The 71,237-nt window shown below is 40.9% G+C and overlaps 4 protein-coding genes across 12 annotated transcripts; 1 reads left to right on the forward strand and 3 right to left on the reverse strand.

Moving 5' to 3' along the window:
• The first annotated feature begins 1,481 nt into the window (after nt 1–1,481).
• On the forward strand, nt 1,482–13,262 carry ncf2 (neutrophil cytosolic factor 2). Of its 2 annotated transcripts, XM_026305738.2 has the most exons (16): nt 1,482–1,710; nt 1,917–1,999; nt 2,157–2,265; nt 2,554–2,688; nt 2,879–2,986; nt 3,201–3,260; nt 3,723–3,766; nt 5,720–5,861; nt 6,156–6,221; nt 7,758–7,812; nt 7,993–8,024; nt 8,136–8,284; nt 8,369–8,480; nt 9,966–10,141; nt 12,459–12,549; nt 12,634–13,262. In XM_026305738.2, the coding sequence occupies exons 1-15, from the start codon at nt 1,537–1,539 to the stop codon at nt 12,529–12,531; spliced, it is 1,518 nt and encodes a 505-aa protein (XP_026161523.1). In that variant the 5' UTR covers nt 1,482–1,536; the 3' UTR covers nt 12,532–12,549; nt 12,634–13,262. The 2 variants fall into 2 exon arrangements, with proteins under 2 accessions (XP_026161523.1, XP_026161524.1); XM_026305739.2 differs by lacking the exon at nt 9,966–10,141 and having other exon boundaries at nt 1,485–1,710.
• dph2 (diphthamide biosynthesis 2) lies at nt 10,780–20,754 on the reverse strand. 5 transcript variants are annotated; one of them, XM_026305730.2, is made up of 7 exons: nt 20,627–20,754; nt 19,525–19,685; nt 19,329–19,441; nt 17,998–18,218; nt 17,231–17,920; nt 13,039–13,224; nt 10,780–12,872 (listed from the first exon to the last, which is right to left on the reverse strand). In XM_026305730.2, exons 2-7 carry the CDS (start codon nt 19,672–19,674, stop codon nt 12,739–12,741), a joined length of 1,494 nt encoding a protein of 497 aa, XP_026161515.1. In that variant the 5' UTR covers nt 19,675–19,685; nt 20,627–20,754; the 3' UTR covers nt 10,780–12,738. The 5 variants fall into 5 exon arrangements, with proteins under 5 accessions (XP_026161515.1, XP_026161514.1, XP_026161511.1 ...); XM_026305729.2 differs by having other exon boundaries at nt 10,780–13,224; nt 17,231–17,893; XM_026305726.2 differs by having other exon boundaries at nt 10,780–13,224.
• Nucleotides 20,755–29,680: 8,926 nt separating this feature from the next.
• Nucleotides 29,681–45,546, reverse strand: dcaf11 (ddb1 and cul4 associated factor 11). Of its 4 annotated transcripts, XM_026305733.1 has the most exons (16): nt 44,980–45,088; nt 42,013–42,116; nt 41,442–41,540; nt 41,225–41,352; nt 40,415–40,533; nt 40,097–40,161; nt 39,799–39,899; nt 37,732–37,878; nt 36,376–36,430; nt 36,059–36,127; nt 35,748–35,805; nt 34,773–34,958; nt 34,429–34,582; nt 33,675–33,827; nt 33,469–33,575; nt 29,681–31,105 (listed from the first exon to the last, which is right to left on the reverse strand). In XM_026305733.1, coding segments are annotated over exons 3-16 (1,422 nt in total). In that variant the 5' UTR covers nt 41,444–41,540; nt 42,013–42,116; nt 44,980–45,088; the 3' UTR covers nt 29,681–31,027. The 4 variants fall into 4 exon arrangements, with proteins under 4 accessions (XP_026161518.1, XP_026161519.1, XP_026161517.1 ...); XM_026305734.1 differs by lacking the exon at nt 42,013–42,116 and having other exon boundaries at nt 44,980–45,099; XM_026305732.1 differs by lacking the exon at nt 41,442–41,540.
• An 11,474-nt stretch (nt 45,547–57,020) lies between these two features.
• Nucleotides 57,021–59,206, reverse strand: LOC113129669 (putative protein TPRXL). The gene is made up of 4 exons (XM_026305676.1): nt 59,174–59,206; nt 57,849–58,287; nt 57,525–57,694; nt 57,021–57,281 (listed from the first exon to the last, which is right to left on the reverse strand). The coding sequence occupies exons 1-4, from the start codon at nt 59,204–59,206 to the stop codon at nt 57,021–57,023; spliced, it is 903 nt and encodes a 300-aa protein (XP_026161461.1).
• Between the last annotated feature and the right edge of the window lie 12,031 nt (nt 59,207–71,237).

Raw genomic sequence — 71,237 nt, forward strand, 5'->3', positions numbered from 1 at the left:
TTTCATATAATTATAATGCACTGAAAGAAATTAAAGACAGACTCCCTCTGAAATGGCAAACAGATTCTTTCAAATATCTTGGCATTAACATCCCAAAAGACCTTTTGAAATTATATGAGTGTAACTATTCACCTCTTCTCAAACAAATTAAAGAAGATATAGGAAGAAGAAGATGGAATTTAATCCCTTTTTTTAGTCTTAGTTCACATATTGAATCTATCTATCTATTCTATCTAGCAGATAGAAATATACAAGAATACATTAAAGAGATTGATAACCCATGGATAAGATGCACTCTTAATGTCTGGAAATCTGTTGTAACAGAATATACTGGCCTTATAGAACAATTTAAAAAAGCATATAAATCAGATTCAGATTTTTCAGGTATATACAAATGTTTACTTATTCTTAAACAACACTCAACAACATATGTTAAAGTCTCAATGGGAGAAAGAAGGAGGAATAATAATAATAGAAGAGGAATGGACAGTGATGTGGAGGTATCAATGGAAATGTTCCAAGTCACAGAATTGGAGGGAGTTTGGTTGGAAAAGTTTAATAAGATATTTTATCACACCCTCTCAGAAATTACGCCATAATTCTGATAATCTCTCTGTATGTTGGAAACAGTGTGGAAACATAAATGCAAACCACTACCATGGTTTCTGGGACTGTTCTGTCATTAAAGAATATTGAAAAGAAATACACGCCACCCTACAAAACATATTTAAATGTGAGATACCCTTAGATATAAAAATCTTATTGTTTGGATACTTACCACAGGAATGGTTAAAAGGGGTTAAAAAGAGCCCAACCAAAAAATGGTTGACACAGGAGAGTCCAACCCTAAATTCATGGGTAGAGATCATAATGGAAATTTTCAAAATGGAGCAAATAGCATTTATAAACCCAAAAAAGGAACAGTTTGAATCACACTGGGACAAATGGACTAAATATATAGCATATATAACATAGGGTTTTCAATAATCCCCACAGACTCTAACCAAACTTGATTTCCCTCTGTTGCCTGTTACTCCAACTGTGGTCTCCAACCTGAATGAGTTTATTCATCATAAGTCTCCACCCTTATTTAAAACACATTAGTGCAACACACAGCCACCTCTATGTTTCCACCTTATGAAGCACCAGACCCACATATGTGATAAAAAAATAACACTGATAGAGTCTCCACATTGCACCTGTCTAAACCAAAATGTATGGGTGTGTTGAGTAAAGACATGACTTTGTATTTTATCAGCTTAGCAGTGTTGTGTTTGTTGATTTTTGTGAACAAAGAGACATGGGCAGAATAAATACAGTCCTATAGAAAACAGAACAACAGCTGCTCCAAAGGTGAGATCATTATAAAAAAACAAACATATCCCAGCCTTCTCTCTGCACTTCTCATGCTGTTGGTTACCTCAGAGGAAATGTACCAACAATGACACTGTCCTCACACTTCCTGATCTTGCTGATACAAATCAGAAGAACTTCCTTAGTTTAGCCTGTTGTTCGGTGTGCTCCTAACACTCCACTATGTCTTTTGTGGACACTCTACGCCAGTGGGATGAGGCTGTCACCTGTGCCGACAGACAAGATTTTGTAGAAGCACTGAGGATTTTCCTGTCTATACAAGAACCAAACTCCAAAATCTGTTTTGATATTGGCTGTCTCCATCTTCTTAACCAAGACCTGGATGCTGCTGAAAAGGTATGTCACCACTATCTTGGTAAAATTCATGCCAAACATTACAAACAATATTCATTTTGCAATATTACTTATCAAAAGTAAAATGTGGCTTTGGTGTTACTAATAATGCCATAGTCCAATGTTTGAAACTGCAAGTCACTGAGAAAGAAGAAGTATCATTTCTCCTTTCTTCTAGAGGAAGTCACTGTCTCTTCCTGTTTTCTCAGGCCTTTGACAGCAGCATACGCAGGGATGAACACCTGGCTGTTGCCTTCTTTCAAAGAGGACTGACCTTTTACAGAAAGAAAAGGTAAGAAGCACAACTCTCCTTGATAAAATAACCATATTCACTGAATGTCATCCGCTTATCATGAAATCTAAAAGTCTCAAACACCACTAGTACTTTCTTACCACCTGTGTGATTCATCAAATGCAAAAGTAATTACCTGGATTATTTCTGTTTAAAGGTATGAGGAGAGTTTAGGTGATTTCCAGTATGCCTTCAAAGCACTGAGAGGCAACCAGCTCATAGATTACAAAGCACTTGGTCTCAGATACAAATTATATGCCTGTGAGGTAAGTAGCCTGTTTTTCATAAGTCTCCTCATTATGTTATTTACATGTTATATTAGGATGAATTACTCTTCTGCATCCTGTCTACTACTGTCAACAGCTTAGAAATGTTTAAGTAACTTACCTATGTTCAGAGGCAAATATTCTACCTTTATTTTAAAGATATTTACATAAAAGGCATATAAGGTAGATAACAACAGGTGGTAGTGATGTGCATTATGGGTGGAAAGGACCTGAAAGGATTAAAATGACTGACAAGTTGTACTACATCATTGCTGTCTCCTCCTGCAGGTTCTCCACAATATGGCCCTGGTTGAGGCTCAGCTGGGAAACTGGGAAAAAGCCCAGGAAAACCTTGTGAAGGCTCTTGATTACAAGACGGAGGTCAAGCTCACTGTGATTGACAGAGCTCTGCAGTCAATACTGGTCAGTTCTCATGTGGTCAATCACGTATGACACTGAGCTGTTAAATATATGTAATTTTGATTATATTCATGACCAGGAATCAAAGCTAAGGCCTGGACAGTACCACTGGTGTAGCTCAGTTATACTTTTAGCATTTTTAGCAAATGCTTGACAAATAATAATATTCTTTGTGATTCAACTTCCCAAACAGAAACAGAAGCTTTTCAAGCCTGTTGAGTTCCCACCAAAAGTGCTGTTTAAACCAAATAAGCACTATGTTGCTGAGCTGGAGAAGAAGGACTACCTGGGCAAAGCCAAGGTAAAACTTTATCTAATGACAGGGCTTTAAAGATGGCAGTACATTATTTATTAGTGTAACTCAGCCCAGTAAAATACCTATCCCTGACAATATCTTACATTTAGGTATGTGGTCTACTTTAGAAGATAAGAACATTTTTGATACGTTTTTAGAAAAAATAGAATAAATGTATAGTGAAATATAGCAAATAACTGCATTTTTCTATTATTTTCAGGTGGTTGCCTCCGTTGTTCCTCAGGATGACTTCTCTGGGTTTGCTCCATTACAGCCTCAGGTGACATGGGCTTGGATTTGGCAATAAAAACAATAGTTTTATCTGTACAGAAACATGTGAAGCGTATCAAAATATATATTACAAACACCACTGTTGTGAGTGCCCACCTAATCACCATGTAGACTCAAAGGTACCATCAAACCCACAGTCATCACCAGTGGACAGTGAGGTTCTGTGTCCGCACTGTAAAAGCCAGGGCTTGAACCTCTAACTCTCTGCTTAAAGAAGGTCCTGCTCCACTTCCTGAGCCACAACCACCCCTTGTGACCACTGACAATACAGACAGACTTAGTACAAATACTCAGGGACTTTGGGCTGCCTTGTTGCTACAGCATATATTTAGCCTTGGCTCATTTTATGATAGGTTAGGGTTGAAGAGTTAAAGGTGCTGCAGTTGCATTTGAAACTGTCTCCAGCAACAATGATTAACAATAACTAACTGCTTTTCTTTACATCTGACAGGTGGAAGATGGTCCAGCTTGCCCAAAAGAACCTGAGGTTCTCAGGTAGAACATTACAATCTAATTGTAATTACTTAACAAAATAATAATTACATTTAATCAAGTACTGCTCGTATGTACAATATGGAGGTACTTGTACTTTACTGGAGAATTATTTTTTCATGCCACCTTGTACTTTTTTCTGCCCTACAATACATTTTACAGCTTCAGGTACAGGTTGTACACAGATTTTTTCATAGAAAACATAGCTTACCTTTTAAAAAACATGAATCGTACAATAGTTTGAGCTGCCTACTAAATCAGAGCTGAAATGATTAGCTAACTGGCAGAACATTTTTTTTTACAATGACATACATACGTTCTTCTTGTACCAACACCAAACATTTCATGGTTCCATTTTCTGAAATGTGAGGATTTCTTGCTTTTCCTTTGAGTTATTGTAATAATTATTATTTATTTTTCATATTTTACATGATTTGCCCCTTCCTGGTTTTATATTCTATTGTATGTTTTATTTGTATATTTGTCACACTTAATTGATTCAGATCATTATATTAATTCCAACATTACACAAAGATAACCCAAGTAAATACAAAATAGAGTTTCCCTCTGATTTATTTTACTAAGAGAAAAAAGCAGGAAAGGGGCAAATACTTTATAATTCAATTCAATTCAATTTTATTTGTATAGCGCTAAATCATAATACAAATCATCTCAAAGCACTTTACAAAAACTAAAACTAAAAACCCAAGAAATCCCTTATGAGCAAGCACTTGGCGACAGTGGAGAGGAAAAACTCCCTTTAACGGAAAAAAACATCCTCCAGCAGAACCGGGCTCAGTTTGGGCGGCCATCTGCCTCGACCGGTGGGGTGAGTGGATAGAGGAGAGAGAAAAGAACAGCAACAATAAACAAATAGACACTGCAGGTTGGTGGGGCCAGTAACTGCACATCAGCGATATACAGCTCCAGGACCAGGGACACCTGCAGAAGGTACAGAGAGAGAGAGAGGGAGAGAGCACAAACTAGGGGAGAGAGAGAGGCATACATGTGAGGTGGGAGGAGAGGGGAAGGGAAGGGAAGGGAAGGGAAGGGAAGGGAAGGGAAGGGAAGGGGTGTGTTAGGGTAGGGGAGCTCAGTGCACCGATGGTCCTCGGGCAGTCTAGGCCTATAGCAGCATAACTAACTAAGGGATGGTTCAGGGTTGCCTGAGGCCAGCCCTAACTATATGCTTTGTCAAAGAGGAAAGAGGAAGGTTTTAAGTCTAGCCTTAAAAGTACAGAGAGTGTCTGCCTCCTGAACCCAGGCTGGGAGCTGGTTCCACAGGAGAAGAGCTTGATAACTAAAGGCTCTGCCTCCCATTCTGCTTTTGGAAACTCTGGGAACCACAAATAGATTATATTCCAAGTCAACCATAATCTATTGTGAAGCTCTCACTCCTCTTGAATTCTACTGAACATTTTCACACTCTTTTTCTCAGTGTTTCACATAATGTTCAGACATTTTTCAAAAGAAAACAATGAAGAGATTAATCCATTAAACACACTCCTAAACCTTGTGGAAAGCCTTCCCAGAAGAGTTGAAGTTGTTATAGCTGCAAAAGGTGGGCCAACGTCATATTAAAACCTTTGGATTAAGAATGGGATGTCACTTAAGTTCATATGCGTCTAAAGGCAGATGAGCGAATACTTTTGGCAATATAATGTATTTTTACTGAAGAATTTTCAATACAGGACTTTTACATATAATGGAGACTGAAATTTCACTTGAGTGAAACGTCACAATACGCTCTCCACCACTGCTCAAGTACACATCATATATACAGTCAGTTGTAATGTTCAAAAATACTGATGTTAACATATGATTTAATGTCTAAAATGTAAAAAATAATGTAAAATAATATATAATAATATGTTTTCAAAAGAAATATGCCAGACATAGGATAGAAATACTAATCATGAAGACAACTTTAAGAGTAGAGGTCTGTTGCATTCACAGAGCTTTGGAAGGAGAACCCCACACTGTCCTGTTTGAGTTTGTTCCAGAGACCAGTGATGAGTTGGCTGTAGTGCCAGGCAATATTGTGTTTGTGCTGCAGAAAGACGCTGACAACTGGGCATCTGTGATCTTCAATGAAAGGGTCAGTCCACCACAGAATGATACAGAATTCATTTTCCTCAATTTGGTACTTGTTTTCACACACACACACACACACACACACACACACACATATATATATATATATATATATATATATATATATATATATGTCTGTCCAGGGGGTGTACCCCTGCCTTTCACCCAAAGAGAGCTGGGATAGGCTCCAACAGATCCCTGTGACCCTGGTTAGGAATAATTGGGTATACATAATGGATGAATGGATTTGTGTGTGTGTGTGTTTGTTAATGAGAAAGTTTTCTTTATTTATCCATAGAGGGGACTTGTTCCTTACAATTACCTGGAACGTTTGGAGATTTCATTGGGTTCTAAACAAAATGAGGTACTTTTTTTATTTTTGTTTTCCTACATTGTTTGTGGCATAGTAGACTCCTAGAAGTAGAGTCATGACAAATAGACATTTTGTTGTGTTGAAATGTTTCCCACTCATCCAAGTGGCTTTTTCTGTCTGAGGGAAGTTGGTTGAAGATCTCAAATTTAATTAAATTCAAGTAATTTCCATCCAATTTTATTTGTATAGCAACAAATCACAATAAAAATCAGTACAAAACACTTTACATAGAAAACCAAGAAGGCAAGAATTTTCTCTGAATGTAAAAGTAGAAAGTTACTGGTCATCCAGGCCTTTATGTCCTTTAGACACGCCTGAAGTCTGGTTAACTGGTTTGTGTTATCGGGTTTCATAGATAGATAGAGCTGAGTGTCATCTGTATAGCAGTGCATTAATAGAGTGCTTCCTAATAACATTGCCTAAAGGAAGCATGTACAAGGTGAACAAAATCGGGCCTAGCACAGAACCTTGTGGAACTCCATAACTAACTTTTGTGTTCGTGGAAGGCTCATCATGGACATGAACAAACTGGAATCTGTCCGATAAATAGGATTGGAACCATTTTAACGCTGTTCCTTTGATTCTGATCACATGCTCCAGTCTCTGTAATAGGATGCTGTGGTCAATAGTGTAAAATGCAGCACTAAGGTCTAGCAGGACAAGTATAGAAACAAGTCCATTATCTGAGGCTAAGAGAAGATCAGTCTAGTTGGGATGGGGTGTAAGAAACATGTTGATGGCTTAGATGAAGCAACTGTTGAGGTTTCAGGAGTAACAGTTCAAAGTGTCACTCTGCTGTGATAAGTTTCCACTTTCATTGTGATTATTCATGATTTGTACCACACCATGGCATGTGTTACACTATAATGTCTGTAGATGGCGCTCAGCTAACACGTACAGCACCCTGCACATGAACAGAACTTCCTGTGTCTTGATCTTTACCCAGGTGTCATTCACATACCTGAATAGTGTGCCATTCCTGGGAAGGAGTTGAGAGCTTTCCTCACCCTTTCTTGCATATACAGATTGGGAACAGTGGGTGACACAGGGGCGTTCATGGCACAGCTGTCTGTAAAATTCACCTCTGTACGTGAAATAGGTGGTGACATGACCTGCTCCTAGACATAGGTCTAGGAGCAGGAAAATTAACAGATGTTAGGGCATCAGTGCAGGGGATGCTGGTGAAGAGGGATGTGACACCAAAGGATACCATTGTTTTAACTGTATCCAGTTTTAGATCTCTAACGTTGAAGCTAAATTTTTCAGAGTTCTGGATGTGGTGGTCAGTGTTTCCTACTAGTGGTGCTAAGATAGTGGCAAAATGTTTAATAATGTTACTGAATTTATGCTGCTGATAATGGGCCTGGGTGGGGGCATCATTCCTTGTTTTTTGAAAGTATTTTAGAGCCAATGTAAAATCTTTTTTCTCTGACACTGAAAATATGAATAGCATTTTCCCATTTTAAGAATAGTCTGCAGAGTTCTTCAGTGCAATGTGATCAAAACTGCTATTTGTTCAATGTGCAGGGAACACTTACACCTCCAAGTCGAGCACCACCAACCAGACCTGAAAGAAAACAAGGTATGCCTTGTTATCTGACACAATAATTTAGCACAATATACTCACCATTCTCTTGTTGTCACAAAATACCACCGTATTTGGTCAATCCTCTGTCTATACATTAAAGTAGAGGATGCGGTTGAAAATGTTCTTTGGTCTATATGTGAACAAAAACCTTAACTGCAGCTTTCTGTATTTAAGGTCCTACTCCCATCAGTGAAGACACACAACAGGTATTCTGAGTCAAATATTTGATTTGCTCACTATCCGGCAATATAGACTGAATCATCTTTTTTAGTTTCTGTGTTGATCTTCTAGAGAATGTGTCATTTTGTCTTTTCCAGGATGTACAGTGTACTGACAATACATGTATTGTCAAAGTCCATTTCTCATTCAACTTTGCAGTTTCAGTACCATCTGGGTGTAGCTATGCAATTCTGATTGACAAAATCAGTAAGAAATTAAATCTCCCATCCAATGGAATCACCTTGAGGTATTTTGGACTGTAAAACAATCTTCATTTAATTGGTATAATTTGTTGCTGCTAGAACACAAAATGAAATCTTTTTGTTTATAGTTTAAATTCGGAGGCCAATGGACAAAGTATAATCAGCACCAACACAGAAATGGACAGTGTGTGGAGCCATGCTTGTGATAGGCGCATCACTTTCTGGTGCCACACCAAGGAGGTAAGAAACTGCTGTTGCAATACATGCTGCTCCATAAACCACACTGGTTTGTTTGTGAGTTTGGGATGATTTAAATATTCATGAATACAACCTGAGTATATGTTTTTCAATGAAGTAGAACAGCTGTGTTAGGTTACAAGACAGATTCATGATTTTTGAACATTTCAAGAAACTTGGGAAACTATGTCTGAAGTATGAGGAAATGTGATAAGATTTCAATTTATTACGGTAACTGTGCCGTTTTAATTCTGTGTGACATTAGGTCAATGATACTGTTATTCTTGTGTCTGTGTAGATTCTCAGTTGTCCAGGGAAAGTTATCTAGAGGTTCAGTTCAGCTTCAGAACTGAACTGAAAGTCCAGTTGCCATGACTCAACCTCTAGATGTTATTCTTGTGATATTAAAAAGGGTTGGCCTGAGGTACGGTGCAGAGCTGATACACTTATTGTTGGTGATGTCTCCTCTTCAGTGGCCCGGTGTGATTTTTAGCGGCATCAGCAGGTTCACTAAAAGCACAACACCATGTTTGCTGAAGCCTTAAGATGATGAAGGTGAAAACATTTCTTCTGTAAGCTGGTTAATTACACCAATTCATTTTCTAGCTAATACATGCGTGATTTATGAGATGGTGCAGCCACTCAGCCCTTCAGCAAATTGTGCCTAGCAGCCACTATGGTACTACAATGAAATACAAGAGTTGCCTGTAAAACTGTTGATAGGGCATCTCACATTTCATTCTAGTGTTTATTTTTTAGCCAGGAGATTTTAATGGTTGTAAAACCTTTCCAAAGCCCACAAAAGCTCTTTATTTCTGTGGAACAGCACAATCAAGAACAAGCTCTTTCTTGATTCCCATTACAAATAAGACGTTTATTCAAGTGTGCAATCACCGTACTTCTTTTAATCTTAAAACAGGATATATTTTTATAGTTGACTTTGTATGTACAATAGATTAAAAGTTATACCAAGTATACTCGGCTTATACTGACAAGTATACAGAAGTATCGAAATGTACATGGACTACTTGTACTTAATTTGATCTAGATAAACTTATAATTGAATATAATTAAGCGTTCATACCTTATACACAAGGCTGGGAATTGAGACCATGGTCCAGCCTAGAACTGGTTCCTTATTGTCCAGTCCATTAAACTCATACGTTTCACTGCTTATCACTTCCTTTTATCAATGCCAACATGTTTTTCTGACCTCAAAACTGCAGCACCACTGATGGAAAGTTGAAACAAGGAGTCATGGTGGAGAGAGAGAAGTGGAGGTTTAACAAAGGTGACAGCAGGGCTACTTACTGTAAAATAACCAAAGCACCTGCAGTATGTGGGGACATCTTTCAATGCAATGATTGAGTGAATGTCACTGTTTCCTACCTAAAGAGCCTGTCTCACTGAGGGAAAATATCATTAGCACCACACAGCAGATATTTACTAACAAAAATATATAATTATTCTCTCATTTCTTTATTTTAGAAGACAGTTACTACACATCACTGTGGTGGTGTTTACACAGCACATACTGTGACATTCATGTTTGTGTCACATTCAGTCGAGCACTCAGAGCATGAAGGGGAGCCTACAGGAGCATCAGGGACACGAGGAAACTACAGTCTAAAACTCAAACAATACTGTAACCCATGGATTAGGGTGTGGGTGATTCAAACACTTTTCTGTCTTGTACAAAATTGCATCATGCATCAAACAAAAAAAATAATTCCTATAAAACTTCAAAAGAACTGTATGTTCAATTGGATTAATATAAATGAATATAAACAAATCTACTAATTCATAAATTGTCTTTGATATGACTGATCTTTTAGTCCTGCTCCTGTCAATTTGGTAAAAGTGTTAGCAGCCAACCTCAAAGTTCACTGTCTATGGCCTTGTCAACAAATTAATAAGTAAATACAAACAAACAAAAATCCCAGAGTTATAGTGTAAAATACATCTTCGAGGTAAATTAATAGTCTGCTTAAAGTTTACTACACCAAACAAAGTATTATTAAACTATACCTAAACTACATTTTATTACTGATACACCTAAAGTACACTTAAAAGTACTTTTAGAAACTAGGTGGGCCAATTTTGTCCTAAGACATCGTGATTCGTTAAATACATTTGATATAAATAGTTAACTAATTCATGTTTAAAAGTACATGCCACATATTTGTGGGCAGTCAAATGTGTAAAGTTTCATAAAAAACTTCAATCAGGCTGTTTTAACTAAGCCAAACATTTTGAGCACTAACAAACTGGAAACATCTGAAAAAAATTCACCAACAGAATGTGTATTCAATTCAGTGTTATTTATAGATCACCAAATCACGTTACATAGAACCCAACAAATCCCTGCAGCATGCATTTGTCTCAGATTATGGAATCCAGCTTTTCTAATCCACTTCTGAGGTGTTTGAAGAACCGACAGAACCAGATATGCTTATCCACGCTAAGGAAATCCAGCTTTCCTCATTTGATCTTGGATCTGGTAGGTCACATATGAAGTACAGGCCTCACGTCTTCAGTCATAAATTACTGGGCAATATGTCCAAATGACCAGCAGTGCCCTCATCTACACACGGCAGACCTCTAAACGAGCTCCTGCCCAGTGACAGCTGATGAATTGATGTTCTATACAAATAATAAATGTTTATATTGATTGTACCACATTCCAGTTGGTTCACCATAAGAGAAACCTGGTGCCCCTGAGGTAAATATTCTATTAAGAAACTAAGTTTAAGACAAACCGCTGCAATCACGACTGTTGAAACACCCCACTGACAGTTTGGTGGGTGTTAATGTCAGGCCCAGTTCATTACAGGATGTCACGTTTTCAGAGTAAAAGCATCATTCCAGAGTTCTAATATTTATTAAAGGAAATTACCACATACAATAGTATGCTTGACTATCAAAAAACAAACAAAAAAAAAAACACTGTAGTTCATGCGAAGGTCTTAGAGTTACCCTGTGTAGCAGAATTTTCAAAGCAAAATAACCAGTTCGTAACATAAGCACAAATAAAAGCCTGGTAGCAGGGTATATTGTCAAAATAAAAACTTATTTTCAGTAGCAAGAAGATACCAGGTACTTTTTAGTACCTCTTTGGCTGAGGATCCAAGCGAGCAGAGCAGATACTAAAATGTGATGTCACCAGACTGATCAGTGGCCCGCAGGCAAATGGCTAACACTACTCCAAAACAACACAGTGATCTTACGAGCAGGTGCGGATGTTTCAGTTTCGCCGCCCACATTGAGGAAAACGACCAGAGCCGAGTAGTGCTAAAACTGTATAATGGAAGCAGGAAGTTGCTAGACAATGAACTATGCTTTGTTACCCATATTTTGAACCTTTGTGACTTCTAAATCAGGAATTGAGCTGTGAAACAGTGTTCCCTCAAACACACAGATACCAAACTACTTATCCTGGATATGCAGCCAGCTCACACAAGACATTCTTTACTTCAGTGTGTCAAGTTAACAACAAAATCTTACGCACTTGGGACCACTTTCTTTCCAACATGCTGTCACTGGGGTGTTTTCTGACATGGGTGGAGAAATTTTGTTATACAGAGCAATCAACAGCTCCATAGTGAGTGTGACGGCAGGTAGTGCAAGGGAAGGTGCCTGCATTAGTTTATGCAAGCAAACCTAAAATTTCTTCTGAGATTTTTCATTTTAGTTAATGTTTACATCTAAAATTATGATTTGTAGACGTTTCGTTGAAGATATATCTTAAACTAAATAAACAATTCACTTGGATCAGGTGAGAAGGTTCATGAATAGTCAAGAGTTGCCTGACATTTGCAGAATCAGTGACTTCAAAATCACTTCTGAACATACATGTTTGAGCTTTTCTAACTGATTATTTCTCCTGTTTACCTGCATTTCATTCAGTTTATTGTTGAGATTTTATTTGTTTTCTGCATTTCATTTGTATTGTTTTGACTTCTCTGTATTTTATATATGAAGATTTACTTGGTGGCACTTCATTCTTTTGAGTCATCCAATCCAGAGGATCTCAGTTTTCATCAAGGAGATATAATCACATTGCTGTCCCAAGGTGAAACCCCAATGCCAACTGTTTCAAAATACTGCAATGTAATCATGAAATGGTATTCTAATTCATAATGTTTCCTTTCCTTAGTTAACAAGGATTGGCTGGAAGGACGATGTGATGGGAACACTGGTATATTTCCTGCATCCTTTGTCAAAGAAGTTTCTGGCCAGTAAGGGTCTTTGTGGTTTCTGGTTAATTATCCTGAAGACACCCTTCCTCTTCATAGGCAATAGCTATGCCTCTCCTGCCCTTCACTGCCTTCACCACAGATGTCTCCCCCACCTTCTGCTCTAAGCCATGCCAGCTTCGTTCTGCTAGAAAAGATGCTGAAATGAGAAAGCCAGAATGTGTTACTGTAATAAGAGTGTGTGTTTTTCTGCAAATTGCTCAATGATTTATGATCCAAAATAAAACACTGCAATAAACACATGAATGCACAGAAACTCAAGCAATGCAAATGCAGACAATGCGACTCCTCTGACTGTCTCATACCAGCTACGTTTGCGTTGGCAACAGTCAGTGTCGGGTTCCTGAGGACTACAGAAGAGCAACATGAAGACTCTGCAGGTTTGGTGCTTAAGAGACTGTGGCTTCGCAGAGCTCCAGTGATTAAGGACACTTCAGTCTCATTGCCCTCCTCGTCTTGCTGATCAGTCAATGGCACATGACTCTTTCCACCTTAAGAAGTTTAAGAGAATAAAAGATGACAAAAGGTGTAATATTCTTCATTATATTGTAAATGATAAAAATATTGGTTAAAGTGACACTAGAACATATATTTGTTTGTTTGATCTGCACCGTGAGAGAATGGCAACCTATACCCAATGTCAGCTGAAAAGGGCACCAGTCCCCATTACAGGAAAGCAGCAGGCACAAGCCCCCAAACAGGAAGCAGCATGTGATGGAAACACATATCTGACGTCCTGGTTCTCCAGAAGGTGTTTTTTCACCCCTACTCTTCTCCCTATACACAAACAGTTGCACCTGCAGTCATCAGTCTGTCAAACTCAGATGACCGTTTGCAGATGATGCCATCCAGATTAAGCTCATCTCCTGAGGTAATGAGTCTGCCTACAGAGGGGAGAGTAACCATCTGCTGACCTGCAGTGACAACAACATGGAGCTCAATGCCCGACAAACAGTGGAGATACTAGTGGATTTAAGGAAATACTCCAACCCACAAACATCATCCTGTGTGGCTCCCTAGTCACTATTGTGAAGTCCTTCTGCTTTCTGGGCACCATCAGCATCCAGGACCTCAAGTCTGAGTTTAACGTCAGCTCCCTGATCAAGAAGACACAGAAGAGGGCGTACTTCTTGTGGCAGCTCAAAAAGTTAAACCTGCCACAGTCGATGATAGTAGACTGATACACTGGCCTCCTTGAGTCCACCCTGACCTGCTCCATTACCACCTGGTACACATAAACAGACTGCAGCATATCATCTGTGGAGAGATCACAACTCTAGGGCACTAAAGGATGCAGGAAATAAATGGAATGCCGCACCCTGGACACAAACTTTTTGAGACACTACCCTCTGGCAAGAGGCTGCAGGCAGCCAGGGCTAAAACCACATGCCACAAAAACAGCTGCTTCCCATAGTTGCCTTAAAGACTCGTCACCATCTCAGGTGGAGGTTAAACTGAGTATCCAAATATGACAGGAACAGACTCCAAAGGACAGCCGGGGCTGCAGATAGAATCACTGGTGCCAACCTGTCCCCCATCCAGGACCTATACACCTCACGGGTCAGAAGGAGGGCAGAGAAGATTTCTGCAGACCCCTCACATCCTGGTCACAAACAGTCTGAGCTCCTCTTCTCTGGATGGTGCTACAGAACTCTGTACACCAAAACCACCAGACAGTTTCTTTCCCATGTGCCATCAGTCGGATGAACATTAACTAACCCATGTTGTCTGACAACAGGACACTGTGAACTAGTGTTCATTTTGTCAGCTATTTTTAATTTAGCTAATTTTTAATTTAGCTAATTTTACATTTAGTAATTTTAGTCATGTATAGTCAACCAATTATTTTTTTGGTCAAATTTTAGCCAACAAAAAGTCTGGGCATTTTAGTCTTATTTTAGTCAAACGAAAACCAAAAGTGTTTTAGTCAATGAAAATCATTTCAGTCTTTTTCTGTTTTGATAAACATTTCAGTCTAGTCTAGTCTAAACAAAAGAGATCTTTTGTATATTTTATAGATCTTTTATATATATATATATATATATATATATATATATATATATATATATATATATATATATAAAAGATCTATAAGATACAGTGGGTACGGAAAGTATTCAGACCCCTTTAAATTTTTCACTCTTTGTGTCATTGCAGCCATTTGCCAAAATCAAAAAACTTCATTTTATTTCTCATTAATGTACACTCAGCACCCCATCTTGACAGAAAAAACCAGAAATATAGAAATTTTAGCAAATTTATTAAAAAAGAAAAACTGAAATATCACATGGTCATAAATATTCAGACCCTTTGCAGTGACACTCATATTTAACTCACATGCTGTCCATTTCTTCTGATCCTCCTTGAGATGGTTCTGCTCCTTCATTGGAGTCCAGCTGTGTTTAATTAAACTGATTGGACTTGATTAGGAAAGGCACACACCTGTCTATATAGGACCTTACAGCTCACAGTGCATGTCAGAGCAAATGAGAATCATGAGGTTGAAGGAACTGCCCAAGGAGCTCAGAGAGAGAATTGTGGCAAGGCACAGATCTGGCCAAGGTTACAAAAGAATTTCTGCAGCACTCAAGGTTCCTAAGAGCACAGTGGCCTCCATAATCCTCAAATGGAAAAAGTTTGGGACGACCAGAACTCTTCCTAGACCTGGCCGTCCAGCCAAACTGAGCAATCGAGGGAGAAGAGCCTTGGTGAGAGAGGTAAAGAAGAACCCAAAGATCACTGTGGCTGAGCTCCAGAGATGCAGTAGGGAGATGTGAGAAAGTTCCACAAAGTCAACTATCACTGCAGCCCTCCACCAGTCGGGCCTTTATGGCAGAGTGGCCCGACGGAAGCCTTTCCTCAGTGCAAGACACATGAAAGCCCGCATAGAGTTTGCCAAAAAACACATGAAGGACTCCCAGACTATGAGAAATAAGATTCTCTGGTCTGATGAGACCAAGATTGAACTTTTTGGCGTTAATTCTAAACGGTATGTGTGGAGAAAACCAGGCACTGCTCATCACCTGCCCAATACAATCCCTACAGTGAAACATGGTGGTGGGAGCATCATGTTGTGGGGGTTTTTTTCAACTGCAGGGACAGGACGACTGGTTGCAATTGAAGGAAAAATGAATGCGGCCAAGTACAGAGATATCCTCGAAGAAAACCTCTTCCAAGAGTGCTCAGGACCTCAGACTGGGCCGAAGGTTCACCTTTCAACAGGACAATGACCCTAAGCACACAGCTAAAATAACAAAGGAGTGGCTTTGGAACAACTCTGTGACCGTTCTTGACTGGCCCAGCCAGAGCCCTGACCTAAACCCAATTGAGCATCTCTGGAGAGACCTGAAAATGGCTGTCCACCAACGTTGACCATCCAACCTGACAGAACTGGAGAGGATCTGCAAGGAAGAATGGCAGAGGATCCCCAAATCCAGGTGTGAAACACTTGTTGCATCATTCCCAAGAAGACTCATGGCTGTACTAGCTCAAAAGGGTGCTTCTACTCAATACTGAGCACAGGGTCTGAATACTTATGACCATGTGATATTTCAGTTTTTCTTTTTTAATAAATTTGCAAAAATTTCTACATTTCTGGTTTTTTCTGTCAAGATGGGGTGCTGAGTGTACATTAATGAGAAATAAAATGAAGTTTTTTGATTTTGGCAAATTAACTGACCTTAACTGAGGCAAGTGAGGCCTGCAGTTCTTTGGATGTTGTTGTGGGGTCTTTTGTGACCTCTTGGATGAGTTGTCGCTGCGCTCTTGGGGTAATTTTGGTCGGCCGGCCACTCCTGAGAAGGTTCTCCACTGTTCCGTGTCTTCATCATTTGCACATAATGGCTCTCACTGTGGTTCACTGCAGTCCCAAAGCTTTAGAAATGGCTTTATAACCTTTTCCAGACTGATAGATCTCAATTACTCTCTTTCCCATTTGTTTTTGAATTTCTTTGGATCTCAGCATGATGTCTAGCTTTTGAGGATCTTTTGGTCTACTTCACTTCGTCAGGCAGGTCCTATTTAAGTGATTTCTTGATGTGTGGCAGTAATCAGGCCTGGGTGTGGCTAGAGGAATTGAACTCCTTTTGAAATTGAAAACCTTCATTTAAAAACAGCATGATGTGTTTACTTGTGTTATCTTTGACTAATATCTAAATTTGTTTGATGATCTGAAACATTAAAGTGTGACAAACTTATAAAACAAAAAAATAAGAAATGAGGAAGGGCGCCAACACTTTTTCACACCACTGTACTTGGCAAAAAATCCAATTCTGTTGGCACACTCCTCATTTTAAACTCGTTTCAAATTTGATCCTTGTTTTTAAATGAATCCTGTGAATGAACATTTAAATATAAATCTGGGGAGAGAAAAAAAAAAAAAAAAAAATCAAAATATTCACACTCTTCAGCAAGACACAAAATAACTGCCTGTCCCACGTGAACTGACTTATTCCTATTCATTTGTGTAGAGTCAAATGTGAATAAATACAATCTAACCTGGTAGGAGATGTCGAAAGTCTGTGACGTATTCCTCGGACCACTGTCTGTTCTTGTTGCAGGCCAGCTCCATCTCAAATGGTGTTACTACAGGTTTGTAGAAGTCACTTGAGTCCAACAGTGAGTTTTCAGGACATGCAATCAACACAAAAATGTCAATTTCAGGAAAGTTTGCAAGTTTGGGCACATTCAGTTTCCCCATGGCAAACACATAGCTCTTCTTGCCAGCTCTGCTTATGGTCTCTTTCAGTCGCTGGATGACGCTGAGGTAGTCAGCCACCCCCAGTGTACCAACGAGGATGCCAACCACACCGGCATCTCTGGCCCTTTCTATTGCATGGTATCGCTTCATGAGCGCACGGTTGATGTTTACTGACTCAGTCCTTCCCTTCATTGTTTCAGGGTCAAAAGAGCCAAACAAGCAATGATTCCAAGTCATCATGAAGTTTCTGAGAGCTGCTCCCTCCTGGCCAACATAGAACATACTGTAATCGATTATGCTGGACCCATGTTTCAAGGAAAACTGCCTTCCAAACTGACAAATAAGCTGGTTGTCATCCTGCACTGACAGACAGGTGTCATTGTGTTGTCTTTTAATCCCGCCATGACTGTAACATTGTTCCCCTTCAACAACAAGCTCCGAGGCAACAAGGTGTGGATAATCTGGACACAGAAGAGTCAGAATATCACCTGAAAAATGACATCTGTTGTCAGTCACTGTGGTGTGAGATTGATGGATGAGCGTGTTAACAGAAAACAGAACTTACTTATGGCATGAGCATAGTTAACATCATACAGGAGGACGATGTGCCTCTGTGTGTCAGGGTAGAGCTCTCTGAACGCAGATGCACACTTCTCCACATCCAGTGGCTTTCTCTCAAAGACGTACATTAGGGGCAGTCTTTTAGATGGGCTGAGACAGGCACGGCCATAGTGCACGATGCAGTCTGCTCCAACATGTTCTGCGGCGACCTCATCCACGCAGCAGCTGCTCAAGCAGAATTAAAGAAATGCACAGCCAAACCACAAAAGCCTGATTTCCTGTTGTGCTGTAGCAAAGAATACATCAACACTAACATGTCAAACACACTGTGCCTGCAACAGCTGCTTTAAGTTCAGCAACTTCCACTGAACAGACTAACTCTGGAGGAATCAGTGTCTTGAATGGCTCAATCAGTGGCCCCATTCTTTTCTTTTACATACTTTCCCTCTTCATTACATAATTACCATGACATAATGTTTACGTTTATGCAGCTAACACTAAATGATATCTTTCTCTCATACTTTAGACGCCCTGCACTGAATATATACAATTTTAGATGTGAGAGAATAGCAGCTTCAACTCTCCTCACGTCATGACAAAAAGACAGAAATCATGAAGTTCACTCAACCAGAAAATGTCATTTAGAGCCTGACGTCATGCTCACAGTTTAAAAACCAGCTACCAGAAACTTTGTGATGCTTTTTTTCCCAGGATCTCTAAAATCAAACCTCTTCACTCAGCTGATAATGTGGAAAACAATCCCTCAATTCTTTCTGAATTACTGGAACTGATTATATTCTACACTAAGCAAAAATAAATCATCTGCAGTTATTGAACAGCAACTACAAGAAGAGCGCCCCAGTCCTTGGACTGGTTTCATATTGGCTCCAAAGTTCTGTTCACTAGTCACATACAAAGCATCAAAGGTAATCACCTGCAGGCTACATGTCTGACTTGCTGAGCCCATGTGTACCTGGGCCCACAAGGTCTAATCCTGGAACCAAAGGGGACCATTGGTTTCATCTTCACCATGTGCTCACACATCTCTACTTTCTTTGAATTGTCAGCTGGACGTTTAAAGTTTTAGGTTTTATTCTGTTACGGTGAAAGTTAGGCCATATGATTTGTCTCTTGTTAAACCACTGTGTGCCCCAGAAAGGTGAGATAGAATCAGAATACTTTCTGATGAAAACATATCAATATAAATTAACAGCCTAACGTGGCTCATTCAAGCTTCTCTATGGTCAAACTATCACATTTTTGCTGAATCTCTGAGGTCCAGGCCGTAAACAACTTTTTTTAACGTCACTCTACATATGGAATATTTTATATCACCTGCCATAGGATGTGTCTCCCAAAATGAATGGTTTGGCGTTACTCTTTCTCTTGATCTCCTCTGCTACTGCAAATGAATCCCCCAGCAGCTCATCAGGAAACTGCAGAGCAACCTGTGGACATGAGGGCCAGCTAAGGTAAGGTGTCAACCATGTCTGTGGTGCTCACAGGGAAAGTCAAGTCTAGTCATCCTCACCTTTGTAAATTGGTGCTGACTGATGAAGCTGCAGGTCTCCTTAATCTGATAACATTCTTCAAGTTTTTCCAGGGCCGTATTTTTCTTGCATGTAATGTCTACAACACGATGAATCACCATTTCTGAGCTGGTGCTGAAAGGGTCAGCCATTCCTCTACACCCTGCAAATATACGGGAACAAAACTTAAGGCCTTGGTGCTGTTTTTATTTATGAAAGTGAAACTAAGTCACAGATTTCACTGGCCCACTGAAAATCACAGCATCACACCTGGAGCTGATGAACAAATGACCTCTGATAAACGAAGACTTGTGAAGCGTTCAGACCTGGTCTCATATGGCCTAGATGGGACACTGGTGTTTCCTGCACAAAGGGTTCACAGATCTGCAGCTGTCCGTTAAACTCTTCCTGCTAATCTGATACATTAACTGAGTCTGGAGGAGTTTGGGGCACATTACTAGTCCTGCAGCACCCAAACAGTAAAACTACTTTTGATGGGTCTTATGTTCTGGCACGGGCAGATTTGAGTGACACTGTACTTTAAAAATGCTTCCTGAACTCATTTTACTTGGAAGAAAGATGATGAATCTGAACTGTTGATGTGCTGACCCTCAACAGCTTTGGAGAAGACAGTGATGCTGGACGAAGCCTGTAGAAGACGGTGCTAAACCTGAAGTGATCTGAACCTGGTCATTTTCATGACCAGTTCATGTCAAACTCCAGTTAAACTGGACCAATGGACATGATTGGAGCTGCTAAACAGTCATGGCAGCACCACGCGTGTTCTCATGTGTTTAGTCATGTGGGCTATAAAACAAGTCAAGGTCCTAATATGTCGCACTGACCCACGGAGGATGTAGCCAAGGCAAAACTACACTATTATGTTTCAGAGGTGTCGCATGGAGCCTATAGTAATATTACTATTAACATTGTTGTTATTGTTCTATACCAACAGTTATGTTTCCAGACCAGACGGCTGCTCACCACCACAGCGACAACCTTCGCCGCTAATTTAACGCCGCCCTGCAAACACCCGCTGTTATTTGCGCCACATCACGTTTCCTGCTCTCGTTAGCGCACACCTGTCGCACATCTGTCACACACCTGTACAAGCCGCGGTTGTTTGTTTGTTGGGACACGCTCCTGTCACAGCAATACACGTGTGACCAACACTTCCACTTCGTCCTCTTTCTTCTTTGTGTGTTGATCACTGGTGGTGCGCAGCTTCTTCTTCTTCTACTGTTATTGGTGGTTGGCGCATTACCGCCACCAGCTGGTGAAGAGGTGGACCTGACCATAACACACACACACACACACACACACACACACACACAACACATCCATCCATCCATCCATCTTCTTCTGCTTATCTGGGCCCAGAGCTGCACTAAGGAGGTCACAGCATGGACCTAAAGCCTGGGGCACTGCAGTGAGTCCATGACTGATCTGACACACATTAACACATCAATACAGGGTTAGGTTAAAGGTACCAAATGTCTCATGTCATTTTTCTGCTAAAGTTGGTATAAAATAAGTCCAGTGTCTGCAGTGTTGGGTGTTACTGTATTTGATTATTTTTTAGTAACAGTGTCATTTAATGCATTGTAATTTCCAAAATAGGAATTAGAGTATAGTTACAAGCCCAGGTCACTTTATGTTACTGCTGCGTTACGTCACTGAAAAGAGAAATAGTTTTTGAAAGTCTCACAAAGATGCCTGCCTGTCGCAAATGTGACGTCATCTACCTGAGACCTACTTTGACTGGGATGCGCCTACAAACGAATACAAACTCAGCATGGCCAGTGAAAAGTACGAGTTCGCCAGCTGGGGCCTGTTTCAGGAAGCAGGTTTAGTGAAAACCCAGACTCTGTTAATCCTGAGATGAGAGATACTCAGGGTTTTGGTTTCACAGAGCAGGTTCAGATTGACTCTGAGTCAGTTACATCCCCAATCACAGACCCACACATCTTATCAAAGAGGAATTCTACAAAATTGCAGGAATCACCACAAGCAACAATTGGCACATTCAGCCTGTAGCTTTGACACTTTATGCACAAATCAATTGTATATTTTAGGGTTTCCAGGTGTGATCAGCTGCATAGATGGGACTCATATCCCTACTGTGGCTTCCTCTGTAAATTAAGGTGATTATGTCAATAGGAAGTCCTTCCACAGCATTAATGCACAGGTAAATAGTGGCCTTTAGCATTCATTATGAAAGATAATTCCATCACAGCTAATGCAGATTTTTTGTTCTGTGTGCTTAAGGTCATATGTGATGCATCACATGTGATAGCAAACATGGAAGCAAAGTGGCCTGGATCTGTGCACTCACAAATTTTTCATGTGTGTGCACTAAGCCACAAATTTGCCCGTGATGAGTACTAACACACACCTCCCTATGTTCCATTATCCATGTATCTCTGTATGTATATTAAAACGTTACACTGCATGGTCTCCTTTTTATAGGAGAGCTTGATGGTTACCTACTGGGTGACAGAGGATACCCCTGCCAGCTGCATCTTTTAATACCTTATCCTGATCCTGCACCTTCTGGCCCACAGCACAGTTTCAGTTCAGCCCACAGCAGGACATGGGCCAGAACTTAAATGACCATAGGCATAGTCAAGTCCTGGTTCCAGTGCCTTCGTAGTCTCAGGGTCACACCAGACAGGGCCTGTGACATTACAGTTGTGTGTGTGGTACTCCAAAACATAGCAACAATGTGAAAACCATCAATACATCAGTAGCACCATATCACCTTACCCACTGTTAACTTGTGTTCCAAGTATAATTTGTACATTTGTTTCACTGGGAGCTAGAAGAACACAAAAAGAATGATGTTCATAGGGCCAGAGCCATTTAGTATTATTGCAAGTCATTATTCAACAGGAGACACAATCCTACAGTGGATAGTTGGGCAGTGGATGTGAATGTAGATGGATGGCTCCTCTTCATTACCACATTCAGCATCTGTGATATGTAATGATAAATAATTCAATAATAATAATATCTCTCTGTTTGAAGGAGGTTTTTATATTTCATTTTAATTTGCTGCCATGTTGGTTTGGCACCTGTAAAGTTGCACATGCATGGATACTGAACACTCTCAGAGGAGCACATTAATGTTGGAAAATGAGAGGTGTTTAAAAAACTAAAAATGTTGAAATGAAAAAAAAAAAAAAAGCAGTGACGTGGTCAGCAGTTTTTTACCACGCCAGCTCACATTCTTTTACTGCAGTGCAGGTATTGCTTTTTTTAAAAAACGAAAATATATGCTCATGTTCTACTAGGCAATTAATTATGTTATATGCAGAAAGACTGCGATGGACTGGTGACCTGTCCAGGGTGTACCCCTGCCTTCCACCCGAGAGAGAGCTGGGATAGGCTCCAGCAGATCCCCGTGACCCTGATCCAGGAAAAAGCAGGTATAGAAAATGGATGGATGGATGGATATATGCAGAAAGAATCTGTTAAAATATTGAGTTACAGGGTTAAAAAGCCATAAGAGACTGGCTTTGTTTATTTTCTAAGTGGAATATTCAGAAAAGCAAGTACAAAATATTTAAAAAGTTGGAGTTAAAAGTCATAAGAGGCTTCGTTTTGTTTGTTGTGCGATGTACTTCCCAATAAAGTTAATTCGGGAGTTGGCTAAAGAGGTTATTCTGTTTTTTGAGGGGGTGGGAGGACTAGTAAAGTAACTAGTAATGTAACTAATTACTTTTGAAAGAAAGTAATCAGAACAATAACTTGATTACTTTTAAAAGGAGTAATCAGTAATTTAATTACTTTTCCAGTGTAACTTGCCCAACACCGAGTATCTGTAGCTGCAGTCTCTTCCTGCCAAAGGAAGAACTGATCTGATCTCTATTAATGAACCGAGTTCAAGTTAAACCAGGCAGACTGAGGCATCAGCTTATAGCCATAGGTTGTATCCTCAGCCCTTTGTCCATGGATCATTTTGGTTCAGACAGCTGGTTCCCAGACAGTGGCTTCAAAGTTCCCTGGAGCTCTTCTTCACTTCTGTTCGTCACCATGAGGCCTTCCCTCTTTGAGCCAGGTGTTCACATGACTTTTGGTGTTGCTGCATTAAATAAAACTGTGACACCACCAAATTGTGGTTCTGCAGCATGAGTGTTAGACATAAAGTATTTTACTACAAAAAACAAACGCTTGTGTCTGAACAGGCTGTATTATTTCTGTTTTATTCTCCTTCTTTGCCGCAACAATGGAGCATCGCCTGTGAAAATGAGTCCAATATGAAGACTCGTGCGCGAGCACCAGACACTGTCCAGGTCCTTAAGAGAAAGAGTGAAAAAGCTGAAGGTGGGAGTGTGGGCAGTGCCAGTAATCATAATCTAATAGTTATTTGTACACCTGATGTGACAGGTGGTGCTCACTCTGCTCCTTACCTGGGGATGGAGATGTAACTGCACCATTAACTGGCCTTTGTACAGACCAAGCTTTCAGACCATGATTGGCTGTTTCCATAGCATGAAAAGTTGATTCTATTCAATTCAATTCAATTTTATTGTATAGCGCCAAATCACAATTCAAATCATCTCAAGGCACTTTACAAAAACTAAAACTAAAAACCCAACAATTCCCTTATGAGCAAGCACTTGGCGACAGCGGAGAGGAAAAACTCCCTTTAACGGAAGAAAAAACCTCCAGCAGAACCGGGCTCAGTTTGGGCGGCCATCTGCCTCGACCGGTTGGGGTGAGTGGATAGAGCAGAGAGAAAAGAACAGCAACAATAAACAACAAATAGACACTGCAGGTTGGTGGGTAGGGGAGCTCAGTGCACCGATGGTCCTCGGGCAGTCTAGGCCTATAGCAGCATAACTAAGGGATGGTTCAGGGTTGCCTGAAGCCAGCCCTAACTATATGCTTTGTCAAAGAGGAAGGTTTTAAGTCTAGCCTTAAAAGTACAGAGATTGTCTGCCTCCTGAACCCAGGCTGGGAGCTGGTTCCACAGGAGAGGAGCTTGATAACTAAAGGCTCTGCCTCCCAGTCTGGTTTTGGAAACTCTGGGAACCACAAGTAGACCTGCACTCTGAGAGCGAAGTGGTCTATTGGGATAATATGGTACTATGAGGTCTTTAAGGTATGAAGGAGCTTGATTATGAAGGGATTTGTATGTGAGAAGAAGGATTTTAAATTCTATTCTATATTTTACAGGGAGCCAATGAAGAGAAGCCAATATAGGAGAAATATGATCTCTCCTGCTAGTTCCTGTCAGGACTCTGGCTGCGGCATTCTGGATTAATTGGAGGCTTTTTATGGAGATATTGGGATATCCAGATAGTAATGAGTTACAATAATCTAGCCTTGAGGTGGATGCATGGACTAGTTTTTCTGCATCATTTTGAGACAGGATGTTCCTAATTTTGGAAATGTTGCGCAGGTGAAAGAATGCAGTTCTAGAAATTTGTTTTATGTGTGAGTTAAAGGATATGTCCTGGTCAAAAATAACTCCAAGGTTTTTTACAGTAGTGCTGGAGGCCAGGGCTATGCCATCTAGAGTAGCTATAATTTTAGAAAAGTTATTTCTGAGATTTTTAGGCCCAAATATAATGACTTCTGTTTTCTCCGAGTTTAAAAGTAAAAAGTTACTGGTCATCCAAGCCTTTATGTCAGTTAGACAGGCTTGAAGTCTGGTTAACTGGTTTGTGTTAACAGGTTTAATAGATAGATATAACTGAGTGTCATCTGCATAGCAGTGGTAATTAGTAGAGTGCTTCCTAATGACATATCCTAAAGGAAGCATGTACAGGGTGAACAGAATCGGTCCTAGCACGGAGCCTTTTGGAACTCCATAACTAACTTTTGTTCGTGTGGAAGGTTCATCATGGACATGAACAAACTGGAATCTGTCCGATAAATAGGATTGGAACCACTTTAACGCTGTTCCTCTGATACCAATCACATGCTCCAGTCTCTGTAATAAGATGTTGTGGTCAATGGTGTTGAATGCTGCACTAAGGTCTAGGAGGACAAGTATTGAAACAAGTCCATTATCTGAGGCTAAGAGAAGATCGTTGGTAACTTTCAACAGTGCTGTTTCTGTACTATGATGTGCTCTAAATCCTGATTGAAAATCTTCAAATAGTTCATTCCTGTGTAAGTGGTCTGATAGCTGCTTAGCAACAGCTTTTTCTAGGATTCTAGAAATAAATGGCAGGTTGGATATTGGTCTATAATTAGCCAAGACTCCTGGATCAAGACTAGGCTTTTTGAGTAAAGGTTTGATTACTGCAGTCTTAAAGGCCTGTGGTACGTAGCCTGATACTAGAGATAAATTTACCAAGTCCAATAAAGATGAGTTCATTAATGGCAGGGTGCCTTTAAGCAGTCTAGTCGGGATGGGGTCTTAGAGACACGTTGATGATTTCGATGAAGCAACTACTGATGTAAATTCAGAGAGATCTATGGGAGAGAAGCAGTCTAAACATAACTGAGGTCCTACAGATGATTCAAGAGCTACTGTAGTAGAAGATTCATTTATTGCGGTTATAGGAAGCATCTGCTGAATTTTATCTCTAATACTGAGATAAAATGTGATTTTATTTGTAAAGAAACTCATAAATTCATCACTGCTGAGAGCTAAGGGAACACTGGGCTCAACGGAGCTGTGACTTTTTGTCAGCCTGGCTACAGTGCTGAAAAGAAACCTGGGATTGTTCTTATTTTTCTCTATCAGTGACGAATAGTATGCAGTTCTGGCTTTACGGAGAGCTTTTTTATATGTTAGTACACTTTTTCCAGGCTAGAAAAATTTCCTCTAAGTTTGTGGAACGCCACTTCCTTTCCAGCTTTCGCGATGCCTGCTTTAAGGTACGAATATGTAAATTATACCATGGGGCTAGTCTTCTCTGATTCACTAACTTCTTTTTCAGAGGGGCTACAGAATCAAGCATTTCACGCAGTGAGGTTACAGCACTGTCAACAACATGATCAATTTGGTAGGGAGTGGGATTGAAGCAGCTGCCCTCCACTATGTTTATACTTGGCATAGATGTAAATAAAGATGGAATCATTTTCTTAAATTTATTAACAGCGTTGTCGGATAAACATCTGCTGTAGTGGAATTTTCTTCCAAACGCTGCATGATCCATCATTTTAAATTCAAAAGTTATTAAAGAATGATCTGACAAAACAGGATTTGGGGGAAAAACTATTAGATGTTCAATTTCGATGCCATAGGTCAGAACAAGATCAAGGGTGTGATTGAAACAGTGGGTGGGTTTATTGACATTTTGAATGAAACCTATTGAATCTAATAGAGAATTAAATGCAATGCTGAGGCCGTTATTTTCAACATCTACATGAATGTTCTCCCACTATAATAACTTTATCTGATCTAAGCACTAAATCAGACAGAAAGTCAGGGAATTCAGTTAAAAACTCTGAGTAAGGAACAGGTGGACGGTACACAGTGACAAGTAGAACTGGTTTTTGTGTTTTCCAGTTTGGATGTGAGAGACTAAGAGTGAGGCTCTCAAATGAGTTAAAATTGTTCTGAGGATGAAAGTTTAATAATAAGTTTGAGTGGAAGATTGTAGCTACTCCTCCACCTCGACCTGTGCTTCGAGGAACATGATAATTTTTATGACTGAGGGGGGTTGATTCATTCAGACTGACATATTCATCCTGCTGTAACCAGGTTTCAGTAAGATAAAGTAGGTCAATTTGGTGATCAGTTATCAAATCATTTACTAACAAAGATTTAGATGAAAGGGACCTAATATTTAATAGTCCACATTTGACAGTTCTGTTTTTCTGTTCAATAAGAGGAGTGGTCTTAATTTTTATTAAGTTTTTATGAATAACTCCTCTTCTGTTAACTTCTGATTTAGTTGATTTATATGTTCGAGGGGCAGACACAGTCTCTATGTGGTTTGAGGGGGGCGGCGGCTCTAAGGAAACTGCAGAGAGGCGTTTTAGACTGAGTCTCTGCATCCCGGTCCCCACCCTGGATTGTCAGGCTTTAGGTTGGCTAATAAACTCGGCCAAATTTCTAGAGATGAGAGCTGCACCATTCAAAGTGGGATGGATGCCGTCTCTCGCTACCAGACCGGGTTTTCCCCAGAAAGTGGCCCAATTGTCTATGAAGCCCACATCGTTTGCTGGACACCACCTAGACAGCCAGCGACGGAACGACGACATGCGGCTAAACATGTCATCGCTGGTCAGATTGGGGAGGGGTCCAGAGAAAACTACGGAGTCCGACATTAATTTAGCAAAGTTACACACCGACTCAACATTAATTTTAGTGACCTCCGATTGGCGTAATCGGGTGTCATTGCTGCCGACGTGAATAATAATTGTTCCATATATACGATTAGCCTTAGCCAGCAGCTTCAGATTTGACTGTTTGACTGATTTGATTTTTCACGTTCCTGACTATGGAATTGCCAATTATCAGAGTCGGTTTCTCAGCGGGTGTGTCGCTGAGCGGGGAAAATCTATTAGAAACGTGAACAGGCAGGTGATGAGCCGTGGGCTTCTGCTTAGGAGTACGTTTCCGTCGGACCGTTGCCCAGGCTAATTCTCCGGGCTGCTCCGGAGCTGCCCTTGGACCACTAACACACCCTGAGTTCGATGGCTCCACACCAGCTAACGGGGCTAGGCTAGCTGGCTTTTGTTCGAAGGTGCGGAGCCGCGCTTCCAAATCAGTGATCCTCGCCTGCAAGGCTAACAGAACCTTACACTTATTACAGGTATCATTATCGCTAAAGGAGGCAGAGGAATAACTAAACATGTGGCACACCGAGCAAGAAAGAGAGAGAGGGGGAGAGGCCATGTTAGCTAAGCTAACTAGCTAGCTAAGCTAACCGGTAGATTAACGAGCGCTAAGTCAGGAAATAGCAATAAATACCGGTCAAAATAGAAAGGTACTTGACTAGTACCGGAATGTAGCAGTTAATGAATTGTTTATAGTTTAGTTAGTTTTTAGGTGTGTTAACCTATAGCTAGTCTGTTGCTAGTCTCTAGACGAACTATGCAACACACACAACACGATACGCTTGCAAGACAAAAGTGATTCGCTTACCCGGAGAGCAACACCAACAGGGGGGCGATCCTCAACAAGAATCAAACTTCAGGCTTAGCCTGCTTTTTGCTAGCCCCTAACAATTTTTCACTCATTCCATCTTTCTGCTGGTTGTTGTTTTTAGCAGCAACATTGACAGTCTGCACCAGTGTTAATTTCGTTTAAGTATTTTCGTTATAATTTTCGTCAACGACAAGACGACACTGACGAAAACGAGACGTTAACTAAATAAAGTGATGACGACTAAAACTAAATAAAAATATATTGACATTTTCGTTGACTAATAACCGAAACCGAAAATGTGAGGGACGTTTTTAGAAAAGATCCAATCAGAATTAATCTTAGACACAGGCACATTTGAAAACTAACTGATCCAGCTAGTGACGCGGGATGCGCGAGTACACGACATCATCTTGCATAGCCTACACTGGGTTTGTGTTTGACTTAAACTATAATGAAATGGCAACAGCTGGGAGAAAAAGAGAAGATATATGGGTCAGGTTCACGTTTGATGCAATGGCATTACTGCTAAATACAGTTTTTCTCTTAAATATTTTGGAGTTGCTCTTTTGCTTTATGGAATGAAAAATGTCATATGCAGGTTATAAACAATGCATATCTAATTTTTGGTCTTTTATGGAAAGGCCATATTCCATATATATTTAATGAACTTGTTTTTCATTTAATTTTAGAATATTTTGTAAATTACAATAGTTTAACTAAATTACACTTAAATTAAACCCAATATATTTTAGTCGACTAAATCTACAGTATAATTAGTCGACTAAAATCTTACTCTATTTAGTCGACTAAAACTAAAACAAAGCAGATGACTAAAATATGACTAAAACTCAAGTCAAACTCTATTCAAAAGACTATGACTAAAACTAAATTAAAATCTGCTGTCAAAATTAACACTGGTCTGCACTTTGCTGCATTTTGTTCACTGAAACTGCAGCAGTCCTTCTTGAAGCAGATAAGTGTTATCTAGATGCACTGGATAAATGAGAACTAAAGAATCTCTACGTAGTTCACACAGCGAGAGACTGTAAAACTTGGAAAAGTCATTTCTAACAATGACCAACAAAGTAGCTTCTTGGTAATACCTTTCAACAAAGACTTTATTGTTTCTGGAAAACTTCAGTGAAATATATACCTGGATATAAATATCTGAAATTACACATACAGACCAGTGTGTTAGTTTTTATCCATGCACATATTCCCAGTGCCTTCAACAAGTCCTGATTTAATAGATTACACCACTCTGTAATTTTCTCAACAGATCACAGGTTTACACTGGCGAGCAAAATTATTTTTAAATCAACTCCAGGCTTCTGCTTAGTTAGTGGTTACCAACATTCAAAAAAAGTAAGACCTCAAACTAACACCGTCTAATTAAATACAGGGTTCCTTTACACTCACTGTGTTTGGGCAGTTCAGTCATGCTGAACATATCCAACAGGGCAAGAGGACAACTAAGACCAGATTTCCTTTAACAGCCTGTAGGATACTATGAATTTTACAAAAGAGGTTGAGCAAACTTTGTACTGGATCATTAGGACATTAAGTCTTTCAAGGTAGACACAGCTTATGTTATTCATAACAGAAGAGTCAAAACCAGCTCCAGATCCGCTCATTGACATTATTTCAATATACTCCCTGTATGCACATACCAAATTTTCCGGACTGTAAGTTGGTGTCTCCTCCTCCTCCTCTCTCAGGTTGTCTGAATGTCAACACTCGATGCAAACTGTGTTTCAGCTGCAGACTTTATTACCTGCAATTTGAAGTCAGTATAGCTCTTTGTTTGGAGCAGCATTTTCACTGGTGTTACATGAGGAGTTAAGAGTTTAGTGTGAACCTAAATGTTTTTACTTCTTTGGCAGGATAATGTTATTCAGTTAAGCCAACAGTGTCATCTAAGACTAGTGACTACTGGACAAAATGATTACAAATATACACATATAAGTCACTTTGCTGTATAAGCTGCAGGACAAGCCAGAGGAGTAAAAAAAGTGACTTATAGTCCAGAAAATACGGTACCTTGAAAAATGTATGCACAGTTATCACTGTTAGTTTCTCCCTGAAAAATTCAACATTTATTTTTAGAAAACTAACTTACCATTACATTTCAACAGCTCATCAAGTTTAGTGCTTAGCATGTTTGAGCAATCCCTTCTGAATGAAGTGTTTCAGGCCAAATTCAAAAGCTTCAGCCTACATCTTTTGTACAAGACAGTGAAGCAATAGAGCTAAGAAAAAAAGGGAAAAAATATATATAGGCCATTCCAACAATGGCTAGAGTGCCTCAGTGGTAATCATTAATATCCAGCATTGAATTTAAAAGAGTTCAGTCTCTTCCGATCCTTCTGAGCTTAAAGGTAGGGCCCGTCTCACCCCTTCTGTTGTGATGTCTCTTCCTCCAACATATTTTCCTTTTGTCTGTCTTGTCAATCTCTTTCTCTCTCTCTCTCTTCCTCTAGAGGATGGGTTTGTCTGTGCTCCCACATTTTCACTGCTCGATCCCACTGTGGACAAACAAAGTGTTGTTTATTTGTTGGTTTTCAATGTTAGCAACTGCTACTACCTTTCCATAGGACCAGGGTTGAGAATTAGACAGCCTCATTATGTAAAATAGTAATTTCCTATGGATTTCTTTTTTAAAAGTCTTCAATTTATCCTTAAGCCTTCATTGATCCTTTTAGCTAAAATAGGTTTGTGTGAGTGTAGATCTGTAATCAAGTTCTTGCCTCCTTACAGATGTTTGACACAACAAAAGGAACGATAAAGTATTTTGAATGAGCCACATACAGTGGAATCTAGCTTCTTCACATTTTGATGCTTTAAATTAATGAAAATGCCAACCTTCATGTTTTGGCATAACAGTGACAGAAAAAACAAAGCCAAGACAATACAAGAGACAAGTCTCTGTCTTTGAGTGGCCCATTCAATATCCAGACTTAAAAGCTCTCTGTGGAGAGACCTGAAGATCTTCACTTCTGCTTCCCTCCCAACCAAGAGGATCTCCCAGAAAGATAAACTGCCCAAATCCAGGTGTGCAAACCTTTACCCATGAAGACTCAAGACAGCTGCCAAAAGGTCTTTGATTTTACAGAATTAGTAGTGTTTGTGTTACAAGGTTTGTCACAGTCTGGCAACCTTAAAACTGAAAATGGCAGAAAAACCTGCCAGTACCCGCCACTTGACTACCAGTAACCACTGCAACAGAACAGGTGAAAAACATCTCTCAAGGAAAAGCAGGACAGACGTCAGCTCTCAAGGCATGTGTGTACCCCCCCCAAAAAAAACCCACAGGCTGTAAGCCTAATCAACCAAAATGCCAGCCAAGGAGAAAATCTGATAAAGCCTAACTTGTGCTTGGACTCATGGTGGGCATGGTGGGGGCAGATGAGAGACCCGTCTGTGTTTTGTGTCTTCTTGTTACTCAGAAACAACACACCCCAGTAAAACTGGCAGAATACTGCCAGCAGGAAAATTGCATGGTAAAATCTTCATCGGTGAACAACAAACCATAAATGACTTCATTCAAAGTATTTATATTATAGCTGCAGCACATTTCAGCTCTGCTGAAAAGGACCAATTCAGTGAGATGACCTCTGATTCCACTCTGAGACGGAGGTTTACAGCAGGTTTACGTCTCATCTCTGTGGCTTCACTGAAAACAAAGTACAGATCTTAGCTCAACATTGAGCATGACTTGAGAGTAACAGTATCAAGCCTGCAACCCTGTTCTGAAAAGATGTGCAGAGCAAAACAGGCTCATTGCAGCCACTAATGCAGTGATAAGACTCACAGATTGACTTGTTCATCCTGTTCTTGAGCTGTTTGTGGTTCTTGCCAAAGTGACAAAGTTAGGCTAACTGATAACACAACTGCACTTGTATTTTATCCATTCTGAACCTGATGCTATATATTTATTGAGAAGTTGATATTTCAATAAATTTGAAATGTTAAATTTGGCCTGAAGAAGGACTGAAGAAAAAAAATGCTACTTCCCACAACCCACCCATGTTTGGCAGAAATAAACCATTCCATTGATGAGTTATAGGTTAACTATAGCACACCCCAGTGTAAAATTTTAGAATTAGAGACATCATATATACACATATAATAATAACAATAATAATAATATATATACATACATGTGTAGTAACACATTGTGAATTTGGTTCAGAGCCATTGTCTCCCTAAGGTTTAAACTGAAGCATCACCTATAGCACCCTCTAGTGACAAAACTAAATCAAAGATTTTAAGCCTGCTCACAGGCAGCTCCTCCATCTTTTATGTAACCGTGGTTGCACTGAGACACTTACAATCCAATTACAGCATATGAAACCTGCTGACCCCAGCCACCCCAACAGCCACTAACAGGAGAATAGTAATGAATGAGAGGACTTCCCTCAGGTTCCCTCGGTCCCAGCAGACCTAATACGAAACTTGCAGAACGAGAATAGGTGTTCTTTGCACCTTTGATGTGAGCACACCTGATAACCTGCAGCACACTGAAGACACTGCAGCTATTGCACTCAGTTCAATCCAATTTTATTTGTATGGCACCAAATCACCAATAATGTGAATTTAATTCACTAAAGTCAATATCGTCAAATAGCTCGAGTGCTGTTGTATGTACTATAGCTTTTTTTCATCTATGAGTAAACAGTGCAGTTTCTTTACAGCTAAAAGTGAAGCTGGTGAAAAATTGCTCCAATTTCTATAAAGGTCCATATCCAACTGACCCACAGTAACCCTTTAACCCCATAGATACTAGCTACTACCCCATAGGATACTGCCGCTGCCTTCAAAACTCATTTAAAAATGTAGATTCTTTTCTATATGTTCCAGTTAAACTGTGTGCATCAAGTTGACTTACAGAGCTGCTGACAATGGTGTCCTCATATGGGTGCCAACTGACGTCCCTAACACAGGCATCATGGCCTGACAGTCTGGAGACCACGCAGCCTGTCAACACATCATAAACTGGAAACACAAACAGGTCAACCCATGCTGTTAGGCAGGGTTAACTAACTGGTGATTGAACGTTAAAAGCTGTACATATATTCACACGGGGACACTCACTGATGATTTTTCCAGTGGAGCAACCAGAGTAGATGAACCTCTGGCCAGTGCTGAACTCTGGGGAGAAACGGCAGCGGATGAGGGTGTGCAGAACGCCGTGACCTCTGTATGTCATCACCGAGGTGTCACCCGTCAGTTTGTGTCTCTTCAGAGCTTAAAAGGTACAACAGACCCAGGAGGTCAAATAAAACCAATACTGAAAAAAGAATGTCAATTGGTTTCATTATCTTAACTTTTCCTTTACTAATGCAGTCATGGGGGCAGTCATGGCCTAACAGATAGAGATCGAGAGACGGATAGAGAGTCAGACTTGTAACCCGAAAGTTGCGGGTTCGGGTTTCAGGACCAGTGGGGTGGAGTGAATAGCTAGCACTCTCTCCACCTTCAATATCTTACTTACCGCAGCAATGGCTGCCCACTGCTCCAGGTGTGTGTGCACTTTGAGTAATGCAATTTCCCCATTGTGGGACTAACAAGGGTAAATAACTTAATTTAAAGTATTCACATATCTGACTTCAGTTTGGTGCATTCTTGTACCTACAGCATATAAGGTTAATGAAACAGGCAATTAGTTTTTTCTTGCTTTCCATCTTTATTCACTGCTCACTCTTCTCCCCATGTGTGGTTTTAAAGCATGACATTAATTCTTCGTTCATAACTTAACTTTTTGTCCGTCATCTTCCCTTTCCTTTCCATCTTGACTCACTCACCAGCAGACAATCCTTTTCTCCTTGTTTATCACATTTCTCTTTACCTCTCTGTGGAACCTGCTGCCAGCGGTAATCCCAGTTTTGTTGCGTGACAGCCAGGCGAGAAGCTGCCAGCCCCTCTTTAGGCGAAAACTTCCGGATGTCCCAGAGCTTAATGGACTGGTCCTTGGAGTTGCTGATCAGATAGCGTGCATCACCCTGGCAGAGGTACAGCATAAGTGAAGAGGAACAAATTATAAATGAAAGCAAAACAAACCTCAGGATTACTCTGACCTAAAGACACATGTAGTGGATGTATTAAATTACACCATCTTTCTTCCCAGTTATCACTCAAATCTAATCTTGAAACTTGAAAGCACTTGGAGAAACACTAGCAGCATTCACCCACCTTGCTGTGGATAAAGGTGATGCCATCTCGGTGACCAGCCAATTGTCCCACAGGCTGTGGTCTGTCCTCCCGCAGTGTCCGTCTATCCCAGACTTTGCACAGGGCATCATCACTGCCTGAGAAAAGCAGCTGGGATGAGCTGTCAGCAAACGCCACCGCATTTACATCATCCTCATGGGCATCAATCTGACCAGAGACACACACAAAATAAAAGTCTGTTTTTCTGTTTCAGAAAACTGAAAGTGTTTAATATACATGCCTGTGTGAAAATGTTTTTGTGTGTGCGCAGTGTAAGATGTGACAGACAACATAAAAAGGACCAGATCAATAGGTAGTGTCTACACTACTTTTAATAGTGGAACACATATTTTGTTAATGTGTGTGGGACTGAGGTAGACAAACATGGCAGTTCAACAAAAAAGTCACAAACAATCGATGTGCTGAAATAACACGCCTTATCCAAGTTTCTGTGATACATCTCAATCTGACTTTACCATCTTATTTCAGCTGCAAAAACAATGTGTGAAAATGCAAAGTGACGAAGGTAGACTTGAACAACCAAGGGGAACACTGCAGAGGGTTGTCCTCTTCATTGTTATAAACGGAATCTTTATCTTCAGATAGTCCTCTTTCTCAAGGATAAGGCTATAGCCACCTTAGGCTTAGTCCATCCACCACTATGCTCCAACAGTTATTACTGATAACTGATATTACATATAGATGTGGTTCAGGCATTTATATCTTTCTTTAATTTTCTGATCTTTATCCACAGTTATCTTCAGGTGAGCACTTTTCTTTGTCTAATATTGTTCATGACCACATACATTACCATCAGCTGTTTGCTGTGTTTAATACTGATTAACAAATACGTAATGGAAGCATTAAAATCAGATAATCAGCTACCTTGACCATGGACTGATGGAGGTGGACAGATATGGAGTGAAAGCAAAAACAACTGTATAGACACCCACTGACCTTCAACGTTCGTTTATTCTGCTCAAGGTCAAAAACGTAAAGGCAGCCATCATTTGCTCTGAAGGTGATCAGAGAAACATAATAAATGGAATTGACATAAGTAGTTTAATGTGACAGATTATACTGGATTAAACATGGTTCACTGTAATGCAAAACATGTCTGTTCTTCAAAATCGTAGCATTGACGATGGCTATAAGGTTTTATTTCTTGCTTTTTTAAAACCTCCAAACTCAAATAAATGACAAAGATGACAGACATCCTGATTTCACTGCAGTCCCTTTACTGACACATAAAAATAAATTGCACTCACCCTCCCAGGATCTCTTTGCTATCTGTGGATGCAGCTAGCGAGAACACACAGAACCTCCTCTCATCCGGACTACAGACAACACACAGACACAAGCAAGTTTGGCAGCAACGTTACTGAATCGCTACATTCTCTACTGTCTTTAATTCCCCACCAGAAGGCTTAATGAAGGCACACATCAGGTGCTAGACAATGCCATTGTAAGTCTAAGGATAGGGCTTCATTGAAATATGAAAGGACACACCAAAAAGATGAATGGATGGATGCCAAGATAATGAAATCTGACAGTGGTAATGAGTTACTATGGATGAGATACTAACTTGAGGTCCAGTGCAGTGTGGTTTTCACTGTCTCCAGAGATACTGCATAAATGAACTGTGGGAAAGACAGAGAGAAATCATATATGAACAACACCACCTACTAATAGTCATGCAGGTAAACAATTGAAAGACCCATTTCTCTTTGCTACAGGCACAGCCAATGCCTGCCCTGCTCTCCAGTCTCCCATCATGCAAACAGACTGCAGTTACTAATGTGTGAATGGCTAAAAAAGACTGGTCCACTCTGACAGCTCTGACTGGTGCAACAACCAGCCAAACTCTCCTATCAGATTAAGCTAATTCTGCTGTTCTGTGAGTGGATATACTGTAAAGAATGCAGCCCAGGCATGGCTGGTGACTTTGCTTTTGCTGTGCACATCAACAGCTTGGACTTTGACACTAAAAAGCAATAGAGTGTCAAAGAAGCACATGTTACGTGGCCGTATGTATGTGGACACCACAGCTCGCCTTCTCACAGTATTTCTGTGCCAGGCAGCAGCAAACCGTAGCAATGAGGGAGTATAGCTAATAATCAGATTCCAGGTCTCATTCACTATTGCAAATAATCCTAATGACGCAGACCTGAACATTCACCCAAACTACAGTAACTACACTGGGTCCCATACATTGGGATGCCTGCAGACGCCTAAAAAAAGACATTGAAATTGCCAATAACTTGCACAGAGTATTTATGATTAATGGGGACAGATATTTCTTGGAGAGTGTCATCATTAAATTTTGTCAAGCACTTCTTAAGCTTGGCACTTAGTGTAGTTTTAAAATAATTGAAGATTTTCAGTTACATGGTCATGCTGTTGTAAAACGAAGCATCAGTGTTAACTGTTTCTCCTGTTCACAATGACTCACGTAACTGTGGGAACGTATAGTTGTGATAATGAGGGTGCTGCGAAAAACCTAAGGTGCACCTAAATAAAAAAGGTTAGCCTGGAGCCCCGTACTTATATGTAATAGCCTCTGTGCCACATTTCTCTGTTTGTTTTTTATGCATAGTGTGTAGATTTGCAATCTTGTTGTAAGGCACTTGCTTTGTACCTTACTGGTTTATAATATTCTCCCTCAAACAGTTACACTTGGTTTTTCATTAACTATTCTGTGATAACTCATAGACTCAATCCAATGCATCAAGCTGAGCCAAAGCAGATGAAGCACACAGGTCTTATGGGTAAAAACATTTAGCATGTTTTGAATCAGTTTGAGAGCTTAAATAACATATTCAACACCACTGTGCTTTGGGTAAGTCACAATGAACATGAATAATGAGGATGGTATTTGGGGCACCACTGTAATGATTGGCTCACTGCGTCATACAGCGTCTGACAGGATCCCTAGTCTTACTGTAGTCGGACCAGCTGGAGTAGAGTATATGGTGGGCATCAGGGGTGAAGCAGACATCCAACACACTCCAGCCCACATCTCGAGCCTTCACTGTGCGGCAAAGATTAAACCGCCCTCTGGTGGTGTCGTACAAACGAATGTTCTGATCTGTAGTGGCAAACCGCATTATATCAAATCACAGCCAGATTATGACAAGTCTGAAATTATTTACTGTCAATTAACATTTAAGTTAGGATTCATCTAGGCACCAGTTAAACACTTCTCTAACCAGCATTTGGATCCTATTTCAGCATTTAGCAACAGCAAAACAAAAGCTGACTAAGCTAACAATGGGCTGTTATCATGGCTGAATTTAGCTGGACTCATCTGCATGAAAGCAGGTTATATAAGCTAAATAACAAGTTACTATGGAGATTTATTCTTTGAAGCTAGCCTGACCTAAAGCAAGGCTAACATCCAGGCTGAGATTAATCCTATTGATTTATATGTTATATGATTTATACATCAGTTCAGAGAAATTCATATTTTTTACAGTCATTCCCTGCACATGATGCACATATGCTGCATCTTTTTAATTATCCTGCATTAAGGTACTACAGGTCATTCTTTTAAATTTGCACCTTGTTATTTTTATTGTAAAAACATTATTTATTTATATATTTATTATGCATGTCAGGCCTAGTGTTTAAGACTGCTCTGCCTGCTGCTGTCAGAGGTTTGATGATACATACAGTGGGTACGGAAAGTATTCAGACCCCTTTAAATTTTTCACTCTTTGTGTCATTGCAGCCATTTGCCAAAATCAAAAAAGTTCATTTTATTTCTCATTAATGTACACTCAGCACCCCATCTTGACAGAAAAAAACTGAAATGTAGAAATTTTTGCAAATTTATTAAAAAAGAAAAATTGAAATATCACATGGTCATAAGTATTCAGACCCTTTGCAGTGACACTCATATTTAACTCACATGCTGTCCATTTCTTCTGATCCTCCTTGAGATGGTTCTGCTCCTTCATTGGAGTCCAGCTGTGTTTAATTAAACTGATTGGACTTGATTAGGAAAGGCACACACCTGTCTATATAAGACCTTACAGCTCACAGTGCATGTCAGAGCAAATGAGAATCATGAGGTCGAAGGAACTGCCCAAGGAGCTCAGAGACAGAATTGTGGCAAGGCACAGATCTGGCCAAGGTTACAAAAGAATTTCTGCAGCACTCAAGGTTCCTAAGAGCACAGTGGCCTCCATAATCCTCAAATGGAAAAAGTTTAGGACGACCAGAACTCTTCCTAGACCTGGCCGTCCAGCCAAACTGTGCAATCGTGGGAGAAGAGCCTTGGTGAGAGAGATAAAGAAGAACCCAAAGATCACTGTGGCTGAGCTCCAGAGATGCTGTAGGGAAATGGGAGAAAGTTCCACAAAGTCAACTATCACTGCAGCCCTCCACCAGTCGGGGCTTTATGGCAGAGTGGCCCGACGGAAGCCTCTCCTCAGTGCAAGACATATGAAAACCTGAATAGAGTTTGCCAAAAAACACATGAAGGACTCCCAGACTATGAGAAATAAGATTCTCTGGTCTGATGAGACCAAGATTGAACTTTTTGGCGTTAATTCTAAGCGGTATGTGTGGAGAAAACCAGGCACTGCTCATCACCTGCCCAATACAATCCCTACAGTGAAACATGGCCTTGGTGGATCTGCAAGGAAGAATGGCAGAGGATCCCCAAATCCAGGTGTGAAAAACTTGTTGCATCATTCCCAAGAAGACTCATGGCTGTACTAGCTCAAAGGGTGCTTCTACTCAATACTGAGCACAGGGTCTGAATACTTATGACCATGTGATATTTCAGTTTTTCTTTTTTAATAAATTTGCAAAAATTTCTACATTTCTGTTTTTTTTCTGTCAAGATGGGGTGGTGAGTGTACATTAATGAGAAATAAAATGAACTTTTTTGATTTTGGCAAATGGCTGCAATGACACAAAGAGTGAAAAATTTAAAGGGGTCTGAATACTTTCCGTACCCACTGTATATCAGTTTGTGCAATGACCCTGATCTAGGATTTACCTTGGCAGGCAGAGAGGAACATGTTGCCGTCCTCACTGTACACTCCACAGAAGGCCTTTTGTTGGTATGTATGCTTTTGGGATACATAGTTTGGCAGGAAACTGTGCAACAAAACAAGGAACAGTATAAACTAACAAACATCAGTTTTGTAAAAATGTCTAGTGTACTGTGGAAGTTCATAAAAAACCTGCAGCAATCGGTCACAACATACAAGTTTGACTTTTAACCTAGACTGTTTTTGAACGACGTACTTGGTTCTTTCTGTGTAATTTGTTGAAAAATACTGTGAACAGCTTACTGTGTGCGGATACGACTGCACTCCCCATGAGAAAAACTGGAGCCTCTACACCTCCCTTGTTCTCTCTGGAAAAGCAAAGAATTTAGCAGAAATGAAAACATCAAGTTGGGCAGTGGCCTGTGGCAGCCGACAAGTGACCAAAGTAAATATTTGGAAAAAGCTTTGGATAAAAACTGGATAACAGAAAAAGAAGAGCTCATTTTAGGCCATCAGTTCCTCATAAACCTTGATGAAATCTAATCTAATATTAGTCTTGACACATTTTTGTGATAAAGATTTGCCACTGCTGGTTTTTAGTCTGTGTGTCTGTAGGCAGACCTCTGCTAACATGTGCGTGAAACTGTGTCTGCCTTTTAGGGCGGAGGAGGCGGTGGCCAGCAAGATCTGAGTTCGGATCTCACTTCGGTTCACTTCATCTGTGTCAGGCTGGGTGTCCACTTGCAAGACAACAAAAACAATAAGTCTCTGTATTAGTTATCACCTGACAATATACTTTCAGAACAGGTTACATACAGTACATTTTGATTCAGTTGCCTGTATTTCTGAGAACTGCTGGACTTCTCAACAATGATAAACTACTACTTCATTGACTAGTCAGTAAGTGTTTTTCCAATATCAAATGATACTGAAGGGGAGAGTGAGAATTCAGACAGTGATAAAGATACATGACTCACTATTGACTGTGAGTGTATTCATTGGATTTCAGGTGTTTTAGAGATTGATGTATTTTATATGTTTACTTAATGCCTAACACTATTTCAAAGCATTATTTACTTAATTTCCTCACATAAATACTATTTTGATTAAAAGTAAAGACAAAGAAATGACATTATTATAATATAATATGCATCTTTAATTGATATGATACATTTAAATGTCATGAATTTATTTTTGTTTGCAACTGAGTGCTGAGTGGATTCCAACTTCACACAAAGTACAACATCAGCAACACATGGCTATTTACTATTGGAAGACAGTGTTTATACCCTGACAGATATTTATTAGTCTGCTAATAAATGTGTGGTTGCTAAAACAACACTTTCTGCAGAAGCATGGTGATAATATCAGGTAGTCTGCACTTTATTTTCCTACCTTTCCAGACATTGGACATTGTCAAGAGGAGGTTACCTGGTGGGTTGTAGTGGTCTCCCAGCCGACCCTCCCAGGCTCCATCACTGTCCTCATCAGAGTCTGAGTATGACTGGATAAGCTGCAGCCCTGTGGCTCCACTCCCATGGACCAGTCTGACCTGGCCCCTGCACACAGCCATTAGATAACCAGTCAATTAAAAAAATAAATTCACATAACCAAGAACTTCAAACCAGAAGAGAAATCACATGCATACATAATTTAATTAGTCCCAGTGTTACGAGCCAACACAAAAAGGCTGCTGTACTCCAGGTTAACTACAGCCTGAGCACCTCCAGTGTGGCAGATGGAGGACCTGTAATTAATTTCAAGGTAAAATAATTCAACTGAGCAGAGAAGCAACAGCTCCAACTTCTTAATGTAAACTCTTCCAGATCCTGGTAATTTACTGTGCACTGAGCCTCCACATTTTATTTATAGTCAATGTTTTGACCACACCTGGTCTTTGACAAGGTAATCTAAATACTTCAGTCAGACAGCTTTACATGCTATCGCTGTGTGAAGCAGTATGCCTGGAGTGGGAGCAGATTAAAGAGAAGATGAACAGAACAGAAAACTTTGACGACAACTCGAGTGTCTGCATTAACGATGAAAACACCCAAACAGACATAAAGTACAAGAGCAAGGGTCTGAGGACTTTAGCTGTGTGGAGATACTTTGGACATTTAAAGTCCAACAAGAAGCAGAAGAGCATGCACTGCAAAACATAGATGCATAATTGACAATAATACACAAATGTTCCACTAAAAACAGCCAATACCACTCACCTTTTTACCATTTAAAGCAGTGCCTTCCTCTATAGCACATAAAGACGTTACAGTCCCAGACCCAAGCAAGTGTTGGTGGTCCCTTAAAACAAGAGTGACACTTGCTGCACAACAACATACAAAGTTTATTTATTTGGAACGGACCAAAGAATTTAGTTTTTGTTCTTGTGTAAAACGTGAAAGCTTTAATATTTTAGTAACAGTTTCAAGATTTGAGGATTAAGATTTAGTTTTATTTATTTGGAGTTGACCAAATTTAATCTGTTCTCCTGTAACACTTAAAGCTTATCACTGCTCAGAACAAAGATCTTAGTTTATTATATATAATTATTTACTTGAAATACAGTTGTTCTATGCCATGTTCACTAAAAAAGCAAACAAATAATACTTAAATCATAACTAACCTTATACAGTGGGTACGGAAAGTATTCAGACCCCTTTAAATTTTTCACTCTTTGTGTCATTGCAGCCATTTGCCAAAATCAAAAAAGTTCATTTTATTTCTCATTAATGTACACTCAGCACCCCATCTTGACAGAAAAAAACAGAAATGTAGAAATTTTTGCAAATTTATTAAAAAAGAAAAACTGAAATATCACATGGTCATAAGTATTCAGACCCTTTGCAGTGACACTCATATTTAACTCACATGCTGTCCATTTCTTCTGATCCTCCTTGAGATGGTTCTGCTCCTTCATTGGAGTCCAGCTGTGTTTAATTAAACTGATTGGACTTGATTAGGAAAGGCACACACCTGTCTATACAAGACCTTACAGCTCACAGTGCATGTCAGAGCAAATGAGAATCATGAGGTTGAAGGAACTGTCCAAGGAGCTCAGAGACAGAACTGTGGCAAGGCACAGATCTGGCCAAGGTTACAAAAGAATTTCTGCAGCACTCAAGGTTCCTAAGAGCACAGTGGCCTCCATAATCCTCAAATGGAAAAAGTTTGGGACGACCAGAACTCTTCCTAGACCTGGCCGTCCAGCCAAACTGAGCAATCGTGGGAGAAGAGCCTTGGTGAGAGAGGTAAATAAGAACCCAAAGATCACTGTGACTGAGCTCCAGAGATGCTGTAGGGAGATGGGAGAAAGTTCCACAAAGTCAACTATCACTGCAGCCCTCCACCAGTCGGGGCTTTATGGCAGAGTGGCCCGACGGAAGCCTCTCCTCAGTGCAAGACACATGAAAGCCCACATAGAGTTTGCCAAAAAACACATGAAGGACTCCCAGACTATGAGAAATAAAATTTTCTGGTCTGATGAGACCAAGATTGAACTTTTTGGTGTTAATTTTAAGCGGTATGTGTGGAGAAAACCAGGCACTGCTCATCACCTGCCCAATACAATCCCTACAGTGAAACATGGTGGTGGGAGCATCATGTTGTCGGGGTTTTTTTCAACTGCAGTGACAGGACGTCTGGTTGCAATTGAAGGAAAGATGAATGCGGCCAAGTACAGAGATATCCTGGAAGAAAACCTCTTCCAAGAGTGCTCAGGACCTCAGACTGGGCCGAAGGTTCACCTTTCAACAGGACAATGACCCTAAGCACACAGCTAAAATAACAAAGGAAGGGCTTCGGAACAACTCTGTGACCATTCTTGACTGGCCCAGCCCGAGCCCTGACCTACACCCAATTGAGCATCTCTGGAGAGACCTGAAAATGGCTGTCCACCAACGTTCACCATCCAACCTGACAGAACTGGAGAGGATCTGCAAGGAAGAATGGCAGAGGATCCCCAAATCCAGGTGTGAAAAAACTTGTTGCATCATTCCCAAGAAGACTCATGGCTGTACTAGCTCAAAAGGGTGCTTCTACTCAATACTGAGCACAGGGTCTGAATACTTATGACCATGTGATATTTCAGTTTTTCTTTTTTAATAAATTTGCACAAATTTCTACATTTCTGTTTTTTTTCTGTCAAGATGGGGTGCTGAGTGTACATTAATGAGAAATAAAATGAACTTTTTTGATTTTGGGAAACGGCTGCAATGACACAAAGAGTGAAAAATTTAAAGGGGTCTGAATACTTTCCGTACCCACTGTATCTTTAGATGTCATTTAGAAGTAAAAGCAAACCTTGAAGTTTGACTGAAATAGTGCTTTGGTTTATATTGATATATATAAATATTGACTGATACGAAAAACACTGTAATGATAAAATTTTTTACATACCGCCCATATCTGGCACCCACAGTCACTAAAGGTACATCAACATCAGTGAACAGAGACGATCTATTCCTCTTAAAACAAATACAGCCCATTAGGAAGGGCCGTGATCCTAAGTGACAACAGCTCCCTGTATGATGAAAGGCCACCAGGTAAACAGTGAACCCTTAAGTAGGTCTAAAGTGAAATTTACACAGCAATGTTTTTCAGCTTTGTAACAGCTTTTGACTCTGAGTTAGCTTGAAAGTGCCTTCACAGCTCCTAACCTGTATCGTACTGTGAATACACAACTCTGTAATTAACATTGTCAGCACTGAAGCAACAGCTGAAAGCACGTGAGCTGCAGGACAGGCATCCAGAAGTTCCCTAAGGTGCTGTTGAGCAGGGAGCGCAAGCTACCACTCAGCAAACACGATATGATCCAGATGTGCAGAATAATCTATTCAACATTATTAAGAAGATGTGAAACGGTGCTGATGTTAGTTTGTTCAGATGTGTTCAAACAGCAGTACTGTCTGTCCACAGGATGAATATGTACCACACTACACTGTCATTACTGCTGTCACATTACTACGTTGGTGTACTGTCATAGCTCTGCTAAAGGGGACACGTTGTGTTAAGCTGCAGGTTAAAGTCCGGTTTCTCTGTTGAGGCCTTCAATGAAATAGAGGTGCAGCTTCTCAGTAAAACTGCCCCAGGTCCGGATCCTCCCATCTGGTTACACACACCGTACACCACCAAACAACCAACTGGGCCAAGAAGACCAGAGTCCAGGTGCTATCACAACCCGGTCTCACCTCCTCAGCAGGTAGGCCAGCACTTCGGCCAGGTCCACGTCCTCCTCCGAAGCCGACTGCCTGTCTGACTGCTGCCTATCGGCCGTCCTGCGGGTCCGGTTCGGTTCTGTAGCTTCAGACCGCTCAGCTGGGTTGTCACTTGAGGAGCTCCGACCACCTGACATCCCAGAACTGGACTGAGAGCCCATAGACTGAACAGGTCTGGGGGGGATAACGATGCGAAGGTTGTGGACGGCACACCGTTAATGACGAAGGTAAAACTGACGGAGCGTCCTGCCAAAGACACGGACCAGTTATTGTGAGACTGATCCGAAGCACCTCCCGGTTCTGTTGAATTAGCTAACAATGCTAACGACTTAGCGTTACCAAACGAGCTGCATGTCGCAGTCCGACCTGAAGACCTGAACTTAAGACTTACTGACCACTAGACCTGACTGGACTTTAAAACGAAAAGACTTGTTGTTTAGGTTGTTTAGAACTGGATCAATCAAAAGCTTCGATAGTTTAGGATTTGATCAATCAGGGAAGGAGCGTCAAAGCTGCTCCGACCGTCGCCATGTTGTTTACAAAACTGTACACTCTGCGCACGCGCACTGTCAAGAGGTTTAATAAACATTATCGGTAAAACTTTACAGATATCTGTGTCAAGACGTTTAATAATCAGACAGTATCGGTGATAACTTTACAGATATCTGTGTCAAGACGTTTAATAATGAGACACTATCTGTGATAACTTTACATATATCTGTATAAAGACCTTTAATAATCAGACACTATCTGTGATAACTTTATAGATATCTGTGTCAAGACGTTTAATAATGAGACACTATCTGTGATAACTTTACAGATATCTGTATAAAGACCTTTAATAATCAGACACTATCTGTGATAACTTTATAGATATCTGTGTCAAGACGTTTAATAATCAGACACTATCTGTGATAACTTTACAGATATCTGTATAAAGACCTTGAATAATCAGACACTATCTGTGATAACTTTATAGATATCTGTGTCAAGACGTTTAATAATCAGACACTATCTGTGATAACTTTACAGATATCTGTGTCAAGACGTTTAATAATCAGACACTATCTGTGATAACTTTACAGACATTTGTGTCAAGACGTTTAATAATCAAACATCTGCAATAATTGTAAAGATATCTGTGGCAACGTGTTTAATAATCAAACACTATTCGTAAAAACTTTACAGATATCGGTGGCAAAAGTTTAATCATAAAACACTATCGGTAATAACTTTACAAATCTCTCTGGCAAGACGTTTAATAATCAAGCACTATCTGTGATAACTTTACAGATATCTGTGGTAAGACGTTTAATAATCAGACACTATCTGTGATAACTTTACAGATATCTGTGTCAAAACGTTTAATAATCAAACATCTGCGATAACTTTAAAGATATCTGTGGCAAGACGTTTAATAATCAAACATTATCGGTAATAACTTTACAGATATCTGTGTCAAGATGTTTAATAATCAATCATTATCCGTAATAACTTTACAGATATCTGTGGTAAGACGTTTAATAATCAGACACTATCTGTGATAACTTTACAGATATCTGTGTCAAAACGTTTAATAATCAAACATCTGCGATAACTTTAAAGATATCTGTGGCAAGACGTTTAATAATCAAACATTATCGGTAATAACTTTACAGATATCTGTGTCAAGATGTTTAATAATCAAACATTATCCGTAATAACTTTACAGATATCTGTGGCAAAACGTTTAATCATCAAACACTATCGGTAATAACTTTACAAATCTCTCTGGAAAGACATTTAATCAACAAACAGATTTGACTTCAATATATCGTTTGACATCGTTAACAAGAACTATGACAAGATTAAGAAACCAAGAGGAGATGGAAAAGCTCTCATCTATTGAAACAGGCACCAGCACGCTTGTAGGTCTTCTAACAAAATATCTGAGATAATATGTCATATTAAGCAACAAAATACCCACAGATATCTGTGGCAAGTCGTTTAATCAGCAAACAGATTATCGGTAACAACTTTACAGATATCTGTGGCAAGCCGTTTAATCGACCAACAGATTATTGGTAATAACTTTACAGATATGTAATAATCAAACTAAAGAGAGGTGGCTCTAAAGGTAACAGGACAGGACCGAGGTCACATGGACACAGACACCTCAACTCTTAAGCACCATCAGTGGCAACGAGACAGGACACACTACACAGCAGTGCACAAAATATCTTTCTGATAGTGTTAGGTAAATTCTTTAACAAATAGACTCAGAGGATGAACTTCGGTAAGATTATATAGAAGTTTTACTTGCAAGGAGTAACAGTCACACAGCACCTTGGTACAGCATGAGGATCACTGGCTCTTAGCTGGGCAGCACTTCATTTTAATACTATGATACAAACAGTCATGTGATAAAGGAAGAAAGAGGAGGCAGTTTCCCATGAAACTGAAAAACATCTGGGTTTCGATACTAAGTGTCTTATCAGAAAGTGAAGGTCAAACTGACCTTAGGAAGAGACAAGAGGTAACGCCCTACTCAGTGTTTTTGACTTACATTAAAGTAAAGTGGATTAACAAACCTGAGCGTAACATTTTAATTTCTCTAACACATCCCTCCTGTTTATGCTTAGCATAACTACTATGTGAAAATGTTTAGCAGATAATTAATGATTATTATTCTGGTAAAACATACAGAAAGATGAGAATTATTACTATTATAGGAAAAACAGTAACATCATAAATCATAACTATGATTAAACAAACAAGATCACAATCACAAATCTAAAATGATTAGCATGCTAAAATATAACTTGTAGAAGTGAGAAATAAATGTCATAACTTTCTGTCTTTATGGGCAAACAGTCATCACAACATCATTTCCTGGAATTTTCAATGTTGGAGTCATTTGTGCCTTACAGTTCAGAAGTTAAGACAAATTTATCATAGTCAGTAAAAGACACAGTCAGGTCTTCCTTCATTGGCTCTGGAGGAGTTTCAGGGTCCTGGTCATCCTGTGTAATGGATTGATACATTTGTTTGTTATTGCTGTATCAATAAGGCGTTAGCAAAGGCCTCTAATACATGAATGCAACAGCAACCACAGGTAACCAAAATAGCAGTCATCACAGCCATTGAGATGAGTATGGACTGGATCAGACCGCTCCATTTACCAAACATTCCCTCCAGCCAAGAAGTGAAGGGGTTGTCAATACCAGCATTCTCAGTGAGCTCCTCAGAAAAGGCTTGGAGTCCTTGTAAAGCTCGAGTGACAGATCCATCTGGGGAAGTGTTGTTCGGAATAAAGTTACAACAGGTAGATCCAAACATTTTACAAACACCTCCCTCCTTAGCCAGTAACATGTCTAATGCCATCCGGTTCTGCCAGGTCATAAGACTAGTTTTAGCTAACTGCTCTGCTAAGCCTCTAACAGCATCTTTAGTGTAGTTAATGAATCTCTGCTGGTTATAATACAAATAATTCATCCAATCAACATTTTTATTAATGGTTGACCACCAAAACAGGAAAGATTCAAACCCTGCTGCAACTTGGTTTCTAGCTTTGTACTTGTCGGGAACTCCTCTGGGCACTCCGATGGCATCAATATATACTCTTATCAAAACTGCTGCAGTGTCTCTTTTCACATGGTGTGGGTTGTCTAGGGAAGAACCAGACAGAGGTAACACATAAAATGGCATCACCAATTGTATAAGGGCACAGGTTCCCTGCCAATCAGGTGGGAGCACTGGTCTCAATTGGTTTCCCCCACAACACCACCACAGGTCAGCACGTGCAGTAGCATGGTCTGTGAACCAGGAAGGGTCATAGCCTGCCCCAGGAGTGGTCACATTGGTGGTAGAGTTGCACCAGTGGAGATCAGCAACCTTTCTCCCTGAAGTGGAATTTCTCAAAAACAGGTATAATTAGTACTATAAGGCGTAAAGAAAGGTATAGTAACAACAGGAGCAGGTGGCATCAAATAATGCAAAGACATTGTTTACTGGCTGGAGGGCAGGTGGAAGCAAACAGCTGCCTGTTGGATCATTGTGTGGATTGAGTCTTATCAGTGTAACCTACATATGTTAGTGACATAAATATACTTGTCTGCTCATGTTAGCTGTTCCTGTCACACATTACCACAGTTAACTACTTTACAAAAATCAAACTGGACAGTTTGAGTCTCATTGGCCCAAAAGATAAAAGTGGGCACATCATTAGCTCTCTTTGTCCTAGGTTTGGTTTTGGTGTTGTTCATTGCATTACCTGGCTGTAGCAATTCCTTCTCAAGGGAGGAAAAGATACCAGGTCTTATCTCAGTGGAGTGAGTAGCATTCTCCGGCTGTTGCAAACCCTTCTCAAAGAGAAACAAAATCAGCATAACTGTGGTCAGCGATATGACAGTCAATATGCTTATTGTCAGTGTCACCCCACAAAATAGTCTAAAGGGGTGCCAGGGTCGATATATTGGACCTTCCATGGCAAAATGTACTTCTGAGCAGTCTTCTCCCCAGGTCACTCTACTCCTCACTCACCTAATTCCCCTGGGTGTGGTTGGTTTCGTCACTGGTTTGAGACGAGTGGTCCCTATTGGTTCCACCCCCCTTTGTAGCCAGACTTCACCACAGGTTAGTTGGAGTTTAGAGTGAGTCCCTGCTGGTTTGACATAATTACTCAGACAGTACTTTTACCTCTTTACAGTGTGTTAAATGAATCCAGGAAGGTCTTTCAACAATTCTCACAACCATGAGTATATACTGCAGTACTTGGTAAGGTCCTTCCCAGCACAGAGAAAACCAATACTTTCTCTTGATCATTTTTACAAAGACCCAGTCTCCTGGTTTCACTCTAGAGTCAGGTTCAGGCCTAGGACCCTCCTGTTGTGCATTAATACAGCATTTACAACATTTTTATTATTCAACATTTTTGCCATATATTCGGCAATGATCACAGTCATGTGAGCATCCTCCTTAATGAATGGTTTTAACTGAGGAAGATGATAACACTGCAGTAAGATGTTTAATTACCTGGTTTACAAAATATGTACCATTATTAGAATAGATTTTCTCTGGAATTCCAAATCTGGGAATAATAGTAGTTGTCAGTGTTTTAGCTACTGTTAGTGCATCAGGATGCTTTGCTGGAAACACTTCAAGTCTATTTAGTTAATGATTCAATGATCACTAAATAGTATTTCTTTCCCTCACAGTTATTTAATTCCATCCATGCAAATGTGTTGAAAAGATATTCGGATAGTGGAAACTTTCCACTATTTCTTGTCACAGTCTGTCCCTGTGGGTTATTTTTGCACATATTTCACATTGTTAATTTTTTTTTTTTTTTTTGAGTAGTTTGTAAAACCATATGTTGTAAACACTATGTTTACTAATCTACCATCCCTCCTGCTGACGTATGCACATTAGCATGCGTCAGTGCAGCTGCATGTCTAAATAAACTTTTAGGTAACACTACTTTTCATCTTTACATTTTCAAACGTTATTGTCATTAATTTACACTCTTTTCTCTTTGTTTTTGTTGTTACCCATGAGTCTTTTCATTTCTAAGCTACACTGTTCAATGGTCTTTAAATATCTGCTCATCGGGATGTTCAACTGTAACTGTAGCTTGTAAAGGCAGTGGTTTCTGTGCTACTGATTTAGCAACTTTGTCAGCGTTACAATTACCAAAAGTAATCATGTCTATTCCTCACATTTGTGTCGAACTTACAATTAGCAACTTCTTTAGCCAGCTGCACAGCATCTAACAGCTGTAAAATGAAGTCTTTGTATGTGATGGTCTTACCAGATGATGTGATCATTCCTCTGTTCTTCCACTGCTGAGGAAACACATGTACAGTTGAAAATCCATAATTGCTGTCAGTGTAGATATTAACTACTTTTACTTCTCATAATTTACAAGCTTCTGTCAAGGTAATAAGTCCCTCAGCCTGCAATGATAAATGAGATGGTAGTGATTCAGCTTTAAAAAATCTTTAAGGGTTACAACAGTATCTCCTGTAGAATTAGATCAGTATGATTTCTTTTTTTTTTTCTTTTTTTTTTTTTTTTACAAGATCCATCTACAAACATTGTCATTTCAGCATCTTTATAAGGTGTGTCAGTTTGGTCAACCCTGGGCAACACTCTATTCTCAGTTTCAGCAATACAATCGTGGCTCACCATCCTCAGCTATAGGCATTAATGTAGCAGAATTAAAAGTTGTACATCGTTCAATTGTGAGATGTGGCTGTGAAAGCAATGTAGTCATGCAGGACAGATGTTTAGCTGGTGACATGTATGCTAATCTTGTTTTGCAACAACAGGACAGAGACTGCATGTGGAATCTTTAGTGTCAGAGGATGGAACAACATGATGTTTGCTGAAGCTTGGACTGTCATGGAGGCTGCAATAACAGCTTGAATACACACAGGCATTGCTATTGGAACCAATTGGTTAGAATAATAAGCAATAGGCCTGTTTTGTCAGTACTGAAGTCATGTGAAGATTTTTACAATCAACAGTTTGCATAAAACAGTTTTCATAGTTAGGCAGTCCTAAAACAGAGGTGCTGGTCAGGGTCTTTTTAAGACCATCAAAGGCGTTTTTCTGCAATTTCAGTCATTTTATTTTATCATAAGTTGCTATAGGTGTGTCATAAATCAATTCCAACAATGGACTAGACAACTCTGAATACTTTGGTATCCATGCTCTGCAGAAGTTTGTCATACTTAAGAAAAACATCATCTGTCTTTTAGTTTGTAGTTTTGGTACTTTAAGTATAGCTTCTTTTCTGTCTGAGTCTAGAGCTCTAGGTATCACTGCTGTATTTACAGCTTGTAAGTCCTGCACCATCCTCCAGCCAATGGATGGGGCAGCCTTTTTAACAGGAAACAATGGTGTGTTGCATGGTGAATCTGGACACTCTCTGATAATGCCTGATTTTAGTAATGAGTCAAATACTGGTTTAATTCCTTCAACAGCCTCAGGTTTTGTGGATATTGTCTTTAAAAGGGCCTGAAGGTACCTTTTGGTGTTATTTTAACTGGTTCTACTCCTTTGATCTTCCCTACATCTGCTCAAGATGTTAGCTTCAGTCAGATGTGTGTCTCGTATCTCTTTATTCTGTTCAGTGTGTGTATTTTGCATCTGACCGTTTTTTTTGCTGTCTAGTCATGCTCCTCCCTCCTGGTGCTCAGGGCGTGTCTTTCTCTGTGGGCAGCTCTTGACCCAGTGTCCTGCTTTTCCACAGACGTAGCAGTAGTCATGCTGTCTGCCAGGTCTCTGGCCACCACCTCGTCCCCGCCCCCTGCCCCGGCCATCAAGCCATAGCTTGTCCCCCTGAAAATAACACTCAGAAACCATTTCATTATCATAGTCAGTGAAAAACACTTCAGCTGTTTTTCTAACTTTCTTCTGTGCTTTTGCTCTTTTTTGGAGAACAGTGGCCACAATCACAGCATATTTTTTTGTATCTGTTAGGGCACAGGTTTGCCAACCAATCTGATGCTTTCGAATAAAACCTGAAATTTCAGGTTTGAACCCATTAAAGAAGGCATTTCTTAACTGCTGTGCATAAGGCCCATCCCCATTTTCTGCAGCACTTTCAGGTACCAATATTCCACTATGAGTGTTAAATAGCTCTTTCAGTCTGTTAAAATAAGTCAGCACTCTCTCACTATCTTCTGCATAAGGAGATTGAGGCCAAGGCACAGGATCAGAAGGAGCTGTGGGAGGAACTATTGCTCCACCGACAGCACCCTCTTCTCCCTGGGCGTACGGAGGAAGCTAAGCCAGTGGTGGATTATTAGGATGAGGAGGTGGTCTACAGCATGACATTGTTTGTTCATCTGTAAATTCAACAGTTTGCACTAAATACAATGTTGGTGAAGAGGCTTTTACCTGTTTTTTTATTTGCTTCTGTCTCTTTTCTCCTTCCTTTCTCTCTCTCCCTCTCTGTCCACTCTAACTTTCTTTAACCACATTAAACTTTAACCATATCTTCTGCTGCAAACAGCCCTTCTTTTCTCTGATCCTTCTGATTTCCCTTAATCTTACTTTTTATGTCCTTTACTAAGTTTCTACAGTCCTCACAGTTTAACTTCCCAGAAAAACCATATTATTATTTTTCCATTTTTTCTAATTTTTCTATATTTTTTTAGGATCCTTTTGATTCATCAATTTTGTGTCACCGGTGACTAGTTCTTCTAATTGTGTGTTTTTATAAAGTGTTCTTATTACCCATTTTATTATCATTATTATTATTTTTTATATTCAGTTACTATTTGTTTTTACTCACTGCTACTCATTTATTTATTATTATTATAATTACTGTAGGCCTACACTTATTATTTTAACAGGCTCCTTATCCCCCCTTTTTTTGTTTTTTAAATTAATTTAATTACTGTTATTGTTTAGTTACTGACGACCTGATTGGAGGAGATGGCGCAGCTGATTAACTTGCTTTATGTCACATTAATTATTTCTATGCTTTTATATTCTTCCCATGGTACCAATACTCTCTCTTGGCCTTATGCTCAAAAACACCATCTGTCAGGTTTCGGGAACCTGTTAATATTTTAGGACCATAAATGCGCCCACTCTGGTACTCACGGTTCAAGAGTTAGTCTTTATTACACTGAGCCAGACCAACAAAACAAGGGGCATGAGAACACGAGGGCATAAGACATGAAACGAGACAAAGACCATGGAACAGCGGACATGGGAAAAGACCAGAAACTAATAACGAAAAGGAGGCTGAATACTTAACTTAAAACCTGGGGAGAAACAAGAGGGTGTCCATGAACAATAATCCAAAAGAAAACACAGTGTTTCACAGGCTCAGAAACAAAGACTTCGCAGCTCTCAAAACCTTGCATTGATAGCATAACAGACAACCTGGCAAACACAAAGAGCACAAACAGGTGTATAAAAAGGCATGGGAGAAAACGAGGTGCAGGTGAAAATAATGAATTAATTGGGTCAACGTAAAGGGAACAGAATAAACAAAAACCAGTTCCTGTCATGATCCTTCAAAGTAAAACCAAACAGAAAGTCCAGACTACGGATCATGACACTATCGACGCTGCACCGGGGTTCTTTTTGTTCCGGGTCTCCCACAGACCACGGGGTTAGTTTACTTTGGGTCTCCCACAGACCACGGGTTCATCCCGAGTTTCTGATTTCCTGAAAGCCCTGCTCGGTTTTACCCAAATACGTTTGAGCCAGTGTCCCGGAGGCCACACAAATTTCGGTTTTGTTTGAATTTCAGAACTCAAGTCAAGTCAATGATATTTTTAGTCAGTGATCCGTTTTGAAATCACCAACCCCTCAGCCTGATATGAGACCGCAGTTCACTGAGACTCTACTCAGCTTGCGTGACCCGAAGGACCCAGGACCACCCGGGGCTCCCAGAGAGCCAGAAACTCCCAGGGACTCCCTTCACACGGTTTTGTTTGGGCCTTAATTCCCTGAGACTCTACTCAGGTGACGGTTTTGTTTGAATTCCACAGACTTCCTGAGACTCTACTCAGGTGACGGTTTTGTTTGAATTAGACCCACTGAGACTCTACTCAGTTTTACCAAATTAAAATTCTCTTACCTTACAGGAGTCCGTCTCTGGTCTCTCTTTTCAAAGTTCAATCGCGTCACTCCTCTCCCCTCACAGCAGATCCTAGCCTCTCAATGCTCCAAACCCTTCCCTTATGGGACCGGGGCGGAGGGCTTTCAGTCAGGAGTCTTAAGACTCCCCCGTGCATGGTTTTTAGGTCCAAACCTGGAAGGAAGAGGAGATATTGCGATCCCGGACGAGCCCCCAAGTTGTTAGGTAAATTCTTTTAGACTCAGAGGACGAACTTCGGTAAGATTATATAGAGGTTTTACTTGCAAGGAGTAACAGTCACACAGCACCTTGGTACAGCATGAGGATCACTGGCTCTTAGCTGGGTAGCACATCTTTTTAATACTATGATACAAATAGTCGTGATAAAGGAAGAAAGAGGACGCAGTTTCCCATGAAACTGAAAAACATCTGGGTTTCGATACTAAGTGTCTTATCAGAAAGTGAAGGTCAGAACAGACTGACCTTAGGAAGAGACAAGAGGTAACAGGCCCTACTCAACATTGTTTTTGAGTTACATTAAAGTAAAGTGGATTAACAAACCTGAGGGTAACATTTTAATTTCTCTAACAGATAGACAAGAACAATGAGTTGTCTTCTGAATTTTAACTGGAGTAGTATTCTGTTGCTCTGATTGTTTGAAGGTGTTGACACCTGATTTGAATACTTTCAGTATTACTGCCTGTAACATACTAAACATGTTACAAGTGAAAGCATGTTTCAGCTTTTCAGTAATAATGATAAGAGTTTCATTGAGCATTCACAGCAGCAATGATACAAACATTTGACCTGAAGAGCAGATATCATGCCAGCTTTGCTGCTCACTGCTGGAGTCAGCTCCTGTTGGAACTTAGATGTGCCCAAACTGTAGGCTTTTATAAATCTGAGCTAGAGACTGATCTGTTTTTCCACTGCTTCTAAATAATAAATTCTGATGCCTCTTCAGGCCAGCAGTAGCTTTTGCATGTATCAATGAAAAATGGTGGTTATTTTTTTATTTAGACTTTTGGACAGAATATTTTTGTGTGCTTTTGCTTACTGCTTAGTTTTTGTTAGTAACAAAAAATACATTCTGCATTTGATTTCTGAGTGTGCCAGCTGACCTTTGGCTCAAGCACAATGTGGCACACCTATGGCTATGCCACAGACATGCATCTATTAATATGAGTTTGTAATTTAAACTGGATAGCCATGAATTCTATAGAGTCCCATAAGCGCTTGGAAACTGTCTTTGCCTTTTGATTTGAGGTTGGCAAGGCTACTGCAAATTTAGTAAAATGATCCGTCATTACCAGAATATCTCATGTATTGCTGCTGTCTGGTTCAAGTCAGAGAAAGTCCATGCAGACTAGCTCTAATGGCCTTGAGATAGTTATGCTGACCAGACTAGCTGCTTTCTCTTCGTATAAAGCGGTCACATGTCTTTACTTTTTGCTCTATATCTGCAGACATTCTGCAGAAACTCTTAAGTTCCTCAGGAAGAACAAGCTGATAGGTCACATGGTCACAGTCTTGCCTTTTTCTGTGCAACACCCCATTGTGCAACTCCAAGCGATGCAGCTCTCTCAGGAGGAGGGGGAGATTAGGTAATTCTTTTCTGGAAGTTGGCAGAGGTATTTGGCAAGTTAGGTTATCACTTCTCACTTCAGAAATTACATGACCAAGGTACCGGACTGCCCAAGCCCAAGCCCAAATTCTTTAAGATGGTGGAGAACACGCATGAGTCTGTGTTCATGCTCTTCTAAGGTGCTTGAAAAGATGATAAGATCATTTAGGAAAATTAGCACCTCCTTAAGATTCATGTCACCAAGACACTGCTCCATTAATCTTTGGAACGTGCTGGGAGCATTACTTATGCCTTGTGGCATTCTGTTGAACTCCCAGAAGCCAAGTGGGGTAACAAATGCTGTCTTGGCTTTATCTACTTCATCAACCTCAATCTGGTAATAACCAGATTTAAGATGTAGCACAGTGAATCACTTTGAGCTGGCGAGTGCATAGAACGTTTCTTTCAGGTTCAGGAGTGCATATGAGTCTTTTATTGTTTGTAGATTAAGTTTACAATAATTTATGCACAGACGCACATCGTTGTTTCGCTTTCTCACCACAACAATTGGGGATGAATATGTAGACTGAGACTCCCTTATTACACCTGCAGCAAGCAACTCTTGGAGATGTTTGCGCACATATCTTGAGGATGGATGGGGCACACACAATGCTTAAATTGAGTCTCATTGTGAAGTTTTATTTGGTGTTTCACTTTATCTGTACATCCAAAATCAAGATCATCGTGTGCAAACACCTTAGGAATGTCACTGAGCTTCTGAGTTATGCGTTTTTTCCACTCGGCTGGTATTGGAGAGTCACCGAAGTTAAAACTCAGTGGAGGCTCTTTGCTTTTGTCTGTTTCATTTTATCGGGTAGGAGGAGTGTGCCAAAGGGTGGGCGTGGGGGAAGACAGTCCACGGTCCGGAGGTCTGCCCCCATACTGGCCCGGAAGGCGGAGTGGACCGAGAGGGCAACCCTTTGGGCTGTTGAGGGTCTGGGGCTGCTCTGGAGGTCGGCCCCTCAGGCCCCAGAAGTTCTGGGACCGCTCAGGAGGACGGCCTCTCAGGCGAGTAGAGACTTGTGGCTGTTCTGGAGGACAGCCCCTGAGGCGAGCATAGGTTCGAGGCTGTTTGGGAGGATGGCCTCTCAGTCAAGTGTGGGTTCTGGACCGGTCGGGAGGACAGCCCCTTGAGTGGGCTGAACTCTTGGGAAGAGAACCTCTGAGGAGACCTGGAGCCCAGGACCGCTCTGGAGAGTGACCCCTTGAGGAGGCAAGGGTCTGAGGCGAAGGCCTGGCCACGAATGCAGGAAAAGGTCTAGTTGTGGACTCCGGCTGGGCAGCACAGAGGGACTCCGGCTGGGCACTGACCTCTGGCTGGAGAGTGCTGGGCTGAGGCTGGAGAGCGCTGGCCTCTGGCTGAAGGATGCTGAGCGAACACTGGGCGCCTTCGCTGGATTCCGGACTAGCGAGAGACTTAGGTGAGAGACCAGCCGGAGACTGAGGTGAAAGGCTGGCTGGGGACTGAGGCGAGGAATTAGCTGGAAAACCAGGTGAAGGGCTAGCTGAAGGCTGAGGTGAAAAGCTGGCTGGAGACTAGAGTGAGAGGCCTGCTGACAACTCAGGCGAAGGTCTAGTCGGAAACTCAGGAGAAGGGCTGGCCGTAGACTGACGAGGATCAGATGAGGGACTAGCCAGAGGCTGAATGGTTGGACAGAGACTGAGGTGATGGACTAGCTGGGGACTGAGACGAAGAGCTAGCCAGAAACTCAGCTGAGAGGCCTGCCGGGAACTCAGGCGAAGGGGTGGCTGGAGACTGAGGCAAAGAGCTGGCTGGAGACTCTCCTAAAAACTCAGGCGAAGGGCTGACCGAACACTGAGGCAAAGAGCTAGTCAGAAACTCAGGTGAGAGGCTGGCCGGCGACTGAACTAAAGAGCTAGTCAGAAACTCAGGTGATAAGCCTGCCGGAAACTCAGACGAAGGGCTGGCTGGAGACTGTAAGGGAACCACACTGAAGCTCTGCGCACTGAAGCTCTGGAAGCAGGACAAGAACCTCACTGGGAACGCTATCGTCGGCGCACTGAAGCTCTGGAAGTAGGACTGGAACCTCAGCGGGGTTCGTTTTTGTTTTAGCTGCAGTCCAATAAGAAGGGAATTGTCGCAACATCCCCTGCAAAACTGTGTGAGAAGATGTCTCTCAACGTCCTGGCTGGTGACCCTGCTTCTCTTTACAGTGACAGTTGAGGCCACATGAAGATGCTGCAAATATGCAGAAGGCTTCTTTGGAATGTGTCAAGAAACTTGGCAAATTGTCATGAACTGAGGAGTTAGAGGACCAAATGATTTGCCCATTCTGGTACTCAAGTGTCAGGGTCAAGCTTTATTTAACATCCATCTATCTTCTTGGCTTATGGGGGGGCACTAGCCGAATCAGGGATACCCAGACTTCCTTCTCCCTGGACACTTCCTCCAACTCTTCCGGGGGGACACCGAGGCGTTCCCAGGCCAGCCGGGAGACATAGTCCCTCCAGCATGTCCTGGGTCTTCCCCGGGGCCTCCTCCCAGTGGGACATGCCCGGAACACCTCCCCAGGGAGGCGCCCAGGAGGCATCCGAAACAGATGCCCGAGCCACCTCAACTGACTCCTCTCGATGTGGAGGAGCAGCAGCTCTACTCCGAGCTCCTCCCGGGTGACAGAGCTCCTCACCCTATCTCTAAGGGAGTGCCCAGCCACCCTGCGGAGGAAGCTCATTTTCAGCTCATGACCATAGGTGAGAGTAGGAACGTAGATTGACCGGTAAATCGAGAGCTTTGCCTTCCAGCTCAGCTCCTTCTTCACCACAATGGACCGGTACACCGACTGCATTACTGCTGCCAATGCCCTGATCCATCTGTCAATCTCACGTTCCGTCCTTCCCTCACTCGTGAACAAGACCCGGAGATACTTAAACTCCTCCACTTGAGGCAGGATCTCTCCCCTGGCCTGGAGATGGCAAGCCACCTTTTTCCGGTTGAGTACCATGGCCTCGGACTTGGAGGTGCGGATTCTCATCCCATCCGCTTCACACTCGGTTGCAAACCGCCCCAGCGCACACTGGAGATCCTGGCTCGATGGAGCCAACAGGACAACATCATCTGCAAAAAGCAGAGATGAAATCCTGTGGTCCCCGAACTGGACTCCCTCCGGCCCCTGGCTGCACCTAGAAATTCTGTCCATAAAAGTAATGAACAGAACCGGTAGGGCAGAACAAAGGGCAGCCCGGCCGGAGTCCAACGTGCACTGGGAACAGGTCTGACTTACTACCAGCAATGCGAACCAAGCTCCTGCTCCATTTGTACAGAGACCGGATAGACCTCAGCAAAGGACCCCGGACCCCATACTCCTGGAGCACCTCCCACAGGATGTCACAAGGGACCCGGTCGAATGCCTTCTCCAAGTCCACAAAACACACGTTGTTAGAGAAATTAAAATGTTTACCCTCCTGTGACCTGATTCACCTTACTTTAGTATAACTGAGACGCTTCTGAATGGGGCCTATTGTGCATTGTAGAAATATAATTGTTGCTCTCAGTGAGCACAGTTTGCTCTAACCTTGACTATTTGATAAGGGCCCAGATGTTTTTCTGTGAGAAATCCCCTCCCTTTTGTATTTCCATGAAAACTGATGTGTTAGGCTGCAAGCGGCCAGTGATCCTCATGCTGCACCAAGGTGCTGTGTGACTGTTACTCCTTGCAAGTAAAACCTCTATATAATCTTACAGAAGTTCGTCCTCTGAGTCTATTTGTTAAAAGAATTTACCTAACAACTTGGGGGCTCGTCCGGGATCGCAATATCTCCTCTTCCTTCCAGGTTTGGACCTAAAAACCGTGCACGGGGGAGTCTTAAGACTCCTGACTGAAAGCCCTCCACCCCGGTCCCATAAGGGAAGGGTTTGGAGCATTGAGAGGCTAGGATCTGCTGTGAGGGGAGAGGAGTGACGCGATTGAACTTTGAAAAGAGAGACCAGAGACGGACTCCTGTAAGGTAAGAGAATTTTAATTTGGTAAAACTGAGTAGAGTCTCAGTGGGTCTAATTCAAACAAAACCGTCACCTGAGTAGAGTCTCAGGAAGTCTGTGGAATTCAAACAAAACCGTCACCTGAGTAGAGTCTCAGGGAATTAAGGCCCAAACAAAACCGTGTGAAGGGAGTCCCTGGGAGTTTCTGGCTCTCTGGGAGCCCCGGGTGGTCCTGGGTCCTTCGGGTCACGCAAGCTGAGTAGAGTCTCAGTGAACTGCGGTCTCATATCAGGCTGAGGGGTTGGTGATTTCAAAACGGATCACTGACTAAAAATATCATTGACTTGACTTGAGTTCTGAAATTCAAACAAAACCGAAATTTGTGTGGCCTCCGGGACACTGGCTCAAACGTATTTGGGTAAAACCGAGCAGGGCTTTCAGGAAATCAGAAACTCGGGATGAACCCGTGGTCTGTGGGAGACCCAAAGTAAACTAACCCCGTGGTCTGTGGGAGACCCGGAACAAAAAGAACCCCGGTGCAGCGTCGATAGTGTCATGATCCGTAGTCTGGACTTTCTGTTTGGTTTTACTTTGAAGGATCATGACAGGAACTGGTTTTTGTTTATTCTGTTCCCTTTACGTTGACCCAATTAATTCATTATTTTCACCTGCACCTCGTTTTCTCCCATGCCTTTTTATACACCTGTTTGTGCTCTTTGTGTTTGCCAGGTTGTCTGTTATGCTATCAATGCAAGGTTTTGAGAGCTGCGAAGTCTTTGTTTCTGAGCCTGTGAAACACTGTGTTTTCTTTTGGATTATTGTTCATGGACACCCTCTTGTTTCTCCCCAGGTTTTAAGTTAAGTATTCAGCCTCAATTCAATTCAATTCAATTTCAATTTTATTTGTATAGCGCCAAATCACAATACAAATCATCTCAAGGCACTTTACAAAAACTAAAACTAAAAACCCAGCAATTCCCTTATGAGCAAGCACTTGGCGACAGTGGAGAGGAAAAAACTCCCTTTAACGGAAGAAAAAAACCTCCAGCAGAACCGGGCTCAGTTTGGGCGGCCATCTGCCTCGACCGGTTGGGGTGAGTGGATAGAGCAGAGAGAAAAGAACAGCAACAATAAATAACAAATAGACACTGCAAGTTGGTGGGGCCAGTAACTGCACATCAGCGATAAACAGCTCCAGGACCAGGGACACCTGCAGAAGGTACAGAGAGAGAGAGAGAGAGAGGGAGGGAGAGAGCACAAACTAGGGGAGAGAGAGAGCACAAGGTTAGTAACATTCAATGGTGGAATATACATGAGGTGGGAGAGAAGGGGGTTAGGGTAGGGGAGCTCAGTGCACCGATGGTCCACGGGCAGTCTAGGCCTATAGCAGCATAACTAACTAAGGGATGGTTCAGGGTTGCCTGAAGCCAGCCCTAACTATATGCTTTGTCAAAGAGGAAGGTTTTAAGTCTAGCCTTAAAAGTACAGAGAGTGTCTGCCTCCTGAACCCAGGCTGAGAGCTGGTTCCACAGGAGAGGAGCTTGATAGCTAAAGGCTCTGCCTCCCATTCTGCTTTTGAGAACTCTGGGAACCACAAGTAGGCCTGCACTCTGAGAGCGAAGTGGTCTATTGGGATAATATGGTACTATGAGGTCTTTAAGGTATGAAGGAGCTTGATTATGAAGGGATTTGTATGTGAGAAGAAGGATTTTAAATTCTATTCTATATTTTACAGGGAGCCAATGAAGAGAAGCCAATATAGGAGAAATATGATCTCTCTTGCTAGTTCCTGTCAGGACTCTGGCTGCGGCATTCTGGATTAATTGGAGGCTTTTTATTAAGATATTAGGACATCCAGATAGTAATGAGTTACAGTAATCTAGCCTTGAGGAAACAAACGCATGGACTAGTTTTTCTGCATCATTTTGAGACAGGATGTTCCTAATTTTGGAAATGTTGCGCAGGTGAAAGAATGCAGTTCTAGAAATTTGTTTTATGTGTGAGTTAAAGGACATGTCCTGGTCAAAAATAACTCCAAGGTTTTTTGCAGTAGTGCTGGAGGCCAGGGCTATGCCATCTAGAGTAGCTATAATTTTAGAAAAGTTATTTCTGAGATTTTTAGGCCCAAATATAATGACTTCTGTTTTCTCCGAGTTTAAAAGTAAAAAGTTACTGGTCATCCAAGCCTTTATGTCAGTTAGACAGGCTTGAAGTCTGGTTAACTGGTTTGTGTTAACAGGTTTAATAGATAGATATAACTGAGTGTCATCCGCATAGCAGTGGTAATTAATAGAGTGCTTCCTAATGATATATCCTAAAGGAAGCATGTACAGGGTGAACAGAATCGGTCCTAGCACAGAACCTTGTGGAACTCCATAACTAACTTTTGTTCGTGTGGAAGGTTCATCATGGACATGAACAAACTGGAATCTGTCCGATAAATAGGATTGGAACCACTTTAACGCTGTTCCTCTGATACCAATCACATGCTCCAGTCTCTGTAATAAGATGTTGTGGTCAATGGTGTCGAATGCTGCACTAAGGTCTAGGAGGACAAGTATCGAAACAAGTCCATTATCTGAGGCTAAGAGAAGATCGTTGGTAACTTTCAACAGTGCTGTTTCTGTACTATGATGTGCTCTAAATCCTGATTGGAAATCTTCAAATAGTTCATTCCTGTGTAAGTGGTCTGATAGCTGCTTAGCAACAGCTTTTTCTAGGATTTTAGAAATAAATGGCAGGTTGGATATTGGTCTATAATTAGCCAAGACACCTGGATCAAGACTAGGCTTTTTGAGTAAAGGTTTGATTACTGCAGTCTTAAAGGCCTGTGGTACGTAGCCTGATACTAGAGATAAATTTACCAAGTCCAATAAAGATGAGTTCATTAATGGCAGGGTGCCTTTAAGCAGTCTAGTCGGGATGGGGTCCAAGAGACACGTTGATGATTTCGATGAAGCAACTACTGATGTAAATTCAGAGAGATCTATAGGAGAGAAGCAGTCTAAACATAACTGAGGTCCTACAGATGATTCAAGAGCTACTGTAGTAAAAGATTCATTTATTGCAGGTATAGGAAGCATCTGCTGAATTTTATCTCTAATAGTTGTGATTTTATTTGTAAAGAAACTCATAAATTCATCACTGCTGAGAGCTAAGGGAACACTGGGCTCAACGGAGCTGTGACTTTTTGTCAGCCTGGCTACAGTGCTGAAAAGAAACCTGGGATTGTTCTTATTTTCCTCTATTAGTGATGAATAGTATGCAGTTCTGGCTTTACGGAGAGCTTTTTTATATGTTAGTAGACTGTTTTTCCAGGCTAGAAAAATTTCCTCTAAGTTTGTGGAACGCCACTTCCTTTCCAGCCTTCGTGATGCCTGCTTTAAGGTACGAACATGTAAATTATACCATGGGGCTAGTCTTCTCTGAATCACTAACTTCTTTTTCAGAGGGGCTACAGAATCAAGCGTTTCACGCAGTGAGGTTACAGCGCTGTCAACAACATGATCAATTTGGTAGGGAGTAGGATTAAGGCAGCTGCCCTCCATTATGTTTATACTTGGCATAGATGCAAATAAAGATGGAATCATTTTCTTAAATTTATTAACAGCGTTGTCGGATAAACATCTGCTGTAGTGGAATTTTCTTCCAGACGCTGCATGATCCATCATTTTAAATTCGAAAGTTATTAAAGAATGATCTGACAAAACAGGATTTGGGGGGAAAATTATTAGATGTTCAATTTCGATGCCATAGGTCAGAACAAGATCAAGGGTGTGATTAAAACAGTGGGTGGGTTTATTAACGTTTTGAATGAAACCAATTGAATCTAATATAGAATTAAATGCAATGCTGAGGCTGTTATTTTCAACATCTACATGAATGTTAAAATCTCCCACTATAATGACTTTATCTGATCTAAGCACTAAATCAGACAGGAAGTCAGGGAATTCAGTTAAAAACTCTGAGTAAGGAACAGGTGGACGGTACAAAATGACAAGTAGAACTGGTTTTTGTGTTTTCCAGTTTGTATGTGAGAGACTAAGAGTGAGGCTCTCAAATGAGTTATAACTGTTCTGAGGATGAAAGTTTAATAATAAGTTTGACTGGAAGATTGCAGCTACTCCTCCACCTCGACCTGTGCTTCGAGGAACATGATAATTTTTATGACTGAGGGGGGTTGATTCATTCAGACTGACATATTCATCCTGCTGTAACCAGGTTTCAGTAAGATAAAGTAGGTCAATTTGGTGATCAGTTATGAAATCATTTACTAACAGAGATTTAGAAGAAAGGGACCTAATATTTAATAATCCACATTTGACAGTTCTGTTTTTCTGTTCAATAAGAGGAGTGGTCTTAATTTTTATTAAGTTTTTATGAATAACTCCTCTTCTGTTAACTTCTGATTTGTTTGATTTATATGTTCGAGGGGCAGACACAGTCTCTATGTGGTTTGAAGGGGGCGGCGGCTCTAAGGAAACTGCAGAGAAGCGTTTTAGACTGAGTCTCTGCATCCCGGTCCCCACCCTGGATTGTCAGGCTTTAGGTCGGCTAAGAAACTCGGCCAAATTCCTAGAGATGAGAGCTGCACCATTCAAAGTGGGATGGATGCCATCTCTCGCTATCAGACCGGGTTTTCCCCAGAAAGTGGCCCAATTGTCTATGAAGCCCACATCGTTTGCTGGACACCACCTAGACAGCCAGCGACGGAACGACGACATGCGGCTAAACATGTCATCGCTGGTCAGATTGGGGAGGGGTCCAGAGAAAACTACGGAGTCCGACATTAATTTAGCAAAGTTACACACCGACTCAACATTAATTTTAGTGACCTCCGATTGGCGTAATCGGGTGTCATTGCTGCCGACGTGAATAACAATTTTCCCATATTTCCGATTAGCCTTAGCCAGCAGCTTCAGATTTGACTCGATGTCGCCCGCTCTGGCCCCAGGAATACATTTGACTATGGTCGCTGGTGTCTCTAGCTTCACGTTCCTGACTATGGAATCGCCAATTATCAGAGTCGGTTTCTCAGCGGGTGTGTCGCTGAGCGGGGAAAATCTATTAGAAACATGAACAGGCAGGTGATGAGCCGTGGGCTTCTGCTTAGGAGTACGTTTCCGTCGGACCGTCGCCCAGGCTAATTCTCCGGGCTGCTCCGGAGCTGCCCTTGGACCGCTAACAGACCCTGAGCTCGGTGGCTCCACACCAACTAACGGGGCTAGGCTAGCTGGCTTTTGTTCGAAGGTGCGGAGCCGCGCTTCCAAATCAGTGATCCTCGCCTCCAAGGCTAACAGAACCTTACACTTAATACAGGTATCATTATCGCTAAAGGAGGCAGAGGAATAACTAAACATGTGGCACACCGAGCAAGAAAGAGAGAGAGAGGGAGAGGCCATGTTAGCAAGCTAACTAGCTAGCTAAGCTAACCGGTAGGCCAACGAGCGCTAAGTCAGGAAATAGCAACAAACACCGGTCAAAACAGAAAGGTACCCGACCAGCACCGGAATGCAGCAGCCAGTGAACCGTTCAAAGTCTAGCCGGTTCCCAGGTGTGCCAAACCACAGCTAGTCTGCCGCCAGTCTGCAGACGAACCACACAACACACACAACACGAGACGCCTGCAAGACAAAAGTGATTCGCTTACCCGGATGTTCAGCTACTCACCTCAGAACTCTCAGTCCAATAGCCTGCTCAGATTTTTTCAGCGCAGCGTCTCCTCCTCCTTCGAGGTCACCGGGCTGCTGGAGCACATCCAGACAGAGACGGACTCCTGTAAGGTAAGAGCCTCCTTTTCGTTATTAGTTTCTGGTCTTTTCCCATGTCCGCTGTTCCATGGTCTTTGTCTCGTTTCATGTCTTATGCCCTCGTGTTCTCATGCCCCTTGTTTTGTTGGTCTGGCTCAGTGTAATAAAGACTAACTCTTGAACCGTGAGTACCAGAGTGGGCGCATTTATGGTCCTAAAATATTAACAGGTTCCCGAAACCTGACAGATGGTGTTTTTGAGCATAAGGCCAAGAGAGAGTATTGGTACCATGGGAAGAATATAAAAGCATAGAAATAATTAATGTGACATAAAGCAAGTTAATCAGCTGCGCCATCTCCTCCAATCAGGTCGTCAGTAACTAAACAATAACAGTAATTAAATTAATTTAAAAAACAAAAAAAGGGGGGGATAAGGAGCCTGTTAAAATAATAAGTGTAGGCCTACAGTAATTATAATAATAATAAATAAATGAGTAGCAGTGAGTAAAAACAAATAGTAACTGAATATAAAAAATAATAATAATGATAATAAAATGGGTAATAAGAACACTTTATAAAAACACACAATTAGAAGAACTAGTCACCGGTGACACAAAATTGATGAATCAAAAGGATCCTAAAAAAATATAGAAAAATTAGAAAAAATGGAAAAATAATAATATGGTTTTTCTGGGAAGTTAAACTGTGAGGACTGTAGAAACTTAGTAAAGGACATAAAAAGTAAGATTAAGGGAAATCAGAAGGATCAGAGAAAAGAAGGGCTGTTTGCAGCAGAAGATATGGTTAAAGTTTAATGTGGTTAAAGAAAGTTAGAGTGGACAGAGAGGGAGAGAGAGAAAGGAAGGAGAAAAGAGACAGAAGCAAATAAAAAAACAGGTAAAAGCCTCTTCACCAACATTGTATTTAGTGCAAACTGTTGAATTTACAGATGAACAAACAATGTCATGCTGTAGACCACCTCCTCATCCTAATAATCCACCACTGGCTTAGCTTCCTCCGTACGCCCAGGGAGAAGAGGGTGCTGTCGGTGGAGCAATAGTTCCTCCCACAGCTCCTTCTGATCCTGTGCCTTGGCCTCAATCTCCTTATGCAGAAGATAGTGAGAGAGTGCTGACTTATTTTAACAGACTGAAAGAGCTATTTAACACTCATAGTGGAATATTGGTACCTGAAAGTGCTGCAGAAAATGGGGATGGGCCTTATGCACAGCAGTTAAGAAATGCCTTCTTTAATGGGTTCAAACCTGAAATTTCAGGTTTTATTCGAAAGCATCAGATTGGTTGGCAAACCTGTGCCCTAACAGATACAAAAAAATATGCTGTGATTGTGGCCACTGTTCTCCAAAAAAGAGCAAAAGCACAGAAGAAAGTTAGAAAAACAGCTGAAGTGTTTTTCACTGACTATGATAATGAAATGGTTTCTGAGTGTTATTTTCAGGGGGACAAGCTATGGCTTGATGGCCGGGGCAGGGGGCGGGGACGAGGTGGTGGCCAGAGACCTGGCAGACAGCATGACTACTGCTACGTCTGTGGAAAAGCAGGACACTGGGTCAAGAGCTGCCCACAGAGAAAGACACGCCCTGAGCACCAGGAGGGAGGAGCATGACTAGACAGCAAAAAAAACGGTCAGATGCAAAATACACACACTGAACAGAATAAAGAGATACGAGACACACATCTGACTGAAGCTAACATCTTGAGCAGATGTAGGGAAGATCAAAGGAGTAGAACCAGTTAAAATAACACCAAAAGGTACCTTCAGGCCCTTTTAAAGACAATATCCACTAAAACCTGAGGCTGTTGAAGGAATTAAACCAGTATTTGACTCATTACTAAAATCAGGCATTATCAGAGAGTGTCCAGATTCACCATGCAACACACCATTGTTTCCTGTTAAAAAGGCTGCCCCATCCATTGGCTGGAGGATGGTGCAGGACTTACAAGCTGTAAATACAGCAGTGATACCTAGAGCTCTAGACTCAGACAGAAAAGAAGCTATACTTAAAGTACCAAAACTACAAACTAAAAGACAGATGATGTTTTTCTTAAGTATGACAAACTTCTGCAGAGCATGGATACCAAAGTATTCAGAGTTGTTTAGTCCATTGTTGGAATTGATTTATGACACACCTATAGCAACTTATGATAAAATAAAATGACTGAAATTGCAGAAAAACGCCTTTGATGGTCTTAAAAAGACCCTGACCAGCACCTCTGTTTTAGGACTGCCTAACTATGAAAACTGTTTTATGCAAACTGTTGATTGTAAAAATCTTCACATGACTTCAGTACTGACAAAACAGGCCTATTGCTTATTATTCTAACCAATTGGTTCCAATAGCAATGCCTGTGTGTATTCAAGCTGTTATTGCAGCCTCCATGACAGTCCAAGCTTCAGCAAACATCATGTTGTTCCATCCTCTGACACTAAAGATTCCACATGCAGTCTCTGTCCTGTTGTTGCAAAACAAGATTAGCATACATGTCCATACATGTCACCAGCTAAACATCTGTCCTGCATGACTACATTGCTTTCACAGCCACATCTCACAATTGAACGATGTACAACTTTTAATTCTGCTACATTAATGCCTATAGCTGAGGATGGTGAGCCACGATTGTATTGCTGAAACTGAGAATAGAGTGTTGCCCAGGGTTGACCAAACTGACACACCTTATAAAGATGCTGAAATGACAATGTTTGTAGATGGATCTTGTAAAAAAAAAAAAAAAAAGAAAAAAAAAAAGAAATCATACTGATCTAATTCTACAGGAGATACTGTTGTAACCCTTAAAGATTTTTTAAAGCTGAATCACTACCATCTCATTTATCATTGCAGGCTGAGGGACTTATTACCTTGACAGAAGCTTGTAAATTATGAGAAGTAAAAGTAGTTAATATCTACACTGACAGCAATTATGGATTTTCAACTGTACATGTGTTTCCTCAGCAGTGGAAGAACAGAGGAATGATCACATCATCTGGTAAGACCATCACATACAAAGACTTCATTTTACAGCTGTTAGATGCTGTGTAGCTGGCTAAAGAAGTTGCTAATTGTAAGTTCGACACAAATGTGAGGAATAGACATGATTACTTTTGGTAATTGTAACGCTGACAAAGTTGCTAAATCAGTAGCACAGAAACCACTGCCTTTACAAGCTACAGTTACAGTTGAACATCCCGATGAGCAGATATTTAAAGACCATTGAACAGTGTAGCTTAGAAATGAAAAGACTCATGGGTAACAACAAAAACAAAGAGAAAAGAGTGTAAATTAATGACAATAACGTTTGAAAATGTAAAGATGAAAAGTAGTGTTACCTAAAAGTTTATTTAGATATGCAGCTGCACTGACGCATGCTAATGTGCATACGTCAGCAGAAGGGATGGTAGATTAGTAAACATAGTGTTTACAACATATGGTTTTACAAACTACTCAAAAAAAAAAAAAAAAATTAACAATGTGAAATTTGTGCAAAAATAACCCACAGGGACAGACTGTGACAAGAAATAGTGGAAAGTTTCCACTATCCGAATATCTTTTCAACACATTTGCATGGATGGAATTAAATAACTGTGAGGGAAAGAAATACTATTTAGTGATCATTGAATCATTAACTAAATAGACTTGAAGTGTTTCCAGCAAAGCATCCTGATGCACTAACAGTAGCTAAAACACTGACAACTACTATTATTCCCAGATTTGGAATTCCAGAGAAAATCTATTCTAATAATGGTACATATTTTGTAAACCAGGTAATTAAACATCTTACTGCAGTGTTATCATCTTCCTCAGTTAAAACCATTCATTAAGGAGGATGCTCACATGACTGTGATCATTGCCGAATATATGGCAAAAATGTTGAATAATAAAAATGTTGTAAATGCTGTATTAATGCACAACAGGAGGGTCCTAGGCCTGAACCTGACTCTAAAGTGAAACCAGGAGACTGGGTCTTTGTAAAAATGATCAAGAGAAAGTATTGGTTTTCTCTGTGCTGGGAAGGACCTTACCAAGTACTGCAGTATATACTCATGGTTGTGAGAATTGTTGAAAGACCTTCCTGGATTCATTTAACACACTGTAAAGAGGTAAAAGTACTGTCTGAGTAATTATGTCAAACCAGCATGGACTCACTCTAAACTCCAACTAACCTGTGGTGAAGTCTGGCTACAAAGGGGGGTGGAACCAATAGGGACCACTCGTCTCAAACCAGTGAAGAAACCAACCACACCCAGGGGAATTAGGTGAGTGAGGAGTAGAGTGACCTGGGGAGAAGACTGCTCAGAAGTACATTTTGCCATGGAGGGTCCAATATATCGACCCTGGCACCCCTTTAGACTATTTTGTGGGGTGACACTGACAATAAGCATATTGACTGTCATATCGCTGACCACAGTTATGTTGATTTTGTTTCTCTTTGAGAAGGGTTTGCAACAGCCGGAGAATGCTACTCACTCCACTGAGATAAGACCTGGTATCTTTTCCTCCCTTGAGAAGGAATTGCTACAGCCAGGTAATGCAATGAACAACACCAAAACCAAACCTAGGACAAAGAGAGCTAATGATGTGCCCACTTTTATCTTTTGGGCCAATGAGACTCAAACTGTCCAGTTTGATTTTTGTAAAGTAGTTAACTGTGGTAATGTGTGACAGGAACAGCTAACATGAGCAGACAAGTATATTTATGTCACTAACATATGTAGGTTACACTGATAAGACTCAATCCACACAATGATCCAACAGGCAGCTGTTTGCTTCCACCTGCCCTCCAGCCAGTAAACAATGTCTTTGCATTATTTGATGCCACCTGCTCCTGTTGTTACTATACCTTTCTTTACTCCTTATAGTACTAATTATACCTGTTTTTGAGAAATTCCACTTCAGGGAGAAAGGTTGCTCATCTCTACTGGTGCAACTCTACCACCAATGTGACCACTCCTGGGGCAGGCTATGACCCTTCCTGGTTTACAGACCATGCTACTGCACGTGCTGACCTGTGGTGGTGTTGTGGGGGAAACCAATTGAGACCAGTGCTCCCACCTGATTGGCAGGGAACCTGTACCCTTATACAATTTGTGATGCCATTTTATGTGTTACCTCTGTCTGGTTCTTCCCTAGACAACCCACACCATGTGAAAAGAGACACTGCAGCAGTTTTGATAAGAGTATATATTGATGCCATCGGAGTGCCCAGAGGAGTTCCCGACAAGTACAAAGCTAGAAACCAAGTTGCAGCAGGGTTTGAATCTTTCCTGTTTTGGTGGTCAACCATTAATAAAAATGTTGATTGGATGAATTATTTGTATT

Source organism: Mastacembelus armatus, unplaced genomic scaffold, assembly GCF_900324485.2.
Source record: "Mastacembelus armatus unplaced genomic scaffold, fMasArm1.2, whole genome shotgun sequence".
In the NCBI taxonomy this organism is placed as follows: Eukaryota; Metazoa; Chordata; class Actinopteri; order Synbranchiformes; family Mastacembelidae; genus Mastacembelus; species Mastacembelus armatus.

Excerpts from the sequence above, each read along its gene's own strand:
- dcaf11 (XM_026305731.1), bottom strand. The coding sequence starts at position 45,167 with ATGGGCTCTCAGTCCAGTTCTGGGATGTCAGGTGGTCGGAGCTCCTCA. Across the intron at positions 39,900-40,096 it reads TGCAGTCGTATCCGCACACA|TTTCCTGCCAAACTATGTAT; the intron begins GTAAGCTGTTCA and ends TTTGTTGCACAG. Across the intron at positions 33,576-33,674 it reads CTCCACTGGAAAAATCATCA|TTTATGATGTGTTGACAGGC; the intron begins GTGAGTGTCCCC and ends TTGTGTTTCCAG.
- dph2 (XM_026305726.2), bottom strand. The coding sequence starts at position 19,674 with ATGGCTGACCCTTTCAGCACCAGCTCAGAAATGGTGATTCATCGTGTT. Across the intron at positions 17,921-17,997 it reads TAACTATGCTCATGCCATAA|GTGATATTCTGACTCTTCTG; the intron begins GTAAGTTCTGTT and ends GTCATTTTTCAG. Across the intron at positions 13,225-17,230 it reads CTTTCGACATCTCCTACCAG|GTGGAAAGAGTCATGTGCCA; the intron begins GTTAGATTGTAT and ends AAACTTCTTAAG.
- LOC113129669 (XM_026305676.1), bottom strand. The coding sequence starts at position 59,206 with ATGAGAATCCGCACCTCCAAGTCCGAGGCCATG. Across the intron at positions 57,695-57,848 it reads GTCCAACCATTCAGCCTCTG|CTAATTCCTCGCCTCAGTCC; the intron begins GCTAGTCCCTCA and ends CTGGTTTTCCAG. Across the intron at positions 57,282-57,524 it reads CCAGCACTCTCCAGCCAGAG|CCTCGAACCTATGCTCGCCT; the intron begins GTCAGTGCCCAG and ends CCTCCCAAACAG.
- ncf2 (XM_026305738.2), top strand. The coding sequence starts at position 1,537 with ATGTCTTTTGTGGACACTCTACGCCAGTGGGATGAGGCTGTCACCTGT. Across the intron at positions 3,261-3,722 it reads TTGCTCCATTACAGCCTCAG|GTGGAAGATGGTCCAGCTTG; the intron begins GTGACATGGGCT and ends TACATCTGACAG. Across the intron at positions 7,813-7,992 it reads CAGACCTGAAAGAAAACAAG|GTCCTACTCCCATCAGTGAA; the intron begins GTATGCCTTGTT and ends TCTGTATTTAAG.